This window comes from Aegilops tauschii, chromosome 5 (genome assembly GCF_002575655.3).
Source record: "Aegilops tauschii subsp. strangulata cultivar AL8/78 chromosome 5, Aet v6.0, whole genome shotgun sequence".
Lineage (NCBI taxonomy): Eukaryota > Viridiplantae > Streptophyta > Magnoliopsida > Poales > Poaceae > Aegilops > Aegilops tauschii.
In genome coordinates, this window is record NC_053039.3 from 455,543,624 (window position 1) to 455,615,712 (window position 72,089).

General features: G+C 44.8%; 2 protein-coding genes across 3 annotated transcripts; both read right to left on the reverse strand.

Moving 5' to 3' along the window:
- Positions 1-268: 268 nt before the first annotated feature.
- Positions 269-1,919, reverse strand: LOC109772324 (uncharacterized). Its single transcript, XM_020331003.4, has one exon. It carries the CDS (start codon positions 1,856-1,858, stop codon positions 674-676), a length of 1,185 nt encoding a protein of 394 aa, XP_020186592.1. The 5' UTR covers positions 1,859-1,919; the 3' UTR covers positions 269-673.
- Positions 1,920-13,590: 11,671 nt separating this feature from the next.
- LOC109772276 (F-box/kelch-repeat protein At5g42350) lies at positions 13,591-42,545 on the reverse strand. 2 transcript variants are annotated; one of them, XM_073498119.1, is made up of 2 exons: positions 42,477-42,545; positions 13,591-16,058 (listed from the first exon to the last, which is right to left on the reverse strand). In XM_073498119.1, exon 2 carries the CDS (start codon positions 15,534-15,536, stop codon positions 13,794-13,796), a length of 1,743 nt encoding a protein of 580 aa, XP_073354220.1. In that variant the 5' UTR covers positions 15,537-16,058; positions 42,477-42,545; the 3' UTR covers positions 13,591-13,793. The 2 variants fall into 2 exon arrangements, with proteins under 2 accessions (XP_073354220.1, XP_020186550.1); XM_020330961.4 differs by having other exon boundaries at positions 42,467-42,545.
- Positions 42,546-72,089: the final 29,544 nt, after the last annotated feature.

Sequence of the window (72,089 nt, forward strand, 5' to 3'; positions counted from 1 at the left end):
TAGAAAGAAACAAATGAATTATAACAATGGTTTGAGTTGATGGTAATTTTGCTCCAAAACAGAGTGCAATTGAATCGGTAAATAATAATTCGTAAGGATTTCAATCATGTGAATCAAACGATCACTTTCTTTTAGAAAATTACTAAGAACTCAAATTCTCAAAAATCCTAAAATTCCTTTGAATCAAAGGCACTCTTAGAGGTTAAATTAGTATTTTGAAAGTGTAGTATTGCGACTCTGAACAACGTTGTAAGACAGATAAATTGCGAGGCAATATCAATTAATTATGCTACTACCTCTGTATACTATATAAGACGTTTTTACAGTTCAATGTAAACTGCAAAAATGTCTTACATTAGTTTACAGAGGGAGTACCAAATCGTATCAAACGTTGTATGCAGTCTTAATATCAGCAAGTTAAATACTAGTGCCAAGCTTCTACTCAAGCTCATCCAAAATCTAGGCACAATTTCCTCAGCTTGCACTTCTTATCCCAATATCTAGACTCCAGCTCGCAACCACACGGATCAACCGCAAATTACGCACCAACTGCTCGACTTTGAATTCTTGTTTCTGTCAATGTGAAATGAGCAGATGTCACATAGCTTCAGTGGCAGCAAAAAAAGGTGGAGCAGGACGCGAAGTGCCCAGAAGCACAACGCACAACCACTAGCTAGCATGGGAAGTTTGACTGCTCTTGAACTTCACCAACAGGAAGTTCAACAGCAAAGTTAGCTTGGGCATCAGCATCTGCATTAAATTTCCTCAAAGCATGGTTGATTTGAAACTGAAGAAACTTCCGCTTGAGTTCCTTAGCTTTCTTGCACAAGTCTGCCATATTATCGTTCCTAACACGCCAGAGATCCTGGACCTGGTTACAGACGAGCTTAGAATCGCCTTGAGCACGGACATACTTGAATCCCTTGTTGGCAGCATATCTCAACCCCAGGAGCAATGCACGATATTCAGCAGCGTTACACGTCGCAACACCCAAACCCTCGCGTAGTTGAGCGATCACGGACCCGTCCGGTCGCCTTATTATCACGCCGGCGCCTGATTTCCCAGGGTTCCCTTTGCAAGCACCATCGAATTCAAGAATGCAGGACAGATGACTATCAGGTAATGGCTCCTGTTCAGCGGCTTTGGGATGCTGTCCTGTTTCCTTCTCCTGTGACCTTTTCGGAGTAGAAGAGGTTGCAGTTCCATCAGGTTGCTGGAAAGGGCAGGGAGCCAGACCATCAAACAACTCATCTCTTGCATCTGCTGCATTGATGGAATACAGAGCATTCTTGAGCCCGCGCTTTGCGAGATACTCCTCGGTTTCTTTGCGCAGAGAGCAGCCTTTGTACACGGTCACGGAAGGATCGCAGACCGAATTGCTGACTTGAGCTTGACAGTCGGCGAGGTTCTTGTAGATGCCGATGACGTGCCCCTTGCGGACGACATAGAACGGGTGGCCGCCGGCGGCAGAGTCCGTCGGCGCGCCCTTCTTTGCGGCAGATTTCTTGGTGGGGCGCTTGGATTTGGATGAGGAGGAAGAGAAGAAGCGCTCGGCAAGGCCAAGAGCAATGAGCGGCACGGGAGGCCGGAGGGGCAAGTGGCACAGGTTGTGGCTCCCGCTCAGGCTCGGAGTGCCGGCCACCGCGTGCCTCCACGCCGCTCTAGAGATCCCACAGAGGAAAGGAGAAGAAAAATAGCAACTCCTCATCGACATCCAGCAAAAGAGGGCGTCGTTCAGGACACAGGCCGCGCGGAGGAGCGGGTCAAGCAGGTGGCGGCTTTGGCGAGCGGACATGCACAGGAGACAGGCCGCGCGGAGGAGCGGAGGCCGAGCGGGGACTACTGGGCGTGAGGGCATGCGGAGGTTGCGGGGAAGCAACAGCGGCGGCGGGGCGTGGTGGAGCGGCGCGCCGCCATCGGCCAGTTCGGACTGAGATAGGGTTAGAAGACAAGGTTTTTTTTTTGAGGGGTGGTTAGAAAACAAGGGTGTATTTGGTCCAAAGCTCTCCTTAGAATTTTTATTTTTTTAGGGGAAAAGCACTCCTTAGATTGCACACAATATACCTGTAATTCAGGTCTGAGCCCAGACTCATCTGCATTAGCGAATACTAGTAAATTCAAAGAAATAGTAAAAATCAGAATACTTTAGGTGGATGCAAATTTTTATGGTGAATGAACATTCGAGTAGCTCTTATAAGAAAAATGAGTAACAAATTTTAGGTCTCAAAGAAACTTTGGAAAAGACTAGCATATATACCCGTGCGTTGCAACGGGAGTTTTTTTTTTTGCGAGAAGCATCGGGAAAGGTAACTGATGTGTCCATCAAAGCGGTCTCCGCAGCGGTGGGGCGACAGAGTGAGGAGTTGCGGTGTTCTCACAGTCATGTTTGACCCGCGAGATCCTGATAGTGCTGGGGTTGGTCGGTGTGGTGGCCACCACTCAATTCGTGTCTTTTTTTTCTCTGGGTCCGCCTCCGTGTCTATGTTATGGTTGTCTCCTCATTTTGTGGCTGCACGGTGACCTTTGGGGCATAGTTGCTTCCACCACTCTCTCCTATGATGGCATAACCGGATGGGTTACTAATTCAGTGAATGACATTTCATTGCCATAATCAGCGCATAACCCCTGCTTTACCAGGGTTTATTCTCTTTAATTATTTTAGCGCTTACTTGCCTACATTTTTTTAATCAAAGCCAAACCAGCATATCCTCTTTTATTGGCATGTGCCTACAATTTCTAGCCAACCAATATATTCCCTTTTATCATCAAATGGCATGTGGGATGCACAACAATTCGCGTCTGGGATAGGCTACTGGAAGTTACCAAAACAACGTTTGTTTCTAAGACATGAATAAAAATCTAAAACAACCGCTGAGTTGAAGGATTAGACTCATGACTTCAATATCTCAACCACGAGCTGATAGCCATTCGAACAAACAGCTCCTGCTAAAAAAATGGCAAACACGAATGTTTAAGAACATAATGCAGAGTAATATTCAAAACATTTTTCATTTTTCTGATCTTTTTTGAGCTTTTCAACAAATAAAGTAATAATTATGAAATTCTGAATATTCATCTAAAAATGCGAGCATTTTTCGGCAATTTCATTAAGTTTGAAAAAAATAAACAAAACTTGAAATGGTTTTTTTAATTTCAAACATTTTTTGAAAACATGAACCTCTTTTGAAGAAAACAATTTTATTAGAATCTGTGAATAATTTGTGAAAATGGAAACATGTTTTAAACATTGAAAACAAATTTTTAAAACATTGTTTTTTAAATACAAAAATACTTTAAATTTTTGAACATTTAAATAAACATGAATATTATTGGAATTCATATCATTTTCTAAAATATAATTTATTTTTCAAATCTCATAAAATTTTGGAAAACTTAAGCATATTTTTTAAAATGCGAACATTTTTAGAGTTTTGATAAAAAATGGAATGAGAAGAAAAAAAATGAAAGTTCAAACATATGTGAAACTGGGAAATAAAATCTGAAAGTCTACTTATTGTACAAACAAAAAATGGAATTCTGAAAAAAAAAGGAATTCTGAAAAAATGAAAATTAGAATTTATAAAAAACTAAAAAATAAAAATAATCTTGGAAATAAAAAATAAAAATAAGGATAAAAAAGGAAAAGAAAAATAGAAACAGAATAGAGAAAACAAAGGGCCGGCCCATTCTTTGTCGCCCCATGCGGTAAATTATGTTTTTCAGATGCATGGGTAGGAAACCAATGGGTTTGCTTTGCTGAGCCGCAGCGTGCGCGGCCCACGTACAAATTTCGGGACAAAACTGTTTTTCTTTTCTAACAGATGGACACAAAAAAATTTAGTACCACCTTGGATAGAACAAAAATCTTTTCGGTGGTGAACAGATGAAAAAATTGGAGAAACGCACCTTGCTTTATTAGTAAAAAAAAAAGGTATAGAAAAGCAATGTTCAGAGCTGATTTTTTCCAAGAGCTCCTTGAATGTTCATTCAGCACGAAATTTTGCACGCACCTAGTGTCATACCAAAATCAATGGCACTTTCAACGTCTTCTTGTGTCAGTGGTCCACCATAAACACTCATATGATGATGGTTATTCGGCCTCTTTCATGTAAATTATTTTAGCTTTTTTAATATTTACTCTTCACACCCAGGTGCAGATACACCGATGCACCAAGTTGTCTCTTTCAAGCACATTAGGAAAGTTGGTGGCATTTTTTTGGAACATTAGCATTTCTCATTCCAAATCACCTAATTCATTTGCATAGTGAGGAAGGCGGTGACGTAATTCTTTTTTTTTGGAACACTCTCTCCTGACATGTTGATATTGCAAGATTTTATATTTTGATCACGCCCATTAAGATAGGTCAAGGACATTCAATGAAAACATGATGTGCGCCCACTTGCAAAATGGGTGCAACTCCAACATCTTTTGAGCCGGTGGTTGTGCCAGGATCAGAAGTTTGTGATGTCATTTCAAATCTGTGATGTCAAATACATGTATTCTCACCAATTTTATAAAAAATTACATGATTTCTACTTGTGTACAAAGGATTTGCCAAAAACATGTGTCGTCAATTGACCACACTCCTCTCAACGTGGCTTCGCCACTGTTTTGAGCCAAATCCTGGATCTTGCCCAGCCCCACCTTCTGGCAAACTAAAACATTGCACAAATTGAAATGCATAGTGCATAATAAGCTAATAATTGAGTTAAATACAAGGGTGAATCTAATTATTTCGTTGAAATGTCAACTGAGTCTCTATTTTTTGAAAATGCATATCCCAGTCTCAATACATCTTTAAGTGGTTCATCGCTGGTCCTATTCACCTCGGACTCGTGCTAATGGCTTGCATGGCACTTTGACCACCATCACATAATCTATATTTTGCAAAAAGACCCCTAGAAATCATTTATTCTAATTCACGACCCTGCTCTCCTTTTGCAAAATATTCACTATGTGGCGGTAGGACCTATGGTGATCTACTTAAAGAAGAATTAGGACTGAGATGTGCATTTTCAAAGACTATGGACTCGGTTGACATTTCGGCGAAACAATTAGGGGACTCTCGGTTGACATTTTGGTGAAACAATTAGTTGTGCCCTTGCCTAATAATTCCCAGGTTTTGCCTAGTTCGGAAAACAAAATATAGCTCTTTTGTGTGCATGTTCACATACCAAATTAAGAGTTGAATCTATTCATCATACACTATACACTTCCTGGGTTCTGCCTGCGGAAAACAAGATTCTACTGTGAATAGATCATCTGCCACAAGTTCTATTAATTTGCACTGTTAATGCTTCAAAACTAACCTGGAAACAATCATATATGGTCATTTGAAATTTTCTTATTCTTCTTCTAACTTCTTAGTTTGAATTATATATAACACATGGAACATGCAAAACAACATTTCCATCATTGTGCTTCCATATAAGGGATTAATCAACTACTTCCTTCGTTTCTAATTATAAGATGTTCTAACTTTTTTTCTAATCGAAAGTATATGAATGCATTTTACTGTGTTTGTTCACTCATTTTAATCCATATGTAGTCTATAATGAAATACCCAAGACATGTTATAATTTGCAACGGAGGTAGTACCAAATAATAGTTGATCCGTCATCCTCGTTGGTTCCTTCTAAGGGAGCTCGCCTACAATGCAGAGCACTTGCCCGGCCAGCAACGGATTTTACCTTATTCGCTTTGTTTGCTTCCTCCTTCCGTTCCTGGTTAGTTTCATTCTTTTTTCCTTCTTTTGTTTTCTGTTTTCTCTTTTATTTATATATTCCGAAATGATTGAAATATAAATATATTTATTTCAAAATATTTTCCTTAATTTCTATGCTATGCATTTCAGCACGCACTAAAAAGTGTTTGGTGTCAAATTTGTTCGCATAATTTGTAAAAACTGTTCTTAGCATTCAAAAATTGTTTCTTATTTAGAAAATATTCACATGTTTCAAAAATATGTTCATGACATATTTATATAATGCAAAAAAAATTAGTGTAAATATGAACATGGTTTCATACCATTCAAAAAAAGTTTGTGACACTTAAAAATATTCGTAACACTTTAAAAATGTTTTACACATGTTTAGAAAATGTTCATGGCATTTATGAAAAGTGTTCAGTGTGTATTGAAATATTTTCCAATGTGCATTTAAAAAATGTTCAATATGTCTATACACCTATATAGTGTGCGAATAACTTTGAAAGTTGGTTGTTGGATGAAGCCAATCCGATAGTACAGAGATGGCAAATCCGAGCACTACTGGCCGTTGGATATCATCTACATTCCACCAGATTCTGCCACATGTACAATCTAGAAGACTCCATGGTTGAACTTAAGCATAATGCACAAACCTCAAAACACAAGCACTTCTCCTTTGTTCTCTAGAATATTCCATATCTTAATTGCCCAAACTTTTTTTTTCTAAATGAATTGTCACTTTTTGTTTTTACCTTTACAATGCACAATTTCATGAATCTTAAAATAGATTTTTTTTATAAAACTAATTGATTTTGGATGAGATGAACTATAAGAATTAAACGAACATCTACATCATGCATATATGACTCAAAGCTTACATGCTATAGTGTGGTATTTATTCATAATTTGATTACCAAATCTCATGCATGCAATGCACGTGTACCTTACTAGTATTCATAAAATGTTTTAACATATATTTGAAAATGGTTCAATGTGTATCTAAAAAGTATCCAACCTATATATAAAAAATGTTCATCATGTATCTAAAAATTGTTCAATGTGTATATAACAAATGTTCAAACACTGACATGTATTTGAAAAATTAAAGAAAAAAACAAATAAAAAACCTGAAAAACAAAGTAAAGCAATAAAAATGCACTGAAAAAGGACAACCAAAAAACTCCAATAAAAACACACACATGAAAAGCTCTAAAACTGGTATCCAGAACCTTCCATAACAGCTCCATTTGGCCGGCCCACTAAGACGAGCATACAATGAGCCCTACAGGCGAGACAGTGTTACATCCCGCAATACGCAAGATATAGCACCAGAACTCGGGCGCTTGGCGTTGGAGGAGACAAGCCGGTCAGGCTGTGGGGTGTGGCATTTTAGATAGGAGTAAGAGGCCAAGAGTTTCAACCTCCTTTTTAGAAGAAAAAAATATAGGAGTCGTTGTCTGAATTCAGTGGGCACTTGCTTCTCTTTCCTTTTTTTGGATGAACAATGTGCTTGTTTCTCGTATAATAACATGGCAATAAGCAGATCATGCTAATGGCGTAGTTCCTTGAACAGGAGAGGATAACAAAGTGACCAGAAGAACACAGTAACATAAATTGCCCTTATCAGAAGATCTAGTGCTCTGCGCAACAAATACCAACTCTACTCTACATTCTAACCCCGAAGAGAGGAGCAGAGTTATTTCCACTGTGGTTGGAAACCTCAAAAATAGCACAGCCGGGAAATCTTACAGAAACTATAATACATTGACCATTGTACTGAATACTGAAATTATAGGCACTGTTTTCTGCAGTGATGCCAAATTGCCAATCTGAAGACGCGCCAGTTCTGTACATATAAACTTAAAATTACTACAGAAGTGGGAAATAATTGAGCTTCCTCGAACGATTCTATGTGGGGACTGGTTACACGCATATTTACTGGTCCAAGAGAGACGATGGTGCGGTGGCGATGCGTCCCGTACTCTAACCTCTTTGGTATTTGTGTTTCCCATATTTTCAATTGGCCATATCTTTCATCTTACAAACCAGATATCAGAACTAATCCAGTGGAGGGGAATATAATTAATGTCAAGTTCATCGCACTTGATGGTCTCTTGGAAACTGTTGCAAAGTCATGTGACTTCTGTTTCAGCTTCCAGTGTTGTTATCTCAGTCACTTGAGTAATTACCCAGTCTCATGTATCGAATTTAGTGTGTTTCTCTCTCACCCATTCAAAAGCAGTCCAAGTCTATTTAATATTAATTTGAATTAGTTTTTAACCATTAATATTAAAATTTCATACTAATTATAAATAACATAAATTCTGCACATGTACTGTAAATGGAAAAGTGTTACCTTTTGGTTTTGTATTGTTTTTAGAAAAAAGACACGAAATGAAATTTGCGAATTTTACACTACCATATTTTAAAATACATTTTTGAAAAAAAAAATGTTAACAATTTTCATGAAACCATTACTGAATTAAAAAAATATTAAATGAATTTGATGATGGATCTAATTTTGCTAATTTGGTATTGTAGATGTTCATATTTTCTTGCAAAAACTTCGTCAAATTGAAGTTTGCCTTTTCAAGAATTAACGGACCATAGAACGGAGGGAGTAAAAAAAAACTTGAATTCCAACATTGGTATAAAATTAAATATTTTCATTATTTGCTTATTCCATACATCAAATTGATGAATTTGTGCATAATAAATAAGTTTAAAATTGTTTTAGTTGTTTCTTCACATGTAAATATTTATTTACGTATTTCATAGCTTATGCAGTTTGTTACTATGTACGATTTTCAAAATCTCAAGTGGTTAGAATATTAAAAACTCATAATATGAAATGTTATCTAATTTATTCCTCAAAGTGCACATCACCGTTGAATTAAACCTCATGTTTGTCTTTGTAGTATTAAATGCCACCCCACATAATTTATGCCAACAATACCATATATTAAACCGATATTAAATCTAGAATTTGCTGCCCTCTAATTATTAGATATACTTTTTAAAAACCTAATCTATACCAAAAAAGAAGAAGAGAGGAACCAACATGTACAAAGATTGCCTTACATTAAAGGGTATTAGATTTTTGATAATGTTTCATGATTTGTATTTAAAAGTGAATGAGTTTTGATTTTGTTTTCATAAAATGTGAACAAACTAATGAAATAAATATTTAAGAAGATTTTGTTTAGAGGCACATGCTCTAGAGTCCTCAAGAACACTAAAGTTGGTGCGAACATATGCAAATACACTATACACATTTGTTGACACATGAGGGTTTACAATTTTTTTTCTTGTACTTAAGAAAGATTTAATTGAATGAATTTTTTTTAGCTATGGCTGAAACTTAAATAGAACACATTTGTATTAGCACAAAGGTATCAAAAATGGCACACATGAGAATTTCAACACAAAACAATATACGTAAGTATTTAGCAGCATCGCAATTTGGTTAAATATGCTAAGCATGATGGAAATACACGAGTTAATATATTATTTTGACATAATAAGGTACAAATTATAAAAAGTAAAATAAATTAGTATAAATAGGTGAGTTGTTATTTTGCTCACATTAAAAAATATACATGAAAATTACATGTGATTTTAAAAGGATTATATAAGTGGCTGTTGTTATTTGTTAGATGAACTCTTTTTTGTGTATATCTATTTTGTTTACATGTATATTTTTTAGTACCTTCCAAAAATAGCTCAGAAAAATTAAATCTCAAAAAGCATGCACACTCTCGTTTTGGAGTTGAAAGAATTATTAACTAACGAGACCGAGATCAAATAGTTTGATATAACAAGCTCTATTCCTTCTTGTTGACTCATAGTCTGTAGTTTTTGCCCATCACCTGCACGCCTTGCTCCTCTAGTAGTTATGAAGCCTGATGGTGGGAGCATGACGCTCGTATGTGTTTCTTCCGGTGTATTAAAAGATGGAGCCTTTGACACGTCGCCAGAGTTAATGATCATGGATACTATGGAGGCAACGATCATTTCCTAGGTTGCTCTCTCAAGAAAACTGCGAAAATGATTTCAGAAATTATTTAGGAGTGATCTGATAACGCAGCTGGCATGGAAGGTCAAACAAGATATATGCGGCAGTTGATCATTCGTCGTGTCATTTGGGTTTTGTGCATATGCTCGCTATGCAACCAGAAGAACTCATCATGGATGTGTGAAGCAATATATTTAGGAGGGATTCGATAACACTGCACATGCGCTGCCAAAGGCTAGTATCCATCCCTGAGTAGCTTGTCCCTTGAAACCTGAAGGTAAGCCATGACAAAGAGTGAAAGCACAGTTAGACTCGTATGAATTTTCTAGCTGCATATGCAATATGTCAGGCTTTAGTCAAGGTGCATTCACATATATGAAAAATTACTGCAAAGCACAAGTTATCATTTTTTTTCATTTAGTTTGTTGAGTGGCATCAAATCGGCGTCTCTCAAGAGTTGTTGCCTTGGCTGTGATGTCGCACCAATAACTAATACCTTGAAAACAGCCAGTTCATCAGATTGACATGGACTACAAGAGATCACCCGACTGCTAAGCACCTGTACTTATCATCATTTCTAGAGATTGAACTGTTCCTAATAATTACACCAATTTTCTTGCTCTTTTACCTGGCCATCAGTCTGATTGCACCATGATGATCATGCCAGGGAGGGAGTAAGCAGCCAAGTCATTATGAACCCATCAATATATTTTTGTCTTTTCTTTCTAGAATTCTCCTTGCCTGGTAGGACAATTGATGGGATCCATGATCACATTTATGACAAAGTGTAGAAACTTTTTTTTACGACAAACATGCTACCATTTCAATGTGTCTAAATGCATTTTTTGTACGCAAGTGGTTAAAAGGTCGAATGTTCATCCTCCAAATGAAATATACACTTGGAAATGGTGAAAATATAAAACATGGTGACATTTATCCTAACTTATTCAATTTTTTTTACCATATGTACTACTTTTTCTAGGTGCTCTTATTAACTTCAGAGTTGATATGAGCCACCAGAAAGCTACCCAGGGTACAAGTTTGTAGATGTTTGACTTGTATTAACAAAACAAAAAAAATTCAGAATTGAAGATTATGCCACCCAATCACGACTGGGCACTCCGATACCATCAAAAAAGGGCAAAGGAAGGGCGGCTAGGGTTTATGCCTCCCGTTGGCAGAGCCGCCGATCTGCCACGTCTCCTGTGGCCTTAGGGCCATGGGTGCGCGGTGGGTCCCGTCCCTTGCCGGCAGGAGGGCTTCGTTTTTAGGTGCTTCTTCAAGTTTTGTTAGGGTTTGTGTCCTACTCAGGAAGACGAGACGGTAGTGGCTCCCTGAAGATGGAACAAAATTCTCCCCGCCTAGCCCCTGTCCTTGTGATGCATCTAGCATCGTCGGAGGGCATGTGGAGGTGTGTCTCCGGAGGATCTCGCGGGATTCGGTCAGTGGTTGTCCTTGGTGGATCTGCTCGGATCCGGTCTTTTTTCGTCTTTGTTCGTGTGTCTTCAGGTTGGATCCTTTCGATCTACGCTTCTCTTCATCGGTGGCGGTTGCTGTTCTGGTGCGTTAGTCATATGGGGCCTTAGCACGACGACTTCCTGACTGTTTACTACAACAAGTTATGCCCGGCTCCGGCAAGGGAGGGGCGATGACGGCGGCACGCCTTCAGCTCGCTTCAGCGGTTGTAGTCGTCGCTAGGTGGTCTACGGATCTGGATGCAATTTTTTTTTATTTCTGGTGTTCGTTGTAGTCATGATTGATGATGAATAGATGGAAAGTTTCCCGCCAAAAAAAGAGAGAAGACTATGCCATCCGATTTCTTTCACTAAGTTTGTGCATGGGACACGTAGACCTGTAGAGAGAAGTAACACAATGCAGCACTTGAATTAGCCCCTTGCGGATGTCAAATCACGCCTATTTGCACTGTCAAGGACCTGATTGACAAAATAAATGGTGGCAGCAACTTTATTAACATGAAGAACTTGCCATAAACCATCGGTGGGAATCCACAATAGAAGGGGAACCTCCAAAGTCCATCGTCGCCAATAGTATGTTGGCTACAATGTTAGTCTGCGTGATAGAATCAGCTAGGTCCAAAGGCACATTTTTTGTTTCTGAATATTAATATCATCTACTGAAGAAGAAAGCAGCGCACTTGAAATGATCCTGACCAAAACGTGGGTTGAACAAAATGTCAGGGATCTTGGATCTATCTGCACATACATACTTCAGTAGTCCTGCTCAGATATTACATACGTATTGTTTCAGTTTCAAGCCTTGTGCAGAGACCGTTAGGTGGGGTGGCATCACATCGGCAGCGCTGAGGAGCCGCTGCCTTGGCTGTGATGCCTCACCAACGACATAACAGGGGAGCTAAAAGCTTGGAAACAGTCTGTTCATCAGATTGACGTGGACCACGGAAGCTCATCCTGACCGCTAACCACCTGCAAGGAACAAAACTGTTGTTATCATCCTTTCTGGGCATTGCAATGTCACTACTCACTACACCATTTCTCTTCTTGTACTTTTACCTGGACAACAGTTTTGACTGCACCATGATCATGACAGGGAGTAGGAGTCAGCTGCGAAAATGATTATGAACTCGTCAAAGACAGAGGTGCATAATCGTGTCTTTTGTCAGTGGAATTCTCTTTGCCTGCAAGATGGAATCCATGATCATATTCATGAACCAACCCTTATTATGATCCTCACATGTTGTGTTCAGCAGTACCCTGGACGCTATGCCATGCTAGTAGTAAAGGGCAGTGGCCATTTGCCAGCCCATTCATTCATACATGCGTGGTTGAGCTCTGGCAGTTAAGCGCCGGCCCAAGAGGTTGCCACCGGCCGGCACCACCGCAAGCACATCACATCACATCATCATTATTGGCCGATTGACCACCACTGCTAGCTAGATGGTGCCAATTGATCTTGGTTAGTGGTAGTACTTTTGCATGACATGTTTTTGCAAGGTGATCTTTTTATCTTTTCTTTTTGATGAAAAAGGTGATCGCTGCTGCAATGCAAGCTGATGATATGATGATGTTTTGGATTGGTTTTCATCTCTTTTTTGAAAAGGAAAAAATGATGCTCTGGTTCATGATAAGGTAACGACAGATGCTCTTGGCCCCAAAGCTGGTCCTGTTAGTGATTTCTATCTCTTCTAAAAGCAACAATAATAGTGAGTGGTCAGTGTCAGTTCTAGATAAAATATGGATAGAACTGGTCTTAATTCTCAACTGTTCCTTCTTTTAGGCAATGAATTCTCAACTGGTATGACATTCACGGCAAGATGTTAAGCGGAAGAGGTGACCGATCACCAACCGGAATGATAAAGATTCCAATTTTATCCCTTCTCAGAGGTAAACTAATGCAATGGCTCTTCAGAACGGAAGTACAAAAATACTATACAATTGGGTAGACTAGTACTGTCAAGATCTGTGATAGAGTACAATTTTGCACGGGTTACAGATCTGTCCTCATCTCTCACCCTTTCCTTCATAAAATATACATATACTTAAATGCCAAAAATTTGGATCATGGCACTTGCACATCAGCACAGTTTAAAAGAGACCCACGGCCCTGGCTGGAGCTGCCTGTACCAACCGCATGGAGCCATGAACTAACACTAATGATGACAAACCTTAATCATCCACGCAGGATTGCTGTGATAGTCCCACTACCATCGACAGTGATTTGTCAATAAACCTGTATTACATTAAGAAAAGTGTAGAGTGTATGCATGCACAGTCACATGCCGTTTCTCTTTGCTGTCTGAGCAATCATATGTAGATTGACCAAGTTGTCAAATTTACATGCTTGCTACCATACAATACAAAGTGAGTCTGATTGAGGCTGGTATCATCATATCATAATAAGATTGTATAATCATCTTTTATAAAACATGTTGAACAAACTCAGCATCAACAATCACAGCAATTGCTGCAGGCAAATCTGGCAATGCAATGGAATGGCTGTACCGAGCTGCACATCAATCAGCTCGTGGAAGAAAAAAACAAATCATCATCAGTGTAAGTGGAAAAGGAAAACAGAGTAGACAGCGGCGATCTTCAGAGGAGCAGCATGGCCATGGATTTCAGCCGGCAGGACATGGCGTCGGCCTCCGCGGCCGCGTTCTCCCGGCCGATGCGGCTCCAGCTCTGCTCGCCGCCGGAGACACGGCAAGCCGTGGCAAAATCGAGGACCTTGCCGAAGATCCTGAACATCTCCACGGAGTAGATCCTGTCCTGGCCGGCGGCGAACACCGCGTTGGAATCCATGGGCGCGTCCGGGTGCGCCGACGCCTCGATCCACTGGAGCAGCGGTGTCGAGCCGAGGTTCAGCTCGAACACCTTGCGCACCACCTTGTCCCTCCGGTTCGCCGGGTCGCACCATGAGACGCAGAGCATGAACAGCCGGGACGCGCAGCAGACCAGCGCCGGCGTGTAGTCCCGGAGCCGCGGCGGTGGGCGGGACGTCTGGACGACGGACCATGAGCCGGCGTCGAGATGGTAGGCGACAAGTGTGTCGGACTCGCAGTAGACATAGAACGTGTCGCCGCAGACGGCGCCGGAGCACGCCAGGCCGACGTCGGTGGGGAACCCGGCGATCTCGGCCCATTTGTCGGTCACCGGATCGTATATTTCGCCGGACACCAGGGGCTCGTCCCATGGCCCTCGGCCACCCACAGCGATCAGGGCTTGCCTTGCCTGAGCTGGCTGCTTCTGTTGCTTGGCAGCCTTGCCGTGACCATGAGCTGGGACAGTGGAATCGGTGTCCTCGTTCAGTACATCCCTGAGACGGAGCCGCCGGAGCGAGAGCCGGTGCGGGTCCTCGTACACGGCGGAGGTGCCTCCCAGCCGGAACTTGCCACCGGCGTTGGCGCGCCGGACATGCTTCTCAGCGCGGGCGTGGCCAATGCTGCGACTGGCAGACATCTCGAACACCCCCAGCACCGGCCGTGACCGCGCCGCCCGCATCGGGGAGGTCTTCCGCCACGCGCCGGTGAGAGGGCTGAACACCATGACTCCCTTGTGGGTCTTGGTCTTGACGGAGCCAGCGCTCGACCCCCCGGAGCGGCCGCCGACAACGTAGAGCTCGTCGCTGACGCCGGCTACGGAGAACAAGAACCTGCCTTTGAGCGGGGCCGCCCCGACCCGGCGCCACCGGCGCGCGGCCACGTCGAGCGCGTGCACGGCCGTGGCGGCAGCCGACGCGCCCCAGCCACCGTCCGCCTCGACCCCGAACAGGAACAGCCAGGGCGTCGTGGCCGCGCGCGGCCCCTCGCGGCGCAGCCGCAGCAGCTGCGGCGCGACGGTGAGGTCCCTCCACCGCCGGCACACGCAGCGCGCGGCCAGGAGCGAGGCCAGCGGCAGGCGGCTCAGCACCATCTCCAGCACGTCGTCCGGGAGCGCCGTGAGGGACGGCGCCGCATCCTCCGCCACCGCATCATCCTGGACCCGCAATGCCCGGCCGATGCGCACGGCGGCCGCGGGGCCCTTCTTCCAGGAGAAGCACTGGAGCGCGGCGGGGACACGCTGGTCCTCCCCGTCAGCAGCCACCTCCGCATCGCCGTCCCCGTCCACGTCCGCTGGCGCGCGACGGCGCGGGGCGGGGTCGACCTCGTCGCAGGCGCAGACGCGGCAGCCGCCGGCGCCGCCGAGGGGCAGGCGGAGGCAGCTCCTCCTCCCTCGGCGCCCCCCTCCGTCACGCCGCTTGGTGGCGGCCAGGGCGCCGGTGTCGTCGTCCTCGGCGCGCAGCAGGGCGGAGAGGCTGTTGCTGCCGGATCTCCGCAGCGCGGCCGCTCCAGACATGGGATGGGCAGGTAGGTGGATCAGAAGAAGAGGCGGTGGTGGGCGGAGGCGGGCGCGCGGAGGTGGAGGAGGACGCCGCGGAGGAGCGCGACGAGGGCCCTGGCGAGCGAGGGGATTGAGAGCATGGCGTCGCGTCGCGGCGGCCCCGCCCGGTCTGGTGACTCGGGGATTGGTTCTTGGATTGGAGGATTATGTCGTCGGGGAGACGAGAAGAGTGGGGGCCGTTAGTTGGAGTGGGGGGTTGGGGAAAGTGGGCAGGAGCCGAGAGCGGAACGGCTCGGTTACCGGTGGCGGTGGATTGGGAATGGAAACGCGCGCGTCGGCGGGATTCACGGGGCCTTTTCCGGATGGCGCCGCGGGCTCTGCTGCTGCCTGCCGGCTTGTAGCCCGTGTCCGGGAGCGAGTCGCGTCGACTGCGTGGATTGCAGCGCAGGTGGGGCGATGGAGGTGACCATGGTTTTGTCGATGAGCTCAAACATGCATGGGGTTCGACTGTACTACTTTTTACTTACATCAACCCATCTTTTTAGTAGTAGTGCAATGCACACGATGAAGTCACAAACGATCCTTTTGATATTTTTTCTACGATAACATCTCATTGCCTTTTTAAACTTATTTCTTCTTTTCTCTTTATCTATATCTATACCAATATAAAAAGACCCAAAGAGGCAGATCTAATTAATCTCGGTCATCAAATCGTGTCAATCCAACGACCTAGACCGCTTCAATGTCGAGCGCTCAACACGTTTACCGTGCAGTTAATTTCATGCCAAATATAGTGCTAATCATATAATAACACGCAAATAATATTCTATACTTAATATCCGCATGCACTTAATATACTTCTAAATTAATGTGTATTGCACGTATAAATTGACTAGTATATACAAAACTCAGACGATTTTGTTTATGTTCACGTTAATGATTTCATACGTGAACAATGCCAGTCATCTCCCCTTCATACGGCATCTTCTCTCGCACCAACCAAGTCTCTTCAAGTTGCAATATATATATGCACCTCCATCTCTTTCTTGCGTCTTTCTCCTTTATGCGTATCATACCCACCTCGTCTTCTTCTATTGTAACCTCCTCTATTTGTCTTCAACTTTTAATGATTTCTCTTCTCCGCCAACTTCTTCCTTGATTTCATCAACTCATCGATCTAGTATCTCATGTCTCACATATCTTCTTATTTCTGATCATCTTCTTCGACCCTTTCGTCGGTCCGTCCCACTCTAGACGTCAGAGTGGGATCTATAGGCCTCCTATCCTCTCCATCACCATCAAGTTCCTTCTCGCCATCCAACTTCAAGAGAAGAGTTCCATGGCCTTGATTTTTTTATCGAGGAGCCTCCTCAATACTCGTTTTCCACTTCTCATTGTCATCCAATTCTTTCCACATAACTTCGAGGCAGAGTCCAATGTTTAAGCAATGAATAACTATAGCGTGGAATTCAACGTGGGTGTTTAACTTAACAGTCTCCACCAAAAGACCGCTATATAAATAATCTTATCGAAACCATAAGAAAAATCTATGTGCCTTTGGGATCTGATAGGAGTCACTGGAATTAGTTTCAATAATTTATAGAAAAATGAAAAATCACATAGGCTCATATGGCCCATTCATGCGTGACAAGGTGTGTGGAAAGTTTAGTCCTACCACAATCATGTAAGATGTGTTGGACCAACAAATAAGGTTGGTTCCACCAAGTCTGGGAGTAGGACACACATGCTCATTCTCAATCGCCCGCCTCATCTCGCACACGTGTCGTGTTTTGTGATCAAGCCGAGCTGTTCTAGGACATGTGTCACGTGCGCATGCTGACTTCTTTTTGTCATGCGAGAAAAAGGTCAAAATGTTTTGCACTACTGGAGACGAAACCGAGAATAATTATGGATTGTTCCCCTTCGTTCGCTCTTGAGTGCTTTCAGTTTCATTTTCTGGAGTCTATTAGAGGCCGCTCCTCTATCTATAGACAACACACGTCAACCATTCCATATACACATATGTGACTACCTCCCGGTTCCAAAGCTTTGTGCCACCTATGCATTTCCTACTCCGCTTCACAATGTGCACCATGAAAGTGGAGCACCAGGCCTTTGAAACTCTATATCTTGTGATCGAGAGAGACAATCATTTGGGGGGGGGGGGTGCTCTTGCGTGACTGTTGGCTTCTTTTCAAATGTGGCCGCGCACAACAATTTCCTCAATGACGACTACTTCCTCAACATCGACGATCTCTTTGGCGACATGGCTTTCGATGCGAACGCTTCTTCTTCCACTAGTCCGTATGTGATCGTGTCCCCTGTTTTAGGGATTGTATTTGGATTTTTGCTGGTTGCAATCGACATGGGCATGATGCTTTTATCTTACATATAGATTGCATGCTTACTTTGATTAATATTTTATTTTTATGTGGTCAAATAATCATGTCCATTTTGTTCATCATGTTTTATCTATTGTTATTTTGGATTAAACATATTGGGAAATTGCTCACATATTCAAGAGTGTATAGTGCACTGTCAAGATTTTGTTTGATAAGAAACAACTTGCTGCTTGACCAAACCATTTTGTAGACAAGTATGAAAAGTCTTTTGTACAAAAGAAACATATGAAATGTCTCATGGGAAACCAGGTTCCTACTTTATGAAGTCATTCCAAGCTTAACCGAAGAACATACATGTCTTCAGACTATATTAAGAAAAGATAATGGTTTCTAACTAGAAAATACTTGAAGTCTTAAATTTGCCTAAAAGAAGTTGTAGATAAGTTTGACCATTTATATAAAAAAATATTAACACTCAGACATCAAATATATATTATGAGAATAAATTTATGATAATGTTGGGTCATTATTTTTCTCTCAGAAACAAGGCAAAATAAAGAATATGTCGAGAGTTTGCATTATTGGTTGGCATCAAAAAATGTGAGTACTATTTCGGTTAAAGGCAAAGGTGGTGGGTTAGTGGTGTTCTGGGATGAGTGTTTCTTCGTGGAATTAAACAAATTTGGTGATCATTTTATTTACATGTATATTTGTAATAGTAATGGATCAAAATGGAGATGCACTTTGTTTATGGGAAACCGAAGGCAAACCAAAGGTATGTCATGTGGGAACTTTTGAGACGAGTTAAATTTCTGGGTATTGGTCCTTGGTTTATGGTGGGTGATTTTAATGAAGCAATGTGGCAACATGAGCATTTTTCACGTAAAGAGATTGTCAAAACTCATGGCTAACTTTCGGGAGGTTCTTTCTGAGTGCAACTTATTTGATTTGGGCTTTCAAGGTGTTCCTTGGACATATGCTAATAAACAGGAAGCCACTCGAAATGTGAAGGTGCATCTCGATCGTGTGGTGGCGTGCCCTTAATGGTCTTCTATGTTTCCTCATTGCAAGGTTTCACATATTATTTCCTCCAGGTCAGATCATTGCCCTTTGTATATTCAAATGTTGGGTAATTGGCCTAATATTTCTTTAATAAGCATTTGAGATATGAATCATATCAAGAGAGGAAAGGTATGGCTTTGGATGAACAGGTTAGAGCTTGCTCGATTAAAAAGTTGTAACATCCCAAATTTTCAATTTGGAATATTATACATAGGTCATTCATGCATAGCATATTTTATTTACATTTCGTTTCGTGATCCTCGAAATTCTAAGCAACTCAAGGACCCTCGGAGAGAGTTGGGGATTTCACTGTTTTCATATTTGAATTTTATCAAATATTGAAACGAGGATTATTTGTTTTAATTATTTTTCTCTCCAAAAATATTTTATATTAAAATATATTAGAGGAGATAATATGACTTCTCCAAAATAAATGAAATATTGGAGGAAAAATATTAAAATCAAATATTTGATTTTATTCGGATTTTATTGCTATTTTATTTGCATAGGAAAAAAATGCATTTTTTAAAAATTGCATTTTAGGCCAAGAAAATGTTCACCCTGTTCTAAATATTTTATTTAGACGGTGAAAATTTGTTTTGGTATTTTTAGATTTTTATTTATTTTTCTAGGATTTTCTTTTCGGCGGAATCTGTTTAAAAAAAAGAAAGCCCGCCGGACCGAACTGGGCCGCGGCCCAGCTGACCCAGCCAGCCCCGCGCCGCCGTCGTCTCCGAGCCGGACTCCTCGAGGGAGTCCGAGACGCCGCCGCCGCCATGGCCTCGCCCCTCCCGCAAGCCACCTCCCCTCCCCCTTTAAAAGCCGGACCCGGGGCCCCCTTGGAGCCCCAAGTCGCCGCCGCCGGCCGCCAGCCCCGCCGCCTCGCGCCGCACGCCGCCTGCTGCTGCGCCGCCGCCCTCCGCCGCCCCGCGCCGCACCCCGCCGTCGCCCGCTCGTCGGAAGCCGCCGGAGCCGCGCCGGAGTTCACAAATCTCGCCGTTCGTTTTTTTCGGTTTAGGTAAAAACCGTCGGTTTAAAAAAAAACCTAGTTACGTTTTTTTTGATCGGTTTGTTGGTTTTCTCAGTTTAGAGTATTTAGCGGACTTTCGTCCGTACGTTCGTTTTAACGAACGGTTTTCGCCCGTTAGTTACAGACAACGAACGTTCGCTCGTTAGCCTGTTCGTGCGTTTTTCTTTTTCTCGGGTTTTTCGCGATTAGTTTCGATCGCGATTTCTGATCCGATTTTCGTTTTAGTTTATCTTTTCGCTCGTTTATCGGAATCAGGCGATTCAAGCGCCTAGATATTCGTCTCTAAGTCCTCTTTCTGTTTAGCCAACTTGAACAAGATTTTGGTACTATAAAATTTGACTTTAGTCCAGATTAGTAATCAGATCTTGTTTCTTTCGCAGTTTGAGTTTCGTTACTCCGTTTGATTTGATTCTTTTTGCAAACCGGAGTTCTTAAGTTGAACTTTCTGGTTAGTTCTTCTTATTTGAGTTTTATCCGTGCATCTGTGATTGATTGCTTATGTATGCTATTGTTTGTTTGCGATAGAATTCCCGGAGTGCGAAGCGTGCTACTACGAGTCCCTAGGTTTTGCGGATCGTCAGCAAGGCAAGTAACACATTGATCATACTCTTTTCATACCCAGTTTTTATGCATTAGTTACAATCCTCAAACACCGCCTGATTAGGATGTGATTAACTTGTGGGTTTGGGAAGTAGTTGATGAGGTAGAACCTATTGCCCTGTTTTGTTATCAAACCTTGGGAGTTACTTCTACGTTATGCTTATATTCCCATGCTATGCTCGTAGACGTGGATTGGGTTCGAGTGTATCCATGACAGATGTGAGATTGTTAATTAATGGTTCAACATAAGGTGGCAACTTTAATACACATCTGGGTGGATTGCTTGTTTGGGCACCTGGAGAATCCAGTGTTGTCCTAGGATATCCCGGAGTACCCGTGTGATCATCCTACGGTCCGCCACCTAGGCTCAAAGGGATCTTAAGATTATTCATGCTAGAAACTTCCGTGTGCAGCCACAAGCCATTATGGGCTCTGGCATAGTTGAGTATGTTGCATGACCTCTTTCAGTGGTGGGCTAGCAGATGTAGAGGGAAAGTAGGTGTAACTGTCCATCCAGAGTAAAGAGTTAATGTTTCTGAAAGACTGTGTCTCGGTCATCCGTTTCTCAAACACCATGTAGTGCGAGAAATCCAACAGAGGAGATCGAGTCTTGTGGGGAAAAGTGCGCAAACCTCTGCAGAGTGTACAATCTAATCATGGTTAGCCGTGTCCCCGGTTATGGACAACTTGAGTATCTAGTACTTAGATTTTCCTATTGTATCTCGTCACTCTTAATTAATTTGTTGGGTTGATAATTACTTTTAATTGGGATTGAGTTGGAGGAACCTTCTCAATGATGTTTCAACTACCATGATAGTTAAAATAAAATTTATTCCTTTGTTGTAGGGAAAAATTGGCTTTTCGCAAAACCCTATAACCATAGAGCCACCACCAGCCATATATGCATATAGTGATAGCATTTATCTGTTCATTGCTCTATTGTGTTATTTTGCCTGCATATTCCATGTGCTGACCCGTTTTCGGGCTGCAACATATCACGTTGCAGACTTTTCAGACGAGGAGTAAGGTTCGCTAGGTCATTACCGTGCAGCTCAGCTATGCCGTTGGAGTTGATGTACTCACTTTATTTTCCAAGCCTTCCGCTGTTATCGTATTAGATGGCCTTAAGCCGTATCCATTGTAATCAGTTCTCTTTGGAGACCTTCGATGTAATAAGTGTGTGATTGCTACTCTGTTATAAATCCTTCGAGTACTGTGTGTGTCAGCATTACCGATCCAGGGACGACATTGAAGCACAGAGACTTGACCGTTTGAGGTCGGGTCGCTACAAGATGGTATCAGAGCACACGCTGAGTGTAGGACACGACCACTAAGAAAGCCATAGGCCACTCTTCTCTACTCATTTCTGACTCCTCTCCATTTTATACTCTTTAGGATGGCGGACTCAAGGAACAAGTTTGCACAACCGGATGAAGACACCCCCTTTGGACGACATTTGAAGGAAGTCACTAGATACCTGAACATTGGAATACCAAGCTTCAACGGGACCTACAACGCCACATTTCCAGAAGAGGAGCGCTGGATGATTCAAGTTCAAATTCCAGGAAGGACGTTCACGCCAGTCACTGAGCCCATAGAGTTTTCCTTTGATGCCCCAACCTGGAGTCTAGGCAAGAGCATGGCAGCCCACATCGCCATGGGACGCATCGGCGAAGTTTACCACAAGGATCTCAAAGACACTATCTACCAGATATGTGGGCGCCGAGATGAGCAATGGGAGATAGTCAGCACCAGGAAGGACATGTCCATTGCAGCTTTCATCCAGGAGTTAAACCAGCACATTCGATGTCAGGAAAATCAGATGTGCGCAGACATGATAGATTTGAAGAAGGCGAAAATAAGGATCGCCGAGCTTGAAGAGGAACTCAAGTCTACACGCGATGGATATGAAGAAGAAATTACAACACTATTGAAGAAGAACGACAACCTGGTAAAGAAGATCGGAGTATTCATGGGAGATCCCGCGCCAGGAGGAGACGACGACGAACCCAAGGTGATTTGTTCTGAAGACTACATCATCATCGACGACACCGACTCCGACCCCGACGACAGCGATGATGACTTTGAAGACGAAGCTGGAGCAGACATCATGGAGTCTTCCACCGATCAAAATTTCTAGTAGACCACCAAATGATTAGTAGTATTCCCCCATGTATATAGTAGTAGTCCGAGCACTTTTAACGATAGTTCTAGACCGTTTGTATGCCCTTGCTTGATTGATTGAGTGATATGATTGTGTTTATCTCATGCGCATATGGGTAGTGTTTTCTCACTAGACCTCCCTTCTTTCTAATCTCTTCCCTCTAAACCCATCAGATGCCTCCAAGACGTGACACCGGATTTGCCTTCCCACCAGAGCTCACTCAGTTGATCCAGCAGCAGAATGCCTTGATGCAATTGTTAGTCCAGAATCAAGGCAACAACAACAACCCTCCTCCAGTTGACAACTTAGCCCGTTTTCTGAGGTTGCAGCCGCCGGTGTTTTCCAGTAGCACCGAGCTAATTGTTGCGGATGACTGGCTACGCAGGATTGGAAGGGAGTTGACCACCACAGGTTGCACAGATGCAGAGAAGGTGCGTTTTTCCGCACATCAGTTGGATGGACCAGCAGCCTCGTGGTGGGAGAATTACACAGCCACCTTTCCCATAGCCAATGTTACTTGGGATCAGTTTCAGCAAGCTTTTCGCACAGCCCACGTCTCAACTGGAGCTATGAGCATGAAGAAGCGTGAGTTTCGCAACTTACACCAAGGGAACCGTACCGTGGGGCAGTACATGGATGAATTTAGTAAGCTATCTCGTTATGCCCCTGATGATGTGGCCACAGATGCCACAAAGCAGGAGAAGTTTATGGAAGGGCTGAATGATGAGATGAGCATGCAGTTGATGGTGGCAACATTTAACAACTACCAGGAGTTGGTAGACAAGCTCTTATGATTGAAGGGAAGCAGGAGCAAATTGAGAGCCGCAAAAGGAAGTATGGACAAGGAAGGTACAATTCAGGAGCTTAGCAGAAGCCTCATTTAACCCCGAACTCGGGAGGACTTGTCCATAACCATGGAGGTCACACTCACAATGGAGGGAGTTCCCACAACCACAATGGCTCCAAGAATGGAAATGGGAACGGAGCAGGTAGTAATCGGAACCGCTCTAACCCAGCCACACCCGCCAAGAAGGACCTAAGTCACATTACTTGTTTCAAGTGCGGGAAGACTGGACACTACGCCACTGAGTGCCCTGAAGCGAAGAATGGAAATGGCAATGGAAGTGCTGGGAAGAAGCCCAACCCTTTCAACAGGGGACAAGTGAACCACGTGAACGTGGAGGAGGTTGAGGAGCAGCCTGATGCAGTTATTGGTAAGTTTTTGGTTAAGTCTTTTACTACAATCGTTCTTTTTGATACTGGTGCATCGCATTCATACATACCAAGGGGATTCGTGGATAAGTATAAACTGCCCACTAAGGTACTTAGGACACCCATGTTAGTAAGTTCGCCAGGAGCGGAGTATATGGCAAGCCAAGGATGTTTTTAGATGCCATTGACCATTGGAAGCCATGTTTTTCCCTCAGACCTGATAATTTTGGAGTCACAAGGATTGGATGTGATACTAGGAATGGATTGGCTATCGATGTATGGAGGAAACATCGATTGCGCAAGTAAGTCAATTTTGCTCACCACCCCGGAGAGAAAAAGGATCAAGTATGTATCTAGGCACGCGCCTAGGAGGAGCCAAGTAAATTCCCTCACGGGAGTTGTTCAGGAGGAAGTGCATGTAGTAAAGGATTTCCCAGATGTTTTGCCAGAGGAGTTACCAGGCATGCCGCCAGATCGAGATATCGAGTTTTTGATAGAACTATTTCCAGGCACTGGGCCAATATCAAAGAGACACTACCGGATGCCTGCAAACGATCTGGAGGAAATTAAGAAGCAAATTAAGGAGTCCGAAGAGAAGGTTAAGCTAATTCGAGATAGACTGAAGGTAGCTCAGTCCCGACAGAAGAGTTATGCAGATTCAAAATGCAAGGAGGTAGTCTATGAAATTGGAGGCAGAGCGTATCTGCGAGTATCACCTCTTCGAGGTGTTAAACGTTTTGGTGTTAAGGGGAAATTATCCCCGAGATTTGTGGGACCGTACCGTGTTTTGGAACGCATGGGAGAAGTTGCCTACAAGTTGGAGTTACCCGAAGGACTGTCAGGAGTACATGATGTGTTTCATGTTTCCTAGTTGAAGAAGTGTCATGCAGAGATGGCCGATATTCCTCTGAGAGATACAGTGCCCCTAGAAGCAATTCAGTTGGACAGTGATTTGACGTATGAGGAGAAGCCTGTCAAGATTCTAGAGTTTGCTAGCCGAGTTACTTGCAGCAAGGTTATCAAGTTTTGCAAAGTTCAGTGGAGCCACCATACCGAGGATGAAGCCACCTGGGAATGAGAGGATGATCTTCGCAAAGACCACCCGCACCTATTCTCTAGCCAACCCGAATCTCGAGGGCGAGATTCATCTTAAGGGGGTAGGTTTGTAACATCCCAAATTTTCAATTTGGGATGTTATACATAGGTCATTCATGCATAGCATATTTTATTTGCATTTCGTTTCACGATCCACGAAATTCTAAGCAACTCAAGGACCCTCGGAGAGAGTTGGGGATTTCACTGTTTTCATATTTGAATTTTATCAAATATTGAAACGAGGATTATTTGTTTTAATTATTTTTCTCTCCAAAAATATTTCATATTAAAATATATGAGAGGAGATAATATGACTTCTCCAAAATTAATGAAATATTGGAGAAAAAATACTAAAATCAAATATTTGATTTAATTGCTATTTTATTTGCATAGGAAAAAAATATGCATTTTTCAAAAATTGCATTTTAGACCAAGAAAATGTTCACCCTGTTCTAAATATTTTATTTAGACGGTAAAAATTTGTTTTGGTATTTTTAAATTTTTATTTATTTTTCTAGGATTTTCTTTTCGGCGGAATCTGTTTAAAAAAAAGAGAGAAAGCCCGCCGGACCGAACTGGGCCACGGCCCAGCTGGCCCAGCCAGCCCCGCGCCGCCATCGTCTCCGAGCCAGACTCCTCGAGGGAGTCCGAGATGCCGCCGACACCATGGCCTCGCCCCTCCCGCAAGCCACCTCCCCTCCCCCTTTAAAAGCCGGACCCGGGGCCCCCTTGGAGCACCAATTCGCCGCCGCCAGCCACCAGCCCCGCCGCCGCGCTCCGCACGCCGCCGCACGCCACGCCGCCCTCCGCCGCCCCGTGCCGCACCCCGCCGTCGCCCGCGCCGCCGCCCGCTCGTCGGAAGCCGCCGGAGCCGCGCCGGAGTTCGCAAATCTCGCCGTTCGGTTTAAAAAAAACCCTAGTTCCATTTTTTTGATCGGTTCGTTGGTTTTCTCAGTTTAGAGTATTTAGCGGACGTTCATCCATACGTTCGTTTTAACGAACGGTTTTCGCCCGTTAGTCACAGACAACGAACGTTCATTCGTTAGCCTGTTCGTGCATTTTTCTTTTTCTCGGGTTTTTCGCGATTATTTTCGATCGCGATTTCTTATCCGATTTTCGTTTTAGTTTATCTTTTCGCTCGTTTATCGGAATCAGGCGACTCAAGCGCCTAGATCTTCGTCTCTAAGCCCTCTTTCTGTTTAGCCAACTTGAACAAGATTTTGGTACTATAAAATTTGACTTTAGTCCAGATTAGTAATCGGATCTTGTTTCTTTCGCAGTTTGAGTTTCGTTGCTCCGTTTGATTTGATTCTTTTTGCAAACCGGAGTTCTTAAGTTGAACTTTCTGGTTAGTTCTTCTTATTTGAGTTTTATCCGTGCATCTGTGATTGATTGCTTATGTATGCTATTGTTTGTTTGCGATAGAATTCCCGGAGTGCGAAGCGTGCTACTACGAGTCCCTAGGTTTTGCGGATCGTCAGCAAGGCAAGTAACACATTGATCATACTCTTTTCATACCCAGTTTTTATGCATTAGTTACAATCCTCAAACACCGCCTGATTAGGATGTGATTAACTTGTGGGTTTGGGAAGTAGTTGATGAGGTAGAACCTATTGCCCTGTTTTATTATCAAACCTTGGGAGTTACTTCTACGTTATGCTTATATTCCCATGCTATGCTCGTAGACGTGGATTGGGTTCGAGTGTATCCATGACAGATGTGAGATTGTTAATTAATGGTTCAACATAAGGTGGCAACTTTAATACACATCTGGGTGGATTGCTTGTTTGGGCACCTGGAGAATCCAGTGTTGTCCTAGGATATCCCGGAGTACCCGTGTGATCATCCTACGGTCCGCCACCCAGGCTCAAAGGGATCTTAAGATTATTCATGCTAGAAACTTCCGTGTGCAGCCACAAGCCATTATGGGCTCTGGCATAGTTGAGTATGTTGCATGACCTCTTTCAGTGGTGGGCTAGCAGATGTAGAGGGAAAGTAGGTGTAACTGTCCATCCAGAGTAAAGAGTTAATGTTTCTGAAAGACTGTGTCTCGGTCATCCGTTTCTCAAACACCATGTAGTGCGAGAAATCCAACAGAGGAGATCGAGTCTTGTGGGGAAAAGTGCGCAAACCTCTGCAGAGTGTGCAATCTAATCATGGTTAGCCGTGTCCCCGGTTATGGACAACTTGAGTATCTAGTACTTGGATTTTCCTATTGTATCTCGTCACTCTTAATTAATTTGTTGTGTTGATAATTACTTTTAATTGGGATTGAGTTGGAGGAACCTTCTCAATGATGTTTCAACTACCATGATAGTTAAAATAAAATTTATTCCTTTGTTGTAGGGAAGAATTGGCTTTTCGCAAAAACCCTATAACCATAGAGCCTCCACCAGCCATATATGCATATAGTGATAGCATTTATCTGTTCATTGCTCTATTGTGTTATTTTGCCAGCATATTCCATGTGCTGACCCATTTTCGGGCTGCAACATATCACGTTGCAGACTTTTCAGACGAGGAGTAAGGTTCGCTAGGTCGTTGCCGTGCAGCTCAGCTATGCCGTTGGAGTTGATGGACTCACTTTATTTTCCAAGCCTTCCGCTGTTATCGTACTAGATGGCCTTAAGCCATATCCATTGTAATCAGTTCTCTTTGGAGACCTTCGATGTAATAAGTGTGTGATTGCTACTCTGTTATAAATCCTTCGAGTACTGTGTGTGTCAGCATTACCGATCCAGGGATGACACTGAAGCACAGAGACTTGACCGTTTGAGGTCGGGTCGCTACAAAAGTACGCAAGTTAAGGATTTGGGGCATGTGGCGAGTAACCTAGATAAACTAATGAAATCCCTTCATACTTGGAGTCAGGTTCACATTGCTTATCTCCCAAAAAACTTGAGGGTTGCTCGCAAAACATTAAATTTTCTTTTCAAAAGGAGTGATAGTGAGGCGATCGTGGAGATAAAGAAAATTCTTGTGGAGATGGATGAGCTTCTTATAAAGGAAGAAATCATGTGGAAGCAAAGGTCTTGTATTAACTAAATGATTTTGGGTGATCGTAATACAATTTTTTTCAGAGGAGGGCCTCATGGAGGGCGAAGAAAAATAATATTTATGCTCTCAGGAGGAGTGATGGGACTCTCACGGACAATATGGAATAGATTCAAGGTATCACAAATTTGTTTTTTAGCAACTATACTCACGTGACACTAATGTTTATCCTTCTCGTATTATTCCGCTTGTGAACCTCTCGTCAATGATGATATGAATGCGGAGTTCTGCAAACCTTTTTCTGAGAAAGAGATTAGTGATGTGCTACTTATTGAGCTTGCGTTGATTTTTCCCTTGAAGAGGAAAGGGTGATGCAGCAAAACTGAAATAAGTATTCCCTCAGTTTGAGAACCAAGGTATCAATCCAGTAGGAGGAACACACAAGTAACCAATGGTTCCACGTACACAAACAAACAAATACTTGCACCCAACGCGATAAATGGGTTGTCAATCCCTTCACGGTTACTTGCAAGGATGAGATCTGATAGAGATAGGTATAAAAGATAAATAAAAGTGCAAAATAAAGTAAAGGTAAATAAATTGCAGCAAGGTATTTTTGGGTTTTTGGTTTTATATATCTGAAAATAATATGATAAAAATAGATCCGGGGGCCATAGTTTTCACAAGATGTTTCTCTCTTGAAAGAAAGCATACGGTGGGTAAACAAATTACTGTTGAGCAATTGATAGAAAAGCGCAAAGTTATAACGTCATCTAAGGCAATGATCATGAATATCGGCATCACATCCATGACAAGTAGATTGATGTGGCTTGAACTACGCCGGTATTTCCCCAAAGAGGAAGGATGATGCAGTACAACTACGGTAGGTGTTTCCCTCATCTATGAAACTAAGATATCAATCCAGTAGGAGAACCAAGCAACACTATGTAAACGGTACCTGCACACAAAGAACAAATACTTGCAACCCGACGCTGAAAGGATCGAGAAGAGGTGTCTGGAGGGGGGTGATTAGACCCTCAACAAAGGAAAGTAGCAGTTTTTAAGTTCTTTAAGTTAAGGTGGAATTTTAGCACAAGTTTAAACATTCACAATACATTTCAAGCAAGCATGGCAAGAGTATATGAGCAGCGAAAAGTAAAGCATGCAAGTTAAAAGAAATTGAAGGGATGGGATTGGAGTGTGCAAACGCAATTGTGGAGACACGAAGATTTTTGGCGTGGTTCCGATAGGTGGTGCTATCGTACATCCACGTTGATGGAGACTTCAACCCACGAAGGGTAACGGTTGCGCGAGTCCACGGAGGGCTCCACCCATGAAGGGTCCACAAAGAAGCAACCTTGTCTATCCCACCATGGCCATCTCCCATGAAGGATCTACCTCACTTGGGTAGATCTTCACGAAGTAGGCGATCTCCTTGCCCTTACAAACTCCTTGGTTCAACTCCACAATCTTGACGGAGGCTCCCAAGTGACACCTAACCAATCTAGGAGACACCACTCACCAAAAGGTAATAGATGGTGTGTTGATGATGAACCCCTTGCTCTTGTGCTTCAAATGATAGTCTCCCCAACACTCAACTCTCTCTCATAGATTTGGATATGGTGGAAAGATGATTTGAGTGGAAAGCAACTTGGGGAAGGCTAAAGATCAAGATTCTTGTGGTTGGATTGGAATGTCTTGGTCTCAACACATGAGTAGGTGGTTCTCTCTCAGAAAATGAGTAGTGGAAGTGTAGGCACGTTATGATGGCTCTCTCACAAATGGAGAAGGGGGTGGAGGGGTATTTATAGCCTCCACACAAAATCTAACCGTTACACACAATTTACTAAACTCGGTGGGACCAAATAGTAAAACTCGGTGAGACCGACCTGGTTCAAAATGTGAACGTTAGGCTTTTCGGTGGGACTGATATGATCAACTCGGTGGGACCGATGTGCTAGGGTTAGGGTAAAATCTAAACTCGGTTTGACCGATTACATAAACTCGGTTTGACTGATTACACAAACTCGGTGAGGCCAATTTTGGTAATAAGCAAACAGAGAGTTGGTCAAGCAAACTCGGTGGGACCGACTGCATATCTTGGTGGGACCAAAATAATTGCAACAGGCAACAGAGAGTTTGCAAGCCCATCTCGGTGAGACCGAGATCCCGTCGGTGAAACCGAACTGATTAGGGTTTCTGGCAGTGGCTATGTCAAGTGAACTCGGTGGCGCCGGATAGATCAAATCGGCGGGCCAAGTTTGACTTTGGTTTTAGGACATATGTGGAAATGAGAAAGTGGTTGAGGGCTTTTGGAGCATAACACTAAGCACTTTGAGCAAGCAAGCCATTAAGCAACACTTCATCCCCTTTTAATAGTATTGGCTTTTCCTATGGACTCAATGTGATCCTGGATCACTAAAATGAAAATGTAGAGTCTTGAGCTTTTGCCAATATGTGTCCTTAGCATCTTGAAGGGGTTCCACATCCTCTTGTCCATGCCACGCCTTTGTTGAACTTTCTGAAATATACTAGATGAAAATATTAGTCCAACAAGAGATATGTTGACATTAATTACCAATATCACCCAGGGAGCACTTGTGCTTTCAATCTCTCCCTTTTTGGTAATTGATGACAACATACATCAAAGCTTCAGATAAAGATATGAAGAATAACAAGTAAAGCTTTGAAAAGACATGTAACATGCATATGCTCCCCTACATGTATGCAATCATGGAAATAGAGTATAAAAGCATGTGAATGCATAAGCATGTCAGAGCAAGCAATGATTTACATGTATCTTGGTTATATGCATCAGAGCAAATGATGTAACTATAGGAAATGTACCTCCATGTTCATGCTTCCTTCTTGCAAACAATATGTACAACAACAAGAAATCATCATGCACATGGATGTGATGCATGTACTTACCTTGTGGTCTAGAGCTGGCTTTGGAAGAGATGAACCTGCGTAAACAAGGTTAGATAACACACGAACACCTACTAAACAAAGCAAGTGAGTAACCACAAAAGTATCAAGATTGGGATGACATGTAGAGAGTGAGTACTTGGTACTCTATTTGGATATAGACATGTCCCCAAAGAGTAAAGATATGAAATGAATTTTGAAGATTTTCTTCCCTTAAGTGTCTTTCTCCCCCTGAATCTTATACTGGATAACGGGAGAAGATAGGGTAAAAGAAAATTAGAGCAAAACAATCATAACAATCATAACACATACTAACATGTCTTTCCCCTCTTGAAGACATGTGACTTCTCTCCTCTATGGATAATAAGCATCTGGAGAAGCTTAAGGCATGCTTTCTCCCTTATGTGATAAGCTTTAATGTGCTCTCTCTCCCCCTTTGACATCAATTTCCAAGAAGGGATCTTCTGGAGCATGAGTCAAGTAGGTTTGGTCCTTGAGTCACATTACAAAGCAACATGTAATATAAGATGCTGGTAGAGGACAAGAATCATCGAGTGGAGCTGGAACAGATATGCAGGAAGCTAATGGCAAAATGTTTTCTCAGTATTGAAATCGGTAAGGCCGATTCATTCTCATCGGTGACACCGAGTTGGCAGTGTCAGAGATGATGCATATCGGTCAGACCGGGTTTGTCCTTGTCGGTTGGACCGATGAACAATCTACAATGTAGCATTGCAGTTCGGTCTAGCCGAGAGGCAGAAATCGGTGAGACCGAGTTCAATACAGAGGAAAAAATTTGTCATCTCAGCTCACTAGGCAAATAAGATCTCACAAAGATTTGCAAGGAATTAACTGAAGGATTTGCAATGAATTGGATACATGGAATGCAGAACATAACAGAGAAAAGAAAAATAAGAAATCTAGATGAAGTGAAAGGGAAACAAACATGCTAGACACAAATGCATGAGCACAAAGACACACTAGAGAACTTCATCTAGAATTGGTCAGCAACAAAGTCACCTATGTTAGAGTATATTGACTAAGGAGTCAAGTGAGAACACTTGATCATAGGTCATACTCATCGTTTAAACTCAAAATGGGGTTGCCATTTTTCCTTTAAGCATTTTGATGTATTCGCATCTTGTTGAGCTTCTTTAACTCAAGTCTTAGGATAAAGCTTCTCTAAGATGGAATGACATACCTTGGGTGGTGGTGTTGATCTTGATCATGTAGTTGAACTTGTGTGGGATGCTCAAGGTTGATGTACCTCATCAAGAGTTGGGAGCACCACTTGTAATTTGAGTTCATCTACCTACATGGGTTAGTCTTGCAAGGAAGAGCACTTGTGTATCCAAAATGACAACCATGAAATGAAATTTGATATATAAAAATTGCCAAAGGATATGTTGAAACGATTTATGCTTCCTTGTCTTCAACCACCAAATTGTAGAGACTTGGTGATGTAGAGATTGCTCAAGATGTGAGTGAGTTGCAATATCATAGATTTAGATTCATCCAAGTACCTACAAGAGTTAGATAGCATGCAAGGGTACAAGTATAGATCCAAGACATATGATCATCATCATAAGAGAAATATCAAGGATTAGTCAAAGGCTCGTGCCTTGCATGCATCCAAATGGAGTGTCTACTCCAAGTTTGAGGCATCAATGATGTTCAATTCACCTCTCAAATGGCAAAATACTTTCTCATCAAGCGGTTTGGTGAATATATCCACCAATTGCTTATCGGTACGAACATGCTTAAGATCAATGTCTCCTTTAGCAACATGATCTCGAATGAAATGATGACGAACTTCAATATGCTTAGTTCGAGAATGTTGCACGGGATTGTGAGCAATCTTAATAGCACTTTCATTATCACAAAGCAATGGAACATGTTTCACATATATCCCATAATCTTTAAGAGTTTGGGTCATCCAAAGTAATTGAGCACAACATGAACCGGCGGCAATGTATTCCGCTTCGGTGGTGGATAAGGATACCGAGTTTTGTTTTTTGGAGGACCAAGACACAAGAGATCTACCAAGAAATTGACATGTTCCCGAAGTGGACTTTGTATCAACCTTGTCACCGGCATAGTCCGAATCCGAGTAGCCAACAAGATCAAAATAAGACCTCTTAGGATACCAAATGCCAAAGTTTGGTGTATGAATTAAGTATCTCACTATCCTTTTCACAGCCTTAAGATGACATTCTTTGGGGGCCGCTTGATATCGTGCACACACGCACACACTTAGCATAATATTGGGACAGGAGGCACATAGATATAACAATGAACGAATCATAGAGCGATAAACCTTTTGGTCAACCAGTTTGCCATCCTTAGTCAAGTCAAGATGTCCACTAGTAGGCATGGGTGTTTTCATACCTTTGCTTTCTTGCATGTTGAACTTCTTGAGCAAGGCCTTGGTATACTTCGTTTGGGAAACAAAGGTACCCTCCTTAGTTTGCTTGATTTGCAAACCAAGAAAGAACTTGAGTTCACTCATCATAGACTTCATCGACATTAGCCTTCAAAACTTTTCACTAAAATGAGGGTTAGTCGAACCAAATATGATATCATCCACATAAACCCTTTTAGTAAAGAGTGTAGAATCAATCTTTCCAATCTCAAAGGCTTTTTTCAATAAGGAACTTGGTCAAGCATTTATACCACGCTCTATGAGCCTGTTTAAGTCCATAAAGAGCTTTGTGAAGTTTGTAAACATGATCGGGTTTCTTGGGATTAACAAAGCCGGGAGGTTGTTTGACATAAACTTCCTCCTCAATTTCACCATTTAGAAAAGCACTTTTAATGTCCATTTGATATAGATATCATGATGATTGGCATAATCAAGTAAGATGCGTATGGACTCAAGTCTACACTACAAAAAAAATACACATCCGTGATGATACGTGTTTGTCATAGTAGGTCACGTTTTCTGTGATGCATGTACATCCATGACGCTTTTATGACAGAATCAAGATAGTCATACATGTGCTGTCGTAGAAGTGTTCCATGACATTACCAAAATTATCATCACGGAAGTGTCCACTTCCATGACGATAAATCACGCGTGATAGAAGTGCTTTCATCAAGGGTGACCGACACGTGGCATCCACCGTAGCAGGTCGCCGTTAAGCTATTGGGTCCAGTTTTGGATCCGATAACCCGTTAACAGCCCGGACCAATGGGTATTTTCCACGTGTAAAATTCACATTGGCCAGAGGAAACACGTGTTGGCTCCCTGTTGGGACAGATGTCATCCACTCATTGGACAGGAGGCGCCTATGATACGTCAACACGTGGCACGACCCAACAGATGCCCATTCCGGTGAAAAGGCCGGCCCGTTTGACTTGGTCAAAAGGTAACGGGCTGGCCCACGGAAAGCTTGTTAACGGCCTATTCGTATATAGCCCATTTATGGCCCGCTAACTACCGGCCCGTTACGGCCTATCGGAGTTAAGCCCAGTAGCTTCATCTGGGCCGTCCAATATGATTCTAGCCCGTTGTAACTTCCGGTCCATGTATGGCCCATGATGTCTTTTGGCCCATACGAGGCCCTTTGTAACTCTCGGCCCATTAAAGGACCGAGATGAAACTGGCCCATAATGAACAGTGTATCACTTTATACCCATTAACGACCCATTATTCCGTCGGCTGTTTCCAACCAGTGTTAACTTTCGGCCTTCTAAGGGCCCATTTATTCTTGGGCTCATTTCTAGAATTCGGTTAGATACGGTCCGTTACTGGCCTGTTCCATTTGTGGGCCAAATATAGCCCATGGTTTCATAGCGTTGTCAAATATGGCCTATTAATGGCCTGTTATGGTCCATGAATAGTACGGCCCATGTTTGGCGAAATGAATATACGCCCCGTAGAAGGCCCATGGATCCTACGGCCCGTAGAAGACCAATGGATCCTACGACCCGTAGAAGGCCCATGGATCATACGGCCCGTAGAAAGTCCATGGATCCTACGGCCCGTAGAAGGCCCATGGATCCTACGGCCCGTTGAAGGCCCACGGATCCTACGGCCCGTAGGAGGCCCATGGTTACAACAGTCCGTGTGTTGCCATGATTATTGTGGCCTAGTTACCAAAAATAGGTTATTATGGCCACTCGAAAAACGTGGAAAAAGAACTGCAGTGACTACAAGCAAACAACTAAACATGAAAATAAGGAAATAAATAAGCAAGCAACTAACGCTAGCCTATTACAACTATTACACATATTACATCCACTGGGCATCAAAGTTCGCCACTAGTGCAAATATAGGGAACAAAGCATCATATTACATACACTGGCCGTCAAAATTGGCCACCAGTGCAAATAAACGCGGCAGCAAAACAAGTCCATAACTGAAACAACTTCAGAAGAGCTTAAGAAACGTTATCCTGGGTATCCACCATGCTGGCAATAAGCTTAGCAAGCTTATTAGCTTTGTCCTGTTTGGCGCTAAAATCCTCCAATGCTTGCTGTTGCACCAGAAAGTATGCATCTGAATGCTCCAGGGACTTCCGCAGTCCTTCCGCTTCTTGTCGCAGCACAGCTGATCGATGTCTTTCGGCTTGTAGTTGAGACTCAAGAAACCGAACTGATTCAGACAGTGAGTCTGAATAGCTTGTGCAAGCGGTAGTGGCCAGTAACTCGAACAGTAAACCAAGACAGGACTTTGGGGTTGCCTCACTGTCTTCAAGATAGTTCTCCTTAACTGTTTTATCAGCTTTGTTGGAGACCAACAAGGATGTCTCACGATCCTGAACCTTATCTGCATTACTTCCTTTATCATTGCTTAATAAGGCACTCTTCCCCAATATTCTGTCAGCATTCTAAAAGAAGAAACAAGTAGCCACATAATAGGTTTAGCATGTACTAGTATATGAAACTCATTTCGGTGAACCAGTTCATTAGTAAGGTGGACAAGATTAAACTACCAAGTCTTCTGTTGCCAAGTAGTACATTATAAAAGCATCAAACAAACATATATCTATGTCCTATGGTCACTGCATTGTCTTGCCAAATCAAAATAGAGACACGGTTCAAATCATATCAGTTCAAGAGAAAGCAGCACTGGAAGAATACAAAGCATGGGAAACTAAACGGCACAACAAGATTTCAGATGGGTACCACGGGTCTACATGTACAACAACACTATTGGCCATGTTATGATGCTAGTAATGTGCATGATATGAGAAGTCAACTGTATACACAATTGAAATTGAAATCAACAGAGCTATTTATAAGAGCAAACCTATTAAAGAAACATGCGTAAACATACATGTTGCGCCATTGGAGTTTCCATTGGATCGTTCAATTTAAAAATAAGTTTGTATGAGTAAATACAGTGATACAAGAGCAAAGCAGTATGCACGATAGCAATGGAATCTTAAATGAGAACAGTTGTTCTTCAGGTTTAAGCACTTGTTCTACATGAACAGAGTACAGTAAGACGCAAGCATGTAGTACTTAAAATAAAATGAGCTCATAGACCTTACCACATTCTTGGTTCGGGACCAGTAAAGAACAAGGCGTTCCCAGTCATTGTCCAGTAAATGTGTCTTAGGAGAACGTAAGGGAATTTGATGAGTTTCTTTGCCAGTGAGGTACATTTTCTTCAGGTAATTCTGATACTGCCACCAAGCATTCTTGAAGATAGCAGAGGTATTAGCACAGGTTACCTCATCCCGAGTTTCCAAATCGATCCTTCTCTATAGAGAAAAATGGGAAAATTTGCTGTATTATAACCATCATGGAGGTAGAATGTATGGGACAAAGCAAAGTAAATTCCATGAATAACATTACTTACACATAACTCCTGGACAAACACCTTCAACTGGCATTTTCCTTCATCTTCAGTATAATATTTCCATGATGGGAAGATACACACATAGGATTTAACAACATCAAATGCGATAGATGCTAAACTATGAATGGCTGGTTGTGCTTCCTCCACGGGAATAGGTGTACTAACTGGTGGAGTTGGGGTTCGCCGTGGTAGTACTGGCTCTTTGGGCACTGGAGCTGCCTTACTAACTGCTCTTGTTTGGGAGCTCTATGGTGGAGATGGTGCTGTGTCAACAGGAATTGGGTTACTATCTGCTGGGGTTGGGGTTAGATTGGGTGAAGCTGGTTCTCTGTCCATCATAGTAGGGGTAAAATCTACGAGAGTCTGGGTTATGTGTGGTAGGGCTGATTCTCGTGCATGTACAACCGGGGTGCTATCTCCACCAAGAGGTAGCACTGTTTTATTTGAAGACCGTGTTTTTACTCCGCTAGATACTGCCATCACCTGCTCCAATTCAAATGGCTGATAAATAGGATACATAGTTGAATGTGAAGACATTGTATGAGAGACAGATGCAATAGATAGTGTGGAAAAAAGAGGGCATTAAATAGTTGACATGTATATTGTTTAACTAAAACGGATAGCATGACATAATTTCACATATATGATGTCTATCTAAACTGGATAGCATAGCATAACATAATTCAAAGATATGATGACTAACTAAACAGGATCGCATGACATAATTCACATACATATTATCTAAGTAACCAGGATCGCATGATTTAATTCACATATGTGATTTATATGCTAAGCGGAGGGCATTCACATATATGATGTCTGAACTAAGAACATGGTGTTGAATATTGTGTATATGATGTCTAAACTATGCAATGCAAGACACCATATGCATGATATGAGCAGTAGAACCGTGCCAAGTTAGAGCATACACCTCGCTGGGGGAATAGGACTGGTCATCTGTCTCTGAATCCATCTCCGAGGAGCTATCGGGACCCAACAAGAGATCTGCTTCGACAGGTTGCACTGTCTGCTCTGAAGGCCTTGTTTTCACTCCAGATTTTTGCATCACCCACTCAAATGGCTGATTCACAGGAAGAGTAGTTTAATGTACAAACATAGTTGACAAATGGAAATTTAATGAAGAAAAGGATGGGCTAGATATCATTCAAATATATGATGCCTGGTTAAATAGGATGGCATTGCACATTTCACATATATTATGGCTGGCAAAAAGACATGAGACTACATAATTCCCATATATGATATTGAAACTAAACAAGTGGCATTACAGAACATGTCTAAACTAAGCAGATGACATATATGATGTCGAAAGTAGGCACTGCAAGGCAACATATGCATGATATGACTAACATCATCATGCCAAGTTAGAGCAAACACCTTGGGGGGTAAATAGGAGTGGTCAACTGCGTCTGAATCCGCCTCAGAACAGATATCTTCCTCTGGATTACAATCTGGAGAGGGGGGGGGGAGGGTCTGCCATTGAACCCACCATGGAGCGATGTCTGCATGACATTGTATTGCCGCGCAAAACTCTTCTCTTTTTCTCTACATGTTCAGCATGATTGTGTACAATATCTGACATGCATACAAAAAATATAGTGAGATTATGTAAGGAGAGCATGCAGAAATCTAGAGTAATGGTAACAACGAGTGGATGGATCCAAAAATAATGATAGCAGGCTGATGATTGCTTTAATTTAATAAAAAACAGATGATGCTTGCTTTACTATTTGTTTCCCACCCAAGATGAACAACATAGGCATACCCTAGGTGAACCAGATATTAGACAGAGATACTATTCATTGCTGCCTCGATATGTGCCCGACAACTAATTTAGAACTCAAGTTTGAACATCAATTTGGACCTGACTTGGAGTCTAAGAGGTGAACAGGACAATAAAGTAGGAGGTAATATTAGCAATGCATAACATAAGCAGAAACAAAAGAGTGCGGCCTCTCTTGTGGACCCATGTACTCCTCAGGTTCATCTGCTGAGTCGATGATGGTGATGCCGTTGTGGTGGGTGCCGGCGGCAGGGAAGGAGATCTGAGGCGACGAAAGACGGTCAGGAGTCGTGATGTCTAGTTTGGTGGATGCTTCTGTCGATGGAGGAGCTCAGGTGAGGTGGACGACATCGCGGGAGGAGCAGGACAAACCACACAAAGTTTTCTTCGACACCTATCGGTAACTGAAGTAATTCTGTAAGGGCTCATTTGGCTTGCATGATTCTAAAAACGCAGGGATAGGAGGAAAAACACTGGAATAGGATAGGAATGCACATGGGAAACAGAGCATTTGTGAACACAGGATTTCTGTCAACTTGGGTGTTTGGTTCACAGGAACTGGAGGAGCAGAGGAATGCAAAGAAACATGGACAAAATAAAGTGAAACCATATGAAAGCGTGTATAGTTAGAATGTTATTCTGCCACTAATGCACTTGGTCTTGTTTTCATGCATAGGATTTTGAAAAGTAGGTCCAGGTGGATGGTTTGCTCCATTCCTTTCAACAAAATGCATGAATAGTTGAATAGTAGAGTGCCATAGGAAAAATTTCCTATTGCTATGTTTTTCCGTTAAACCAAAATAGCCCTAATGGATTGTCATGAATGTAGAGTAATAAGTGATGCGACAAGTGTACAACCTCTTTGCCGTAGCCGTGTCGACCTCAGCATCATTGGGTTGGTCGCTGAAGAAGTTGAGGCAGAGGTGGCTATCGGAGGTGTGGAGGAAGATCTGAGGAATCTGTAGATGGCGTCCAGGGCACTGCTCTGTTGTGATGGATCGTTCCGTCGTTGGAGCAGCTCTGGTGAGCCGTAACACATCAAGGCTGAAGCAACACAAGACAGACATCGTTAATCTCAAGTGGGATTCTAATAGCATCTCCAATAGATGATGTAAAATGCATTACCAAAAAGTGATAGATGTAAAGTTTACATCACCAAAAACCACCTGACTACAACAAATGAGGTAAAAATTGTTGACTCTAAACTTAACTGTCGAAACTGAAATTTACTGTGGAATCTGAATGTTACTGTCGAAACTGAACGCAATGGTAGCAGAGAGGCACTTCACATGGGATAGTTTAGGGAGGGCCTGCAGTTCATCTTCAACCTGCACCCCCGTGAGCCGCCAGCCACCACCGGCCGAACCCCGCGCCGCCTCGCTACCCCGAAACAACTTCCTACCGCCGGTCCGCTGCAGCCGCCCCGGCCAGCCCTCTAGCCCCCCCCCCCCCCGCGCCAAGCTTTTTCTCCGGCGATCCCCACGCCACCGCCCCACCACCACGCCCCCACCGCCGGTGAGTAGCACCCCACCCAGAACCCTAAGGTAGATAGTGGGGTACCTCTCCGGCGAGCCCCCCTCCCCGCTGCGGGTGGTTCTTCCTTAACTCCGGCGAGACCACCCACCCCCTGAAAATCGACTGACTGATAACCCACAAGTATAGGGGATCAATTGTAGCCTCTTTCGATAAGTAAGAGTGTCGAACCCAACGAGGAGCTAAAGGTAGAACAAATATTCCCTCAAGTTCTATCGACCACCGATACAACTCTACGCACGCTTAGCGTTTGCTTTACCTAGAAAAAGTATGAAACTAGAAGTACTTTGTAGATGTTGTGGGACAGGTTTGCAAGATAATAAAGAGTACGTAAATAAAAACTAGGGGCTGTTTAGATAAAGACACAATAAAGTAAATATAGCGAGTGTGGAAAAGTGGTGGTAGGAGTTGAGAAATTGTCCCTAAGCAATTGACTACGTTACTAGACCGATAGCAAGTTTTATGTGGGAGAGGCCACTGCTAGCATGTCATCCCTGACTTGGAATTCTATGCACTTATGATTGGAACTATTAGCAAGAATCCGCAACTACTAACATTCATTAAGGTAAAACCCAACCATAGCATTAAGATATATTGGTCCCCCTTCAATCCCGTATGCATCAATTTCTATGCTAGGTAGAAGCTTCTGTCACCCTTGCCCTCCAATACATAGTCCTATCAACATACAACTAACCCTATGGTGTGATCCACGCGCACGCTCATATGATGGGCACCAAAGGACAACAACATAAACACAAGCAAATTAAATCAATCATAGCAATTCATCAACCACCGATAGGACAACAAAAATCTACTCAGACATCATAGGATGGCAACACATCATTGGATAATAATATGAACCATAAAGCACCATGTTCAAGTAGAGGGTACAGCGGGTTGCGGGAGAGTGGACCGCTGTAGATAGAGGGGGGAAGGTGATGGAGATGTTGGTGAAGATGGCAGAGGTGTTGGTGAAGATCGTGGTGATGATGATGGCCCCCGGCGGCATTCCGGCGCCACCGGAAGCGAGGGGGAGAGAGCCCCCTCCTTCTTCTTCTTCCTTGACCTTCTCCCTAGATGGGAGAAGGGTTTCCCCTCTGGTCCATGGTTTCCATGGCGTGGGAGGGGCGAGAGCCCCTCCGAGATTGGATCTGTCTCTCTCTGTTTCTGCGTTTTCCTCTTCCGCCCTTTCACCCTTTCGTATATATATGGAGATCCGTAACTCCGATTGGATTGAAACCTTCGCCTAGATTTTTCTCCAAAAATTAGCTTTCTTGCGACCAAAAAAGAGCAACAACCACCTTACGGGGGGCCCATGAGGGGGGCAGGCACGCCCAGGGGGCAGGCGCCCCCCTACCTCGTGCCCCCTCGGGCACCGTCTCGCGTTGATTCTTCTTCCCATATTTTCCAAATATTCCAAAAATATTCTCCGTCCGTTTTTATTTCGTTTGGATTCCGTATGATATGGGGTTTCTGCGAAACATAAAACATGCAACAAATAGGAACTGGCACTGGGCACTGGATCAATATGTTAGTCCCAAAAATAGTATAAAAAGTTGCCAAAAGTATATGAAAGTTGCATAATATTGGCATGGAACAATCAAAAATTATAGATACGATGGAGACGTATCAGCATCCCCAAGCTTAATTCCTGCTCGTCCTTGAGTAGGTAAATGATAAAAAAGATAATTTTTGATGTGGAATGCTATCTAGCATAATCTTGATCACATATCTAATCATGGCATGAATATTAAGACACGAGTGATTCAAAGCAATAGTCTATCATTTGACATAAAAGCAATACTTCAAGCCTACTAATAAAGCAATCATGTCTTTTCAAAATAACAAGGCCAAAGAAAATTATCCCTACAAAATCATATAGTCTGGCTATGCTCCAGCTTCACCACACAAAATATTCACATCATGCACAACCCCGATGACAAGCCAAGCAATTGTTTCATACTTTTGACGTTCTCAAACCTTTTCAACTTTCACGCAATACATGAGCGTGAGCCATGGACATAGCACTATAGGTGGAATAGAATATGACGGTGGAGGTTGTGTGGAGAAGACAACAAGGAGAAAGTCTCACATCGACGCGGCTAATCAACGGGCTATGGAGATGCCCATCAATTGATGTCAATGTGAGGAGTAGGGATTGCCATGCAACAGATGCACTGGAGCTATAAGTGTATGAAAGCTCAAACTGAAAATTAAGTGGGTGTGCATCCAACTTGCTTGCTCATGAAGACTTCGGGCATTTGAGGAAGCCCATCATCGGAATATACAAGCCAAGGTCTATAATGAAAATTCCCACTAGTATATGAAAGTGATAACTCAAGAGACTCTATATACGAAGAACATGGTGCTACTCTGAAGCACAAGTGTGGTAAAAGGATAGTAACATTGCCCCTTCTCTCTTTTTCTCTCATTATTTTTTTTTGTTTTTTTGGTGGGCTTCTTTGGCCTCTTTTTTTATTTGGGCTTCTTTGGCCTCTTTTATTTTTTATTAAAGTCCGGAGTCTCATCCTGATTTGTGGGGGAATCATAGTCTCCATCATCCTTTCCTCACTGGGGCAATGCTCTAATAATGATGATCATCACACTTTTATTTACTTACAACTCAATATTACAACTCGATACTAGAACAAAGATATGACTCTATATGAATGCCTCCGGCGGTGTACCGGGATGTGCAATGATCTAGCGTAGCAATGACATCAAAAAACGGGCAAGCCATGAAAACATCATGCTAGCTATCTTACGATCATGCAAAGCAATATGACAATAAATGCTCAAGTCATGTATATGATGATGATGATGATGATGGAAGTTGCATGGCAATATATCTCGGAATGGCTATGGAAATTCCATGATAGGTAGGTATGGTGGCTGTTTTGAGGAAGATATAAGGAGGCTTATGTGTGATAGAGCGTATCGTATCACGGGGTTTGGATGCACCGGCGAAGTTTGCACCAACTCTCGAGGTGAGAAAGGGCAATGCACGGTACCGAAGAGGCTAGCAATGATGGAAGGGTGAGAGTGCGTATAATCCATGGACTCAACATTAGTCATAAAGAACTCACATACTTATTGCAAAAATCTATTAGTCATCAAAACAAAGTACTACGCGCATGCTCCTAGGGGGATAGATTGGTAGGAAAAGACCATCGCTCGTCCCCGACCGCCACTCATAAGGCAATCAATAAATAAATCATGCTCCGACTTCATCACATAACGGTTCACCATACGTGCATGCTACGGGAATCACAAACCTCAACACAAGTATTTCTACTAATCCACAACTACCCACTAGTATGACTCTAATATCACCATCTTTATATCGCAAAACTATTGCAAGGAATCAAACATATCATATCTAGTGATCTACAAGTTTTATGTAGGATTTTATGACTAACCATGTGAATGACCAGTTCCTGTCATCTCTCTAAATAGATATAAGTGAAGCAAGAGAGTTTAGTTCTTTCTACAAAAGATATGCCCACGCTCTAACAAATATAAGTGAAGCAAAAGAGCATTCTACAAATGGCGGTTTTCTATGTGAAAAGAAACAGGCAATCCAAACTTCAAATGATATAAGTGAAGCACGTGAAGCATTCTATAAAGCCATACTCAAAAGATATAAGTGAAGTGCAATGAGCATTCTATAAATCAACCAAGGACTATCTCATAACAGCATTTTGCATAAAAGAAAAGTGAAAACTAAATGCAAAAGACGCTCCAAGATTTGCACATATCGCATGAACGAAACGAATCCGAAAACATACCGATATTTGTTGAAGAAAGAGGGGATGCCTTCCGGAGCATCCCCAAGCTTAGACGCTTGAGTATCCTTGAATATTTACTTGGGGTGCCTTAGGTATCCCCAAGCTTGAGCTCTTGCCTCTCCTTCTTCTCCTCACGTCGAGACCTTCTCGATCATCGAACACTTCATCCACACATAACTTCAACAGAAAACTCGGTAAGATCCGTTAGTATAATAAAGCAAATCACTACTCTAAGTACTGTTGCAAACCAATTCATATTTTGTTTTGGCATTGTATCTACTGTAATATAACTTTTTCATGACTTAATTCACTCATATAAATCGATAGTTTCATCAAAACAAGCAAACTATGCATCAAAAACAGAATCTGTGTAAAACAGAACAGTCTGTAATAATCTGAACATTCACCATACTTATGATACTTGAAAAATTCTGCAAACATTAGGAAAAATAAAAATTTGTATAGAAAGACAGTGCAAAAAGAATCAGAACCGTTTGACGTTCCAGTAAAAAAAATTAAAAATCGCGCACTACAGACAAAGTTTCTGTCCTGCACCGTACAAACCAACAACATTGTAAACATCCTAAAGGCAAACCTTGGCACATTATTTTTATAATACAATGGAATTGTACAAGGGGATAATTATGTTTGTTGAAAAGTTTCTGTAATTAAGATTCACAAAGTTTCCATGGGCATGAACAAAGTTCAAGGACGTCCCCCACTTTCACAATGCTCGTCTATCTCACTTTCACTTTTCTTTTTGAAAAGTTTTGGGTTCCCCTCTTTATTTTATTTTTTTGTTTTTATACTATATAAAAGCACACAACAGAAATAAATGACTCTCTAAAACTTCTGGGTTGTCTCCCTGGCAGCGCTTTCTTTAAAGCCATTAAGCTAGGCATATAGTGCTCAAGTAGTGAATCCACCCGGATCCCAAGGTATATCAATGACAATTTTAATTAACAATGATTTGGCATTTAGTAGTGATCACAAAGAAACATATATCAAGCAATGACGAAGTCTAAATCTCTTCCTATGCATCGGCATGTCATAAAAGAACAATTCATGCACACCTAGTAAAGGCCAATGCATAGTATAAGCAGTTTCTTGCAATTTTATCGTGTTGGAAACATAGAGAGGTGGAGATATAGTTCCTCTCTCATAATAATTGCAAGTAGGAGCAGCAAGCACATGCATATTATATCTATCAAAATCATCATGTGCGACGGTAAAAGGCAACCCATCAATATAATCCTTAATAAGCACAAACTTCTCCGATATAGTGTAGTAGGGAGAATTCAAAAAGATAATAGGACTATCATGCGTGGGTGCAATAGCAACAATTTCATGTTTAACATAAGGAACTATAGCAAGTTCATCTCCATAAGCATAATTCATATTGGCATCTTGGCCACAAGCATAGCAAGCATCATCAAAAAGGGGTATTTCAAGAGAATCAACGGGATCATAACAATCATCATAGCAATCATCCTTCGGTAAGCATGAAGGGAAATTAAACAATGTATGAGTTGAAGAGTTACTCTCATTAGAAGGTGGGTACGGGTAGCTAATCCTCTCTTCCTCCTTTTGTTCTTCGCTCTCCTCATCATCTTTTTCATCCAATGAGCTCACAGTTTCATCAATTTCTTCTTCCATAGACTCCTGCAAAATATTAGCCTCTTCTTGGGCAGCAGAGGAGTCCTCAATATATGGTTTAACATAGGCATTAGAAGCATAATTATCATAACAATATTCAAGTATGGCAAGATTTTCAGATTTGTAAAGAGTAGCATCATACTTTTCAATCAAAGAAGCAATTACATAAGCACCCTTAAAAGCAACAAATTCTTCAATTTGTTGAATATCATAGTAATTATAAACACCCTTAGCATAAGAAGATACGATTCCATTATCACTAAACAAACATTGGTAGGGAAGGTGCTTCTTAGGGTCTTCAGAACAACAAGTAATATCATATATTTCGCATAAATTCCAAGCATAGCATTGCAAACGATGAATTTGATCCAGTAAACCTTTCCCTTTTTCAGATATGCAGTGTCGCACATAACAAGCATGCTCATCTAAAGATTTGCCCTCAACTAAGCTAGTTGGGGTTTCAGCACGAGCACATAGAGATCGAAGATGATCCAAGTAATAAGCTTCAGGAGTGTGATAGATTTTGAGTGGTTCTTCAACCATTGGTTCAGTAGGTACAACTAATTTTTTTTGGTATTTTGCGTTTACTACCCATAACTAAAGATAGAAAACAACTAAGAACAACAAATAAAAATTACTTAGTGATAAAGCAAACAAGCACACACGAGAATATTCACCCCACGCTATAACTCCCCGGCAATGGCGCCAGAAAAAGGTCTTGGTAACCCACAAGTATAGGGGATGAATTGTAGCCTCTTTCGATAAGTAAGAGTGTCGAACCCAACGGGCAGCTAAAGGTAGAACAAATATTCCCTCAAGTTCTATCGACCACCGATACAACTCTACGCACGCTTAGCGTTCGCTTTACCTAGAACAAGTATGAAACTAGAAGTACTTTGTAGGTGTTGTGGGAAAGGTTTGCAAGATAATAAAGAGTACGTAAATAAAAACTAGGGGCTGTTTAGATAAAGACACAATAAATTAAATATAGCGAGTGTGGAAAAGTGGTGGTAGGAGTTGAGAAATTGTCCCTAAGCAATTGACTACGTTACTAGACCGATAGCAAGTTTTATGTGGTAGAGGCCACTGCTAGCATGTCATCCCTGACTTGGAATTCTATGCACTTATGATTGGAACTATTAGCAAGCATCCGCAACTACTAACGTTCATTAAAGTAAAACCCAACCATATCATTAAGATATATTGGTCCGCCTTCAATCCCGTATGCATCAATTTCTATGCTAGGTAGAAGCTTCTGTCACCCTTGCCCTCCAATACATAGTCCTATCAACATACAACTAACCCTATGGTGTGATCCACGCGCGCGCTCATATGATGGGCACCAAAGGACAACAACATAACCACAAGCAAATTAAATCAATCATAGCAATTCATCAACCACCGATAGGACAACGAAAATCTACTCAGACATCATAGGATGGCAACACATCATTGGATAATAATATGAAGCATAAAGCACCATGTTCAAGTAGAGGGTAGAACGGGTTGCGGGAGAGTGGACCGCTGTAGATAGAGGGGGGAAGGTGATGGAGATGTTGGTGAAGATGGCGGAGGTGTTGGTGAAGATCGCGGTGATGATGATGGCCCCCGGCGGCATTCCGGCGCCACCGGAAGCGAGGGGGAGAGAGCCCCCTCCTTCTTCTTCTTCCTTGACCTTCTCCCTAGATGGGAGAAGGGTTTCCCCTCTGGTCCATGGTCTCCATGGCGTGGGAGGGGCGAGAGCCCCTCCGAGATTGGATCTGTCTCTCTCTGTTTCTGCGTTCTCCTCTTCTGCCCTTTCACCGTTTCATATATATATGAAGATCCGTAACTCTGATTGGATTGAAACCTTCGCCCAGATTTTTCTCTGAGAATTAGCTTTCTTGCGGCCAAAGAAGAGCAGCAACCGCCTTACGGGGGGGCCATGAGGGGGGCAGGCGCGCCCCCCTGCCTCGGCCCCCCTCGAGCACTGAGGGAGTCTTGGATTAGGGGGTCCTTGGACAGCCGGACTATATACTTTGGCCGGACTGTTGGACTATGAAGATACAAGATTGAAGACTTCGTCCCGTGTTCGGGTGGGACTCTCCTTTGCGTAGAAGGCAAGCTTGGCAATTCGGATATGTAGATCTCCTCCCTTGTAACCAACTCTGTGTAACCCTAGCCCCCTCCGGTGTCTATATAAACCGGAGGGTTTAGTTCGTAGGACAACAACAATCATAATCATAGGCTAGCTTCTAGGGTTTAGCCTCTACGATCTCGTGGTAGATCAACTCTTGTAATACTCTTGTAATGTTTACCCGAACCTGGGTAAACATTGTATCCCCCGCCTCCTGTTACCATCCGCCTTAGACGCACAGTTCGGGACCCCCTACCCGAGATCCGCCGGTTTTGACACCGACATTGGTGCTTTCATTGAGAGTTCCACTGTGCCGTCATGATAAAGGCTTGATGGCTCCTTCGATCATCGACAACGATGCAATCTAGGGTGAGGTTTTTCTCCCCGGACAGATCTTCATATTCGGCGGCTTCGTACTGCGGGCCAACTCACTTGGCCATCTGGAGCAGATCGAGAGCTACGCCCCTGGCCATCAGGTCAGGTTTGGAAGCTTGAACTATACTGCCGACATCCACGGAGACTTGATCTTCGACGGATTCGAGCCCATGTCAGGTGCGCCGCACAGTCATGACGAGCACGACTTAGCTCTGCCGTCGGACGGTGTTCGGGAGATCACACCTGTGGCTACTCCGGCCCTCAATCCAGAGCAGATCGTGCCGTCCGAGGACGGGCGGATAGACCCCGCCACGGAGGCCGCACACTCAGTGGCGATAGAGCCGAATACTGACTTCACCTCCTATGAGACCTGTGTTGCCGGACCCTTGGATTCGTCCCCGGCCACGGGCTCCGAACCGCCTGCGTCCATGCCTATCGAATCTGATTGGGCACCGATCATGGAGTTTTCCTCCGCGGATATCTTTCAGCACTCACCCTTGAGCGACGTGCTAAATTCATTGAGGTCTCTATCCTTGTCAGGAGATCCTTGGCTGAACTATGTCCGGCTTGAGTGGGAAGCGGACGATGAAGAAATTCATTCCCCACCCACTCAATAGCCACTATCGACGACTTAACCGACATGCTCGATTTCGACTCCGAAGACATCGACGGTATGGACGATGATGCAGGAGAAGAACAGGAACCACCACCCACAGGGCGCTGGACTGCCACCTCATCATATGATATATACATAGTGGACACCCCCAAAGAAAGCGATGGCAATAAGGCAACGGAGGATAATCCCCTCGAGAAGCAATCTAAGCACCGGCGTCATCGGCGCCGCTCTAAGCCCCGCCATAGCAAAAGCAGAGATACCGGCACAAGAGACAATAACGCTGTGGATAGTGCCGAAGACGAAGACAATCCCCCCAGCCAGGCTTTGAGCGGGAGGATGGGCAAGCTAGCCCTAAAGAACAGGCAGCAGACGGAGAATCAGATGATGACAATTACATGCCCCTCTCCGAAGACGAGGTGAGCCTCGGCGACGAAGAATTTATCGTGCTTGAGGATCCCGTCGAGCAGGAGCGCTTCAAGCGCCGGCTTATAGCCACAGCAAAAAGCCTGAAGAAAAAGCAACAACAGCTTCAAGCTGACCAAGATCTGCTAGTGGATAGATGGACTGAGGTCCTAGCAGCTGAGGAATACGAACTCGAGCGCCCAACCAAGAGTTACCCAAAGCGCAGGTTGCTGCCCCAACTCGAGGAGGAAGCATTAAAGCCTACACTACCAGCGTATGATGCGGCTGACTGGCCACCTCGTGGCTGAGACAAAGCGGCATATCAGCCCGAAGTCCAGCCCGCACCCCGTTGCCAGTCAAACAAAAACACCAAGGCCCGGGGCAACACGCAGGACCTGCGAGACGTATTGGAAAACAAAGCAGGACATACAAGATTGATCTACGGATCACGGGGGCGCGCCCCAACGTGTGACGATGACCGTCACGCCGGATATACTAAAAGCAAATCCGGCCGGGCCGAATACAGCAGACAAGACTCGTATGAACTGCGTCGTGACATAGCCCGGCACAGAGGCGCCGCACACCCCCTATGCTTCACTGTCGAAGTAATGGATCACGAATTCCCAAAAGGATTTAAACCCGTGAACATTGAATCATATGATGGTACAACAGACCCCGCGGTATGGATTGAAGATTTCCTCCGCCACATCCACCTGGCCCGCGGTGTCGATCTACATGCCATCAAGTACCTCCCACTAAAACTCAAAGGACCGGCTCGGCATTGGCTGAATAGCCTACCGGCAAACTCCATTGGCAATTGGGAGAATTTGGAAGACGCATTCCTTGGCAACTTCAGGGCACTTATGTGCGACCACCGGATGCTGATGACTTGAGTCACATAACCCAACAGCTAGGGGAATCAGCCAGGAAATTCTGGACTCGGTTCCTAACTAAAAAGAACCAAATTGTCGACTGTCCGGATGCTGAGGCCTTAGCGGCATTTAAGCATAACATCCGCGATGAGTGGCTCGCCCGACACCTCGGTCAAGAGAAGCCGAAGTCCATGGCAGCCCTCATGACACTCATGACCCGCTTTTGTGCGGGCGAGGACAGCTGGCTGGCTCGCAGCAACAACACATCAAGAAATCCTGTCAATTCAGATGCCAAAGATAGCAACGGCAGGCCACGTCGCAATAGACACAAGCTCCGCAACAACGGCGACAACGCCGAAGACACGGCAGTCAATGCCGGATTCAGTGGCTCTATATCGGGTCAGCGGAAAAACCGTTCAAAAGAAGCAATCCGGGCCCGTCCAGTTTGGACCGCATACTCGATCGCTCGTGTCAAATTCACGGCACCACCGATAAGCCAGCCAACCACACCAACAGAGAATGCTGGGTGTTCAAACAGGCCAGCAAGTTGAATGCCGAAAACAAGGAAAAGGGGCTAAATAGCGACGATGAGGAGGAGCCCCGGCCGCCGAACACAGGAGGACAGAAGAAATTTCATCCCCAAGTGAAAACAGTGAACATGATATACGCAACCCATATTCCCAAGCGGGAACGGAAGCGTGCACTAAGGGACGTCTATGCGATGGAGCCAGTCGCCCCAAAGTTCAACCCATGGTCTTCTTGTCCGATCACTTTCAATCGCAGGGACCACCCCACCAGTATCCGTCATGGCGGTTCTGCCGCATTGGTCCTTGACCCCATCATTGACGGATTTCACCTCACTCGAGTCCTTATGGACGGTGGCAGCAGTCTGAACCTGCTCTATCAGGATACAATGCGCAAAATGGGTATACCCCTCGAGGATCAAACCCACAAAAACCACCTTCAAAGGTGTCATACTAGGTGTAGAGGCCTGTTGCACGGGCTCAATCACACTGGAAGTGGTCTTCGGATCTCCGGACAACTTCCGAAGCGAGGAGTTAATCTTCGATATCGTCCCCTTCCGCAGTGGCTATCATGCACTACTCGGACGAATCACATTTGCTAGATTCAATGCGGTACCACATTATGCATACGTCAAGCTCAAAATGCCAGGACCTCGCGGGGTTATAACAGTTAATGGTGTAGGGAATCGTAGCAGAAATTTAAAATTCTCTACGCATCACCAAGATCAATCTATGGAGTTTACTACCAACGAGAGGGAAGGAGTGCATCTACATACCCTTGTAGATCGCGAGCGGAAGCGTTCAAGAGAACAGGGTTGATGGAGTCGTACTCGTCGTGATCCAAATCACCGATGATCCTAGCGCCGAACGGACGGCACCTCCGCGTTCAACACACGTACGGTTGGGAGAGACGTCTCCTCCTTCTTGATCCAGCAAGGGGGAAGGAGAGGTTGATGGAGATCCAGCAGCACGACGGCGTGGTGGTGGAAGCAGCGGGGATCCCGTCAGGGCTTCGCCAAGCTCAGCGAGAGGGAGAGGTGTTATGGGGGGAGAGGGAGGCGTCAGGGGCTTAGGTGCGTAGCCCACCCTCCCCCTTTATATAGGGGCCCTGGGGGGGGCGCCGGCCCCTGGAGATCCCATCTCAAGGGGGGGGGCGGCCAAGGGGGGAACTTGCCCCCCAAGTCAGGTGGGGCGCCCCCACCCCCAGGGTTTCCAACCCTAGGCGCAGGGGGAGGCCCATGGGGGGCGCACCAGCCCACCAGGGGCTGGTTCCCTTCCCACTTCAGCCCATGGGGCCCTCCGGGAGAGGTGGCCCCACCCGGTGGACCCCCGGGACCCTTCCGGTGGTCCCGGTACAATACCGGTGACCCCCGAAACTTTCCCGGTGGCCGAAACTGGACTTCCTATATACAAATCTTTACCTCCGAACCATTCCGGAACTCCTCGTGATGTCCGGGATCTCATCCGGGACTCCGAACAACTTTTGGATTACCGCATACTAATATCTCTACAACCCTAGCGTCACCGAACCTTAAGTGTGTAGACCCTACGGGTTCGGGACACACGCAGACATGACCGAGACGACTCTCAGGTCAATAAACAACAGCGGGATCTGGATACCCATGTTGGCTCCCACATGCTCCTCGATGATCTCATCGGATGAACCACGATGTCAAGGATTCAAGTAATCCCGTATACAATTCCCTTTGTCAATCGGTACGTTACTTGCCCGAGATTCGATCGTCGGTATCCCAATACCTCGTTAAATCTCGTTACCGACAAGTCACTTTACTCGTACCGTAATGCATGATCCCGTGACCAATCACTTGGTCACATTGAGCTCATTATGATGATGCATTACCGAGTGTGCCCAGAGATACCTCTCCGTCATACGGAGTGACAAATCCCAGTCTCGATCTGTGCCAACCCAACAGACACTTTCGGAGATACCTGTAGTGCACCTTTACGGCCACCCAGTTACGTTGTGACGTTTGGTACACCCAAAGCATTCCTACGGTATCCGGGAGTTGCACGATCTCATGGTCTAAGGAAATGATACTTGACATTAGAAAAGCCTCAGCAAACGAACTACACGATCTAGTGCTATGCTTAGGATTGGGTCTTGTCCATCACATCATTCTCCTAATGATGTGATCCCGTTATCAATGACATCCAATGTCCATGGTTAGGAAACCGTAACCATCTATTGATCAACGAGCTAGTCAACTAGAGGCTCACTAGGGACATGTTATGGTCTATGTGTTCACACATGTATTACGATTTCCGGATAACACAATTATAGCATGAACAATAGACAATTATCATGAACAAGGAAATATAATAATAACCATTTTATTATTGCCTCTAGGGCATATTTCCAACAGTCTCCCACTTGCACTAGAGTCAATAATCTAGTTACATTGTGATGAATCGTACACCCATAGAGTTCTGGTGTTGATCATGTTTTACCCGTGGAAGAGGTTTAGTCAACGGATCCGCGACATTCAAATCTGTATGTACTTTACAAATATCTATGTCTCCATTTTGAACATTTTCATGAATGGAGTTGAAGCGACGCTTGATGTGCCTGGTCTTCTTGTGAAACCTAGGCTCCTTGGGAAGGGCAATAGCTCCAGTGTTGTCACAGAAGAGAGTCATCGGCCCCGATGCATTGGGAATAACTCCTAGGTCGGCAATGAACTCCTTCATCCAGATTGCTTCATGTGCTGCCTCCGAGGCTGCCATGTACTCCGCTTCACATGTAGATCCCGCCACGACGCTTTGCTTGCAACTGCACCAGCTGACTGCCCCACCATTCAAAATATACACGTATCCGGTTTGTGACTTAGAGTCATCCAGATCTGTGTCGAAGCTAGCATCGACGTAACCCTTTACGACGAGCTCTTCGTCACCTCCATAAACGAGAAACATATCCTTAGTCCTTTTCAGGTACTTCAGGATGTTCTTGACCGCTGTCCAGTGTTCCATGCCGGGATTACTTTGGTACCTTCCTACCAAACTCACGGCAAGGTTTACATCAGGTCTGGTACACAGCATGGCATACATAATAGACCCTATGGCCGAGGCATAGGGGACGACACTCATCTTTTCTCTATCTTCTGCCGTGGTCGGGCATTGAGCCGTGCTCAATCCCACACCTTGCAATACAGGCAAGAACCCCTTCTTGGACTGATCCATATTGAACTTCTTCAATATCTTGTCAAGGTATGTGCTTTGTGAAAGACCTATGAGGCGTCTCGATCTATCTCTATAGATCTTGATGCCTAATATGTAAGCAGCTTCTCCAAGGTCCTTCATTGAAAAACACTTATTCAAGTAGGCCTTTATACTTTCCAAGAATTCTATATCATTTCCCATCAATAGTATGTCATCCACATATAATATGAGAAATGCTACAGAGCTCCCACTCACTTTCTTGTAAACACAGGCTTCTCCATAAGTCTGTGTAAACCCAACGCTTTGATCATCTCATCAAAGCGAATGTTCCAACTCCGAGATGCCTACACCAACCCATAGATTGAGCGCTGGAGCTTGCATACTTTGTCAGCATTCTTAGGATCGACAAAACCTTCCGGCTGCATCATATACAATTCTTCCTTAAGGAAGCCGTTAAGGAATGCCGTTTTGACGTCCATTTTCCATATTTCATAATCGTAGAAAGCGGCAATTGCTAACATGATTCGGACGGACTTCAGCTTCGCTACGGGTGAGAAGGTCTCATCGTAGTCAACTCCTTGAACTTGTCGATAACCCTTAGCGACAAGTCGAGCTTTATAGATGGTAACATTTCCATCCGCGTCCGTCTTCTTCTTAAAGATCCATTTATTTTCTATCGCTCGCCGATCATCGGGCAAGTCTGTCAAAGTCCACACTTTGTTTTCATACATGGATCCTATCTCGGATTGCATGGCTTCAAGCCATTTGTTGGAATCTGGACCCGCCATTGCTTCTTCATAGTTCGAAGGTTCACCGTTGTCCAACAACATGATTTCCAAGACAGGGTTGCCGTACCACTTTGGTGTGGAACCTGTCCTTGTGGACCTACGAAGTTCAGTGGTAACTTGATCATGATCGTCATCATTAACTTCCTCTCTAGTCGGTGCAGGCACCACAGAAAGATTTTCTTGTGCTGCGCTACTTTCCGGTTCGAGAGGGGTCATCTCATCAAGTTCCGCTTTCCTCCCACTTACTTCTTTCGAGAGAAACTCTTTCTCTAGAAAGGACCCGTTCTTGGCAACGAAGATCTTGCCTTCGGATCTGAGGTGGAAGGTATACCCAATGGTTTCCTTAGGGTATCCTATGAAGACGCATTTTTTCGACTTGGGTTCGAGCTTTTCAAGTTGAAGTTTCTTGACATAAGCATCGCATCCCCAAACTTTAAGAAACGACAACTTAGGTTTCTTTCCAAACCATAATTCATACGGTGTCGTCTCAACGGATTTCGACGGAGCCCTATTTAAAGTGAATGCGGCAGTCTCTAAAGCATAACCCCAGAATGATAGCGGTAGATCGGTAAGAGACATCATAGATCGCACCATGTCCAATAGAGTGCGATTACGACGTTCGGACACACCATTACGCTGAGGTGTTCCAGGTGGCATGAGTTGTGAAACAATTCCACATTTCCTTAAGTTTGTGCCAAATTCATGACTCAAATATTCCCCTCCACGATCTGATCGTAAGAACTTTATTTTCCTGTCACGTTGATTCTCAACCTCACTCTGAAATTCCTTGAACTTTTCAAAGGTCTCAGACTTGTGTTTCATTAAGTAGACATACCCATGTCTACTCAAGTCATCAGTGAGGGTGAGAACATAACGATAGCCACCGCGAGCCTCAACGCTCATTGGACCGCACACATCAGTATGTATGATTTCCAATAAGTTGGTTGCTCGCTCCATTGTTCCGGAGAACGGAGTCTTGGTCATTTTGCCCATGAGGCATGGTTCGCACGTGTCAAATGATTCATAATCAAGAGACTCCAAAAGTCCATCTTCATGGAGTTTCTTCATGCGTTTGACACCAATGTGACCAAGGCGGCAGTGCCACAAGTATGTGGACTATCATTATCAACCTTACATTTCTTGGTATTCACACTATGAATATGTGTAACATCACGTTCGAGATTCATTAAGAATAAACCATTGACCAGCGGGGCATGACCATAAAACATATCTCTCATATAAATAGAACAACCATTATTCTCGGATTTAAATGAGTAGCCATCTCGCATTAAACGAGATCCAGATACAATGTTCATGCTCAAAGCTGGCACTAAATAACAATTATTGAGGTTTAAAACTAATCCCGTAGGTAAATGTAGAGGTAGCGTGCCGATGGCGATCACATCGACCTTGGAACCATTCCCTACGCGCATCGTCACCTCGTCCTTCGCCAGTCTCCGCTTATTCCGCAGCTCCTGCTTTGAGTTACAAATATGAGCAACCGCACCGGTATCAAATACCCAGGAGCTACTACGAGCGCTGGTTAGGTACACATCAATAACATGTATATCACATATACCTTTGGTATTGCCGGCCTTCTTATCCGCTAAGTACTTGGGGCAGTTCCGCTTCCAGTGACCGTTTCCCTTGCAATAAAAGCACTCAGTCTCAGGCTTAGGTCCATTCTTTATCTTCTTCCCGGCAGCTTGCTTACCGGGTGCGGCAACTCCCTTGCCGTCTTTCTTGAAGTTCTTCTTACCCTTGCCTTTCTTGAACTTAGTGGTTTTATTCACCATCAACACTTGATGTTCCTTTTTGATCTCCACCTCCGCTGATTTCAGCATTGAATATACCTCAGGAATGGTCTTTTCCATCCCCTGCATATATAAGTTCATCACAAAGCTCTTGTAGCTAGGTGGGAGCGACTGAAGGATTCTGTCAACGACCGCGTCATCCGGGAGATTAACTCCCAGCTGAGACAAGCGGTCGTGCAACCCAGACATTTTGAGTATGTGTTCGCTGACGGAACTATTCTCCTCCATCTTACAACTGTAGAACTTGTCGGAGACTTCATATCTCTCGACCCGGGCATGAGCTTGGAAAACCATTTTCAGCTCTTGGAACATCTCATATGCTCCGTGCTGCTCAAAACGCTTTTGGAGCCCCGGTTCTAAGCTGTAAAGCATGCCGCACTGAACTAGGGAGTAATCATCACTACGCGACTGCCAGGCATTCAGAACGTCTTGAGTTGTTGGGAAAACAGGTGCATCACCTAGCGGTGCTTCAAGGACATATGCTTTCTTGGCAGCTATGAGGATAATCCTCAGGTTACAGACCCAGTCCGTGTAGTTGCTACCATCGTCTTTCAGCTTGGTTTTCTCTAGGAACGCGTTGAAGTTGAGGGCAACATTAGCGTGGGACATTCGATCTACAAGACATATTGTAAAGATTTTTAGACTAAGTTCATGATAATAAAGTTCATCTAATCAAATTATTAATGAACTCCCACTCAGACAGACATCCCTCTAGTCATCTAAGTGTTACATGATCCGAGTCAACTAGGCCGTGTCCGATCATCACGTGAGACGGACTAGTCATCATCGGTGAACATCTTCATGTTGATCGTATCTGCTATACGACTCATGTTCGACCTTTCGGTCTCTTGTGTTCCGAGGCCATGTCTGTACATGCTAGGCTCGTCAAGTCAACCTAAGTGTATTGCGTGTGTAAATCTGGCTTACACCCGTTGTATGCGAACGTTAGAACCTATCACACCCGATCATCACGTGGTGCTTCGGAACAACGAACCTTCGCAACGGTGCACAGTTAGGGGGAACACTTTCTTGAAATTTTAGCGAGGGATCATCTTATTTATGCTACCGTCGTTCTAAGCAAATAAGATGTAAAACATGATAAACATCACATGCAATCAAATAGTGACATGATATGGCCAATATCATTTTGCTCCTTTTGATCTCCATCTTCGGGGCGCCATGTTCATCATCGTCACCGGCATGACACCATGATCTCCATCATCATGATCTCCATCATCGTGTCTTCATGAAGTTGTCTCGCCAATTATTACTTCTACTACTATGGCTAACGGTTAGCAATAAAGTAAAGTAATTACATGACGTTTCAATTGACACGCAGGTCATAAATAAATTAAGACAACTCCTAGGCTCCTGCCGGTTGTCATACTCATCGACATGAAAGTCGTGATTCCTATTACAAGAACATGATCAATCTCATACATCACATATATCATTCATCACATCCTTCTGGCCATATCACATCACATGACACTTGCTGCAAAAACAAGTTAGACGTCCTCTAATTGTTGTTGCAAACTTTTACGTGGCTGCTATAGGTTTCTAGCAAGAACGATTCTTACCTACGCCAAAACCACAACGTGATATGCCAATTTCTATTTACCCTTCATAAGGACCCTTTTCATCGAATCCGATCCGACTAAAGTGGGAGAGACAGACACCCGCTAGCCACCTTATGCAACTAGTGCATGTCAGTCGGTGGAACCTGTCTCACGTAAGCGTACGTGTAAGGTCGGTTCGGGCCGCTTCATCCCACGATGCCGCCGAATCAAGATAAGACTAGTAACGGCAAGTAAATTGACAAAATCAACGCCCACAACAACTTGTGTTCTACTCGTGCATAGAAACTACGCATAGACCGAGCTCATGATGCCACTGTAGGGAATCGTAGCAGAAATTTAAAATTTTCTACGCATCACCAAGATCAATCTATGGAGTTTACTAGCAACGAGAGGGAAGGAGTGCATCTACATACCCTTGTAGATCGCGAGCGGAAGCGTTCAAGAGAACGGGGTTGATGGAGTTGTACTCGTCGTGATCCAAATCACCGATGATCCTAGCGCCGAACGGACGGCACCTCCGCGTTCAACACACGTACGGTTGGGAGAGACGTCTCCTCCTTCTTGATCCAAAGGGGGAAGGAGAGGTTGATGGACATCCAGCAGCACGACGGCGTGGTGGTGGAAGCAGCGGGGATCTCGGCAGGGCTTCGCCAAGCTCAGCGAGAGGGAGAGGTGTTACGGGGGGAGAGGGAGGCGCCAGGGGCTTAGGTGCGCAGCCCTCCCTCCCCCTTTATATAGGGGCCCTGGGGGGCGGGGGGCGCCGGCCCCTAGAGATCCCATCTCAAGGGGAGGGGGGGGGGCGGCGAAGGGGAGAACTTGCCCCCAAGTCAGGTGGGGCGCCCCCACCCCCAGGGTTTCCAACCCTAGGCGCAGGGGGAGGCCCATGGGGGGCGCACCAGCCCACCAGGGGCTGGTTCCCTTCCCAATTCAGCCCATGGGGCCCTCCGGGATAGGTGGCCCCACCCAGTGGACCCCCGGGACCCTTCCGGTGGTCCCGGTACAATACCGGTGAACCCGGAAACTTTCCCGGTGGCCGAAACTGGACTTCCTATATACAAATCTTCACCTCCGGACCATTCCGGAACTCCTCGTGATGTTCGGGATCTCATCCGGGACTCCGAACAACTTTCGGGTTACCGCATACTAATATCTCTACAACCCTAGCGTCACCGAACCTTAAGTGTGTAGACCCTACGGGTTCGGGAGACACGCAGACATGACCGAGACGACTCTCCGGTCAATAACCAACAGCGGGATCTGGATACCCATGTTGGATCCCACATACTCCTCGATGATCTCATCAGATGAACCACGATGTCGAGGATTCAAGTAATCCCGTATAGAATTCCCTTTGTCAATCGGTACGTTACTTGCCCGAGATTCGATCGTCGGTATCCCAATACCTCGTTAAATCTCGTTACCGACAAGTCACTTTACTCGTACCGTAATGCATGATCCCGTGACCAATCACTTGGTCACATTGAGCTCATTATGATGATGCATTACCGAGTGTGCCCAGAGATACCTCTCCGTCATACGGAGTGACAAATCCCAGTCTCGATCTGTGCCAACCCAACAGACACTTTCGGAGATACCTGTAGTGCACCTTTATGGCCACCCAGTTACGTTGTGACGTTTGGTACACCCAAAGCATTCCTACGGTATCCAGGAGTTGCACGATCTCATGGTCTAAGGAAATGATACTTGACATTAGAAAAGCCTCAGCAAACGAACTACACGATCTAGTGCTATGCTTAGGATTGGGTCTTGTCCATCACATCATTCTCCTAATGATGTGATCCCGTTATCAATGACATCCAATGTCCATGGTTAGGAAACCGTAACCATCTATTGATCAACGAGCTAGTCAACTAGAGGCTCACTAGGGACATGTTATGGTCTATGTGTTCACACATGTATTACGATTTCCGGATAACACAATTATAGCATGAACAATAGACAATTATCATGAACAAGGAAATATAATAATAACCATTTTTATTATTGCCTCTAGGGCATATTTCCAACAAATGGAAACACAGAACGCTCGCTCCGTACGGAGGAGCACACTGCGGCCCTCGCAGCAGAAGTGCAAAGCATCCTTTTGAGGCAAACCGCCAATTCAGCGAAAAAGCCCCCGGACACCTTCAAGCGAGTCCGGTGTACCCTGCAACAGGATTGCCAGGCACGTTCAGAGCTCACCTAGCAATTCGGCCTCCGTCCTAGTCCCAGTCAAGCAGCGAAATTTGCGCCGCGCATACATAATTACGCACTCAAGATACCATGGGCATAGGCGGAGGCACGGCTATGGCACGGCCCACAATGCGGCTCAACCACTTCAAGACCCGTATATCTTTAACATTTTCTTCCTTTCAGGCCCTTATTCTCTGAAGGCCCTCTCCGATCGCCTGATTATCGGACCTGTCACGGGAAAGAAACACTAAGGAAGCAAGAAGCTTTGACGTACAAGGGAATCCCTAGGTGTTTTCTGATAACGATCGATATACCTGTTTTACATACCCACACGCAGCTTGCCCTTGGATAGGACATGTCAAATAGTCCTATTTTTACTTATTGCACTACTTGTATACATATGCTTTGACGTATCATTTAAATAAGAATGTACATCATTAGCTCATTATTGCATTCCTTCATCTTTTTTCCTTGTCCGTTTATTTATGACAAATTGCACCCATACATTCTGATACGTCCAGTGCGCCAGGGGCTTCAGTGTACCCCATAACACGGCATGAAAAGTCCGAAGACTTTCGATAGTGCGGCACCCCGAACTTATAACATTATATGCATCAGCTCCGAATCATGTCTTGGGTCAATAGTTGGGTTTGCCCGGCTCCCATGTTTTGGTACCTTACGTTCCGCTATATCGGCTAAGGTAGCACTGGGAGAACTACTGCAATTGTGTCCCGGTTCTTCCGGACGAGCACCTCAGTAGAGAAAGCCGAAAACTGACTGTCATGATGCGGCGAGAGCTGGTCGCTGTTCGAGAGGTCTCAAATCCTTAAAGATTTTTTCTGCTTCGGGCGAGGAGTCGGCCTTGTTCGATTTAGGCGTACATAGCGCCCCAAGTTTGGCCTTCCGAATAATAGGGGCTTCGCCAAAATTTGAAATTGTAGACTTCTATGGCTAAGTGAGAGTGATAAAGCTTTATAGTCCGATTGCCTGGTTCGTTGTGCTGAACACCTCCTTCGAAGGACCCAAAACTGGGATAAAGAGTGATCGGGTTTATCCCGAACACCTCAGTACTAGTTACATGGGGGCAAAAGCCGACGACTAGCCAACTCTCAGATTTTATAAACGGCCGCACAGAAGGTAATATTTTAAATCAACAAGCGTTATATAGCGCACATGAACTCGTTTTCATATTACAGGATCACATGAGTACATTCATTCAAATATTACATCCTTAGCACATTCCTCCGCCACAAGGCGAGCACCCTTCAGGACACTATCATAATACTTTTCGGGGTGGCGATGCTCCTTGCCCTCCGGCGGCCCCTCCTTCACCAGCTTTTCGGCGTCCATCTTCGCCTAGTGCACTTTTGCACGGGCAAAGGCCCTGCGCGCACCTTCAATGCAGACGGACCGCTTTATGACTTCAAATCGTGGGCAGGCATTCAAAAGCCGCTTTACTAGGCCGAAGTAGCTGCCAGGCAGGGGCTCGCCAGGCCACATCCGGACTATGACTCTTCATGGCCAGTTCGGCCGCCTTGTGAAGCTCGACCAGTTGCTTCAACTGGTCGCTCAAGGGCATCGGATGTTCGGTCCCAGTATACTGAGACCAGAACAACTTCTCCGTCGAGCTCCCTTCCTCGGCCCGGTAGAACTCCGCGGCATCTGATACACTGCTGGGTAGATCTGCGAACGCTTCTGGAGAGCTCCGAATTCAGGTAAGTAAAAGGAAAGTTTCCTTCACATGCTTGCTTTGCATAATGAATGCCTTACCCGCCGCTATCTTCTTGACTGCCTGAATCTCCTGGAGGGCCTTTTGGGCTTCGGCCTTGGCATTTTGTGCGTTCTCGAGGGCCTTCGCAAGCTCGGACCCCTGCGTCTTAGAGTCACGCTCCAAGGACTCGTATTTCTTAACAAAATCCTGGAGGTCTTGCTGGACCTCGCCGACTCGGGCCTCTTGCTTCTCGCGCTCAGTGCACTCCTTGGCCGCTTTGTCTTCGGCCTCGGACAATGCCTTCTTCAGGGCCGCCACTTTGGTCGTGGCCCCTAGCAAAATTCATGACGATCCTATGATCTAACAACCACCTTCTTTTTTCTTTATCAATATACAGACGGGGTATCACTTACCTTTGTTCTCTTCGAGCTGCCTCTTGGTAAGGCCGAGCTCTTCCTCGGACCGCTCAAGGTCCCGCTTCAGTGCGGAGACCTCCGCAGTACGAGCAGCAGTGGCCAGCAGTGAAGCTTGCTTATTCACATAGACATATTCTGATTAGACTCCTGTGATTATTATTTGATCCTCTGTTTGGCCTTTCTTTGCGAACACCAAACAGAGCATCAGGGGCTACTGTCTATGCTGTAACATTTTCTCATAATTCGATTACTTACCTCAATGCCTGTTAGGAGGCTGGCACAGGCTTCAGTGAGTCCGCTTTTGGCGGACCGAACCCTCTCGACCACCGCACTCATGATAGTGCGGTGCTCTTCGTCAATGGAAGCGCCGCGAAGCGCTTCCAGCAAGTTGTCCGATGCCTCTGGATGGACAAAGGCCATCGGCACAGACGGCTCGCCCCCCTTAGCGAGGGGTCGCCTGACAGAGTCCGAAACCACTGGAGGTTCCAGTGCAGTATTCGGCTGGGGGCCAAACTTGCTGCCCCCGTCATTAGAGCCCATGGGAGTCTTGCCCCCCATGCACCCAGTGTCTGGGATGTCGCCTTGGGGCGCCTCCAGAACTATCTCCCCTTGGTTCAGTGCCCTTTGAGACAGCACCTCGACGTCGTCCGTAGGGCGGGGGAAGGTGGCGGTCGGGAGTGAATCGCTGTTCATCGCCGACTGGCCCAAAGACTCATCCGAAGAGGATACGTCGATATGGGCTTTGGATGGACTGCATGATCATGTTTGTCATGATAAGAAGCAATAAAACAAAACATACCAGAACTATTATGGTATCCGGATACTTACGACTTCGCTAGGGGCTTGTCCCTGGGCAACCACTCCTCGTCGCTGTTAGCGGCTGTTGTGGAGTAGTCCGGAAGGAGGGTCCTTCCCTTCTTGGACCCTTCGGCCTCCCCAGAAGGGGCGGCCTTCCTTTTCTTGTCTCCACCTGGCTGGGGGGGAGAACTTTCCTCTTCCTCCTCCTCGTTTTCGTGGGAGGAGGGCGCCTAGGTGTTATCAGACGATGAGTCCGATACAACCTTGCGCCGGAGACCTTTCCTGGTCCCCGCGGCCTTCTTCTTGGCCTTTTTCTCTGGCACCTCATAGGGCGCCGGAACCAGCATCTCCGTTAAGAGAGCCCTTGCTGGATCTTCGGGCAGTGGGGCCGGACAATTGATCCGCTCCGCTGTCGCTACCCAGTCCTGTTAAAATGGTGTGGAGGCTCAGATCCCTCACATGATTATACTGGGGAAAGGAACATCTTATGAGATAAAAAGAGCTTACCGGATTGGCAGGGCGCTTTGCGCTGAGTCCGCGATCCTCGGTAAGGGGAGGAGGTACCTCGGCGGCCTTGAGCAGGACCTTCCAGATGTCTTGATGCGTCGTGTCGAAAAGCTCTCGCAGCGTCTGGTGCTTGGCCGGGTCGAACTCCCACATATTGAATGCCCGTCTTTGACACGGGAGGATCCGGCGGAAGAGCATGACCTGGACCACGTTGACAAGCTTGATTTTCTTGCTTATCATGTTTTTAACACAGTTCTGGAGTCCGGTCAGCTCCACCGATAAACCCCAGGATAGGCCCTTCTCTTTCCAGGAGGTGAGCCGCATGGGGATGCCGGATCGAAATTCGGGGGCCGCCACCCAGTTGGTGTCGCGCGGCTCGGTGATGTAGAACCACCTGGATTGCCACCCCTTCACGGTCTCCACATAGGAGCCTTCGAGCCAGGTGACGTTGGGCATTTGGCCCACCATGGCGCCTCCGCACTCCGCTTGCTGGCCGACCACCACCTTCGGTTTCACGTTGAAGGTCTTCAGCCACTGGCCGAAGTGGGGCTTGATGCGGAGGAAGGCCTCGCACACGATGATAAACGCCGCGATGTTGAGGATGAAATTGGGGGCCAGATCATGGAAGTCCAGCCCATAGTAGAACATGAGCCCGCGGACAAATGGGTGGAGGGGAAATCCCAGCCCGCGGACGAAGTGGGTAAGGAATACAACCCTCTCGTGGGGTTCTGGAGTAGGGACGATCTGCCCCGCGTCTGGGAGCCGGTGCGCGATGTCTGCGGCAAGGTATCCGGCTTCCTGGAGCTTCGTAATATTCTCCTCCGTAACGGAGGAGACCATCCACTTGCCTCCTGCTCCGGACATGTTCGGAATGGTTTTGCGGAGAAAATGAGAACTTGGGCGCTGGAGCTCGAGTGCGCGAGAATGGATGGGAAGGGAAGAAGAAGGCGTGGGTGAAACAGAAGAGTCCTTGTCCCTTTATAAGGGCAGTTGAAATTGTGCGCCTCCCTACTTGCCCCATAAAATCGCTTATTCCCCAAGCGCCGCGATTGATGGCGCAGTTGGGTTACCCAGATCCGTATTGATGAGAATCCCGTGATAAGGGGAACACGATCTCTGCTTCGACAAGGCGTGCCAATAAAACCGCCTTGCAACACGTGCAGTGGCAGGCAGGGAAAAACGGTTCGTAATGACCGGGCCACGGCAGGACATCACGTTATGAAAAGTTGTCAGCAGATTAGATTAGTGGAATAATATACTCTCTACGGTGGTATGTGGAATTTGTTTTGCAGAGCCGGACACGATCCTTGTGTTCAAAATCTTCTATGGAGTATTCGGATGAGGAACCCGCCTTGCAATGCCGAAGACAATCTGCGCGTCGGACTCATCGTCATTGAAGCCTGGTTCAGGGGCTACTGAGGGTGTCCTGGATTAGGGGGTCCTCAGACAGCCGGACTATATACTTTGGCCGGACTGTTGGACTATGAAGATAGAAGATTGAAGACTTCGTCCCGTGTCCGGGTGGGACTCTCCTTTGCGTGGAAGGCAAGCTTGGCAATTCGGATATGTAGATCTCCTCCCTTGTAACCGACTCTGTGTAACCCTAGCCCCCTCCGGTGTCTATATAAACCGGAGGGTTTAGTCCGTAGGACAACAACAATCATAATCATAGGCTAGCTTCTAGGGTTTAGCCTCTTCGATCTCGTGGTAGATCAACTCTTGTAATACTCATATCATCAAGATCAATCAAGCAGGAAGTAGGGTTCCATCGAGAGGGCCCAAACCTGGGTAAACATTGTGTCCCCCGCCTCCTGTTACCATCCGCCTTAGACACACAGTTCGGGACCCCTACCCGAGATCCGCCGGTTTTGACACCGACACCGTCTCGCGTTGATTCTTCTTCCCATATTTTCCAAATATTCCAAAAATATTCTCCGTCCGTTTTTATTCCGTTTGATATGGGGTTTCTGCGAAACATAAAACATGCAACAAACAGGAACTGGCACTGGGCACTGGATCAATATGTTAGTGCCAAAAATAGTATAAAAAATTGCCAATAGTATATGAAAGTTGCATAATATTGGCATGGAACAATCAAAAATTATAGATACGACGGAAACGTATCACTAACCCAAAAGTCGATTCAGTCGACTGAAGTGTAGCTAAATCGGAGCAGAGCAGCAGCACGAGCGAGCGAGAGCCGGAGCAGTAGCAGCAGCACGAGCGAGTGAGAGCCGGAGCAGCAGCAGCAAATCCGGCTGGTATGGTCGCCGCCGAAGGGGCCTCGCACTGGGGGAGAGCCGCCATGGAGATGTCGCCCGCGGCGCCGGCTTCGAGGTAGCCGCTCCATGGGGGTGCGGGATGGAGCACCGTTGGCGCCGGGAGGTCGAGTTAAGGAGAAGGTGCGATGCGATGAGTGTGCAACCTCTTTGGTGGCGCCGAGTCGGCCTTGGCTTCGTCCAAGGAGTCGGTGACGATGTTGCGGTTCCGATGGAGCAGGTTAAGGCGGCGCTGTGGGGATGGAGCAGCTGCGATAGATGAGGCGATCGTCGGAGCAGCTCCTTGGAGGTGGAGGACGGGGCGGCTGAACCGGCGGGACGACGAGATGGACGACGGATCCTGATCCGGGGAGGTGGATGAGGGACGTCGAGCTGTTGCGGTGGACGACGTCGTCGGGGAAGAGGCTCCGGCTAGGTAGCGGTGAGGTGGCGGACGGAGGAGGGTCGGATTTCGCGGCTGGAGCGGAGAGGTTATGGCGGCCAGATTTCGAATGGCGAAAAGGAGGCAATGAGAGGGGAGAACCATGACTTAGGGACGCGCTTGTCCAAAATGTAGGGTGTGTTACGAAAGTACCCCCACCGATTTGAACTAGCGGCCCTTTCGGCTCAGGGTTAGAAGGGGGATTTCATTTGTCGGGATTTGGCAGCTGGAGGGAGTTTTCACGCGCGTTGCAATTTTGGGATAGCAAGGCGCGGGTTGTGAAGGCGCCAGTTTTGGGAGCACGATATCTGAATTTTCGAGATATAACAAGGCGTGGGTTGAATTATAGGGACAAGCCTAACGTGTAATATTGTACTTGTACGTACCAAATCAATTGGGTTGAATTTTAGGGACAAGCCTAACGTGTAATATTGTACTTGTACGTACCAAATCAATTCGCACTTCCCTCTATGAAAAAAAAACAAAAAAATAAAAACGATTCACACCACACAAAGAGAGAGTCTTGTCGCGTTTTACTATACAAATGCTATTCAAAGCTACTCCCTCCTTCCATCTATATAGGGCCTAATGTGTTTTTCGAGGCTAACTTTGACCAAATATTAGAGCAATAATATATGACATGCAACTTACACAAAGCACACTGTTAAATTCGTGTGTGAAAGGAGCTTTCAATGATATAATTTTCACATTGTGCATGTCATGTACTATTAATCTTGGAAATAGTCAAAGGCGGTCTTAAAAAAAGCATTAGGCCCTGTATAGATGGAAGGAGGGAGTATGGATCCATGTTATGTCCAATTAATTTTTTTCGCTGGCTGTATAATGCATGTAACCTACTCATGCCAACATTTTAGTGCATTCCAAATGTTTATACTACCGCTGCAATTCAAACTAAATTTGAATTCGTTTATCTATTTCAATAAGAATCTACAATCATGATTGTTGCCAACTTCAACCATCATTCGTGTATTACCTTAACAACACACCACATGATTACTATAGAGATAGATATGAACTATGTGTACTATATGAACTCGAATTCAATTTTTTGAATACACTTGATGTTGATTCCAAATACTAGTACATTTCATGTACTAACTAGATATTCATAATCTAAACCATGTTCCATACGTACACCATGTTTGTCACAAAAAGTATAGTGCCCCGCCCCCTACATAATGACAAGTATGTAGCCCTGAGCTGCAAAAGCCACACATTAGCCCAAATTATGATCAATGTTCTACATTATGATATCTTCTTCAAGTAGCCGTATCCACTTTTTTATAATGAATTATGATCTATGTTCGTCTTTAACACCTTCACGATCCTCTTCTCTTTGTAGCTAGCTAGCGCTAATTTTCTATCGTGCATGCACACGCCCGCCCCCCTCTCACCCTCCCTCAGCGTCCCCTCCATCGTGCACGTTCGTTATTTCTCTTTAATTAGGTCGTTCACCCGCGGTGTGTGTAGGCCCCCCGGCTCGTTCTTTCTAGCACACACCAGTCGATATACCTCTCTAGCCAAATGTGCCTACCACAAACACATACTTCCCCTCTTCTCTTCTCACGTCCATGCCCCCCTATGTCCAATACGGTTCCACCCAGGTGCCCACTCCCGCCCCTCTTTTCATCGATCTCATACTCGTACACTCCTCCCCCTCGACATGGTAGGCCTCTCGCACCACCTCCTAGCCGCCCCCTCTCCCCCTGCCTGTCTCTCCGGACCTTATTTGCTTCCAACACATGCATGCATGTATACGTACCGATCTCCCTACATATATCCAGGTCGACTATGATTCTTTTTCCCCACACACCGATAGACTTACCTCACTAGTTATGTCTCTCCCTTTTTTGGACACATGGCGGTTGATCTTCCTATGTAGTTACGTATGCTTACCACAACCATATCGTCTCCCCTCATCATCCTTGCATACCTCCCGACCTGTCTCTCACACGCACGTGCATTGACAGACAGACATCCCCGGCCCTCTCTTATTGATATTGCACTCGTACCCTCCGTTTGTCTAGCAGGCCTCTCGCACCATTTGTGAGACGCCACTCCACCACCAACCTTCCGACACTCTACCTTTTTCTTTCTCCCAACCTTATTCCTCAGCTACACATATCCATGGATGCCGATCGATCTCCCTCTATACATAGCTAGGTCTCTCTCCTTCTCCACACATATACTAGTTGATCTACCTCTCCATAGTTAGGTCTCTGCCCCCTCCCCCCCAACACACACCGATAGTCGAACGTTGTAGGTAGGTATCCATGCCATAGAGAAAAACTACACCTCTACCCTCTCAAATTCCAGTAGGCCAGCCGCCCTGTATCTTTGACGGGGCAAACACAAATTCGATGGCACTCTTTATCGATCGCGCAACCACACACTTCATCCCTGTTTTTGATTCTATCGATATCTCACACCGATGATCCCTCCACTCTCTTCTCGTGGATCGCTCCCTCTATATATGATATATCCATGACTCTATTTCACACACATTGCGTATGTTACGCTTTTTTGTTTGAGATATCATCGACACATTGCCTCGGTTTCGCAGAAACCATCTCTCTCACACCCACCCACGTACGTACACCTAAAGAAGAGATGCACGCAGGACACACGTACTCACGTCTCGTTCTCGGCCACACCCGCGCGGGTACACGGTGGAGTTTGTTTCTGTACGAAAAGGCAGCCCACGTGATAATTTGACGCGTGTAGCTGTTGTTTACTCGAAGGAGGGTCGGGTACCACGCCTAGACGGAATAAAGTTTGACTTGACGCGTTAGTATTAAATAAAGTTATATATTCCTCCTCAATGGCACGTAGTACAGAATATAAAACGATTACCGTGGAAAAATGGAAAAATCCGCTCCACTATATACAACGGAGCCTGCCTGCCGGGGTTTGTCTCTCGTCACACCATCTCACACAAGGCGGCGGTGGCCTCTCTCTCGCACCGTTGGCCAGTGATCTGGCCGCATCCCGTCTGCCGGCGGAAAGGGAGGATGTGCATCGTTTCTCCGTTCGACGGCGTTGAGGCAGCACGTCCCGATCTGCGGTACCCGCCGTTCTCTCTGACCAAGCTCCGGCGCGGTAGGGCCTTCGCCATTTGCTCGCTGCCGCAGTATGGGAAGATCCCGGCCGCCGGCGCCCTCCTAGTAACATCCCGACGACCCTCAGGTACAGCTTCCTCTGGCCTTGCTCCACTGCCCATCTTCCCACGTTGCTCCATGTGGATCTTCTTTAGTTGTTTGCTTAAAACGTATCTCGGCCGGCGTACTTTCCATCTTGCAATCTTGTCCTCAAACCATTTTTGATAAACCACCATGCTGCTATCTTTCCCTTATTACATGGAATATGCTTCTTTTTTGTCGGTGTATGTGTCTTCAACTCGTGTTATTGGCCAGTAATTGTTTCCTTTCTACCTCTTTTTTGCAAACAGGGCTATCCATTTCACCTTGTTGCTATTGTGACCTTTTGGTGAACTGCACAAATCACTTTTTTCTTAAGAGTGTTTTGTGCAGTTCCTCCAAAATATCACACGGGCAACGTTTTTACATTTTTGTGGGACTGCAGAAAGGGAGATTGGTTTTGCTATCCTCCTCATCCAACTCCGTGCCTAATCTTCTCCAACAAGTAGTTAGTCCTAAAGAGAGATCGTAGAGGTGATCGGCTTCTATTTGTGTGTGTTATGTTTCATCATCTAGTTCCACTATTATTGTAATCACACTGACTGGATATCTTTGCAAACAAGGATGGTCAGCTCGATTTTAGTGGAGCTGCACAAAATGATCGGATTGTGGTGTCCTCCGTACACCCCTTTTTTGGCTACAGAGCTGGGTGAAACTAGCTGCCAAGCAATGAACACTGTGCCCAGGAAATGGACCCATGCCTATGAACATCATCGATCAATTATATATTTTTCTTTATTTGTACACCTTCTCACAACTTTCTCTTCAGTTGTGATGTGAACATTGGCGCTGATCTGCGAACCATTGAGATGCATTAGCAGCCATGCTAGTTTCATTTGTATTTGATGGAATGTTGTAACGAGATAATCTTGAGGCAAGAGAACACATGAATCCTAAGTTGAAACCTTTTTTTCCTGCGGGAACCAAAGTTGAAACCTTCATATCATCACTGTACAATTTCATTAAAATTATGCGTACATATAAACAAATCCTGAAGGATTGATAGCAATGCCAGAAACAATTCAACTTCGTTTCGCCGACATGTGGAACATCCTTCATCCGGCTCCACCTGCCGTGCAACAATATTGAGTGCACAACTGCAGGGAAAGATTCACCTTGGTCGTTGCATCGCATTAGTAATGACTAGTGAGCAGTCAAATCACAGAGCCCCACCTTCGCCACAGTAAGTTGCTCGGACGAAGCAACCATCATTTCTCTGTTCCTTGAATCCGCTGGTACTCCCATATTCCCAGAGTAATAAGTTGCTCGGGAGAAGCAACAATCACTTCACCTTTCCCACAGTAAAAGTACCTCCTTGGGCCCACTGAAAATCACTTTTCTCTCTCCATCAAGTGCATTTATTGTCAATCTAACCCTGTCACCGAAACACCTCTTTGGCTACAGTTAGTTCAGGGTTAGTCATGAGTTAGTCTAACCTCTAACTAAGTTAGAGTATCCAAACAGGAGCAGTATAGGACAGGCAAGTTGCTCAAAGCATACAGTCAAATTCGTACGTGAAAGGATCTTTTTTCTTTTTGAAAACGGAACGTGAAAGGATCTTCGAATGATATAATTTTCAAATTATATTAAATCTTATCAATAGTCAAAGGCATCCTCGAAGAATACATTAGGCCCTACTCCCTTCGTCTAGGTGTATAAGTCACCTTACGAAAACCAAATAATCCCAAAATACTTAGGCGCGGTGCATTAACTCCCACCTCGTTTCTTGTTTCTTGACATATCCACCAATAAGGGATGTGGGGCGTGCATGTTTTTAGTGACTTAAGACTACCAAACACGACATGCAATGGTTAGTTCATTGCATGCAATGTATTAATTAGCAAATAAATATTATTATCTCTCGTTTTCCCCTCTTCCTTGGTCACGGTGCACAATCTAAGATGACTTATTCACTAGACGGAGGGAGTATATAAAATCTTACCAATAGTCAAAACCAAGTGTTACTACTACACCAAACAAGTTCAAAATGAGAAACTGGACCCACTCACGGCACGGCACGCCTGTCTCGTTTGGTCCGTCGGTCAAAGCGCTTCCTCTTCTTGGCATAACAATAGAGTACAGTAATTTTTTTAGAATGCTCTTGGCATGTCGCTAACATGTGATGAGTTAACCGACCTCAATAGACGGAATAAACGCCAGCCCGCCGCACTTTGAGAGAGACGAGGAGCGAGAAGCGATACGGGCTGGTGGATTACTAGAGCTAGGTGTCGCACGGAGGCCAAGAAATATGGTGATAGCGTGGGTTGGCCATGTACAGTATGATGTAACTACACTAGGCTGCCGTGTTTCGTACTCTTCCGGTCTACTGTGGAGATGATTGGTTGATTTTATATTGCTAAATAATATAAAATATTATGAGTGCAGACACTCCACCACGAGGTTCCTTGCTCCTTCTCGGTCTTCGGGAATCTATGTTCTTCCACTGTTTTTTGACATGAGCTTTGTTCATCCTTTTGCCAACACGCGGGACATCTAAGCAGCAAGGTGCACGTGTCATGCAAGAAAATGGAGATAAGCAGTGTGTAAGTGAGTCGTGCACTACGATGGCACCTAGTACTATGCAATATTTTTCCTACTCGATGGCACGTGAATAGTGCACGTACTCAATGACAGAGCAGGGGATGGTAGCCATGGACATGGTCGACCCTTTTTGGAGAGAGTACTAAATACATATTAAATTTGATGTGTCCTGTCAACTCACAGAACGACGAGAAGCACACACT

Bases quoted from the DNA above. Each gene is read 5' to 3' on its own strand.
- LOC109772276 (XM_073498119.1), bottom strand. From the start codon at position 15,536: ATGTCTGGAGCGGCCGCGCTGCGGAGATCCGGCAGCAACAGCCTCTCC.
- LOC109772324 (XM_020331003.4), bottom strand. From the start codon at position 1,858: ATGCCCTCACGCCCAGTAGTCCCCGCTCGGCCTCCGCTCCTCCGCGCG.